The following is a 53,021-nucleotide window of genomic DNA, read 5'->3' on the forward strand; positions in this document are numbered from 1 at the left end:
ACTTGCAGCTACCCCATCTTGGGGTTTGAACAGAATTTCCTATATCAAGTGTCATCTGTGTGCCTCTTTGGGGGAGGGTTAATTCAGAACAGCTCAGTCAGTCCATGGATAAGGCTAAGGATAATTGTGAAGCTCAGTATAATACAGTTGCCTAAAGAAGAAAAAGTTAAGGTTGAAAAGGTGGCATTAAGTTTAAATCTTTGGCCAATAAGAACTAAAATTGAAGTCATTACTATAATTGTGGAATCAAGAGTGAGACTGGGAGGAAAATACCTTAAAAAAAATTGAGGCAGAAGACTGAGCGTGTTTTTCATTCGAGACTGACACAACAAGGATGGCTAGTAACAGCAACACGGCTTTGGAAACAGTTTCAAAATCTCTCACTGAAAACACTAAGATACAGGCTTCAAAGGAACATAGGTAAATGAAACGGGATATTCTCCACCAGGTAAGTCTAGAAATTTTCAGCTAGTCAGCAGCACAATACTAAATTTATAATGGCAAAAGTCAAATTAGAAATAAAGCAACCAAAAAGATGCAACAAAAAACCCACACAAGTTTTCATTTATTTTATTTTATTTAGAAGTAAAATAATACATGACATTTCCATCTAGAAACCACTGGCATACGCTGCAGTAAATTCAAACATGGAGAGGTGGGCTTAGCTTTCAGACTCCTCCCAAACTCAGCTCCTTTCTGTTGCACTGGAGCTTTGTGCAAGCTGTGATACACCTGAGGACACAACTGTTTAAGGCAGCCGCTGGAGCTCCAGCTTGTCAGCAGACGGTGCTTCAAAGACATCGTCCTCAACACTTTCTTCTATGGGCTTCATCTTCGCCGAGGTTCTCAGGTAAGGAGATGTGCGCCCTGGGCCTGTCACAGGTACAAAGAAATCACCAGTCAATTTAACAACACACACCTGCTACACAGACCTATTTGTGACAATCTGATGGTCCTGCCCTAGTTGCTTCATGAGAGGATTTCTAAGTGAAGGTTTCTTATCTGGCCAGAGGCACCAGGAAATTCTAGACATGGAACAGCCACGCTGCCACAAACCAGCAATGCCTGCTGCTAACAGACACACCATTCTCCACAGGTTCAGGGCAAACCCCAGCTGCACAGGGTGCCCACTGCTTGTTCCCCAGAGATCATTTTCTCACCATTACACTCCCTCACTGACTCATCTCTGTTCAACCACAGCAACACGAGTGGCTGCTCCAAGTACCAAGGGTGTGTACATCTGCACACTGGCCTGGCTGGGGGGAAGGCTCCTCAGGGCACTGGGCAAACCTTGCAGGGGCACATCATCAAAGCCACAACTGCCTTTAAAGCATTAAGTCACAGAATGTGCTGAGTTGGAAGGGGCTCATCAGGATCAAGTCCAGCTCGTGGTCCTGCCCAGGACATCCCACCATGTGCCTGAGAGCATTGTCCAGACACTTAGACACAACACTCTTGAACTCTGCCAAGCCTGATGCTGTGACCACTTCCCTGGGGAGCCTACCCAACCACGCCCTGGGTGAAGAGCTTTATCCTAAAAGCTGACCTAAACCTCCTCTGACACATCTTCATGCAGCATGATAATGTAAAACTTATACAAGATTTATACCTCCATAAACAGCCATAGAGAAAACAAGATTTACAGGCAAAGGCCACGTAACTTTCAACTGACAGTGATTTCACTGCAAAAAAACTACCTTTTAGAAAGGCAGCAACTTGTCTGCCAGAGCAGGGCTCACTCCACAGCTATCACTGTAAAGACATTAAATGGAGTTTTTGGGCAAGTTACCACTGCAAACTACCTCTACTGCAGTTAAATTTTCAGTATGAGGGTCAAACCAGAGAACTCCTTTGAATCATCAGCTGAACAGTTCTGTTTTCCATTGTTCATTCTAAAATCGAATCTACATGTGAACTTATATTTTTCTCAGTACTCTCTTCTAAGCTTGGACCACCACAACAGTATGAGGTTGCAAACAGCTAGTATATGATGACCAAAAAGATTATGGAAATCTCTGAAATCCCATTTGAGAAGAAAACAACAAGAGATAAAGGCCATGCTAACAGACTGTTTGCATACAACTTAAAAATTTAAATATTCTTGAAAAAAATACTGATAGCTATAACACACTGTTATTTTTAAGAAACATTTATCAGGTAGACAGTAAAGTGCTGTGTTAAGGAAGCCCACTTATGAGGAAAGACTCATTTACACTGTATGTGTTACACACAGAGAACAATATACAGACACAGTCAACACCAGCAAGTTATGACACTAATGCACTTTTAAGTCACATTCACAATGACACTGTTTGGAATTGGCATTTCAGAACTTTTTATGTTAAAAACTTATTAGTATTTTGAGATTAAAAAATTACTTAAACTGCTGCAATACAGGGCTACTCAAGCACATTTTTAGATGTGAAATTATTAAACATTTTAAATTAAAATTATTTAAACATATTAAACTGAAATTATTAAACATTTCTTCCCAGACAGATGTGTTTTATGGCCTAAGCAAAGGATAACGAGAATAATTAATTGGCTAATGTGCCCCACCCGACATCTGTGGGTACATTTGGATACAAAATCGGCTTTTCTGGGAGACACACAAAGGTTAAAGGGTGCCTGAAAATGCTGAGTTACAGTTCCAGCTAATTTTTTTTTTTTTTGTAGATCTTTGTTTCAGTGTAGTTTATTGTTATTTTTAAAATGGTTTTCTTCTGTTTAAAGCCACTTAATTCCCTCCAGAAAACAGAAGTAAGCGGCCATGAGTTTGTACAACAGGATCCAATATAAGGCCTAATTCGCTCAGCCTGTTTGTTTCAAATACAAAAATTTTGTCTACTGATGCCGTTATCCAGCGTTGGACATGTTCAAGTGACTGAGTCAGACCTTCCTTTCACTACGTTTTGTTGCCCTTTCTTGAGGGCCTAAACCAAAATACGTATTAAAATTCCTGTGAAATTCAATCCTGCTTTTAACCACAAGCAGGGAGCATATAATTTTATAATACCACTAAAAGCATTACCAAACCAAAACCCATCTACATTCCTGCTCAGCTTAGAAGTTAACAAATACAAATGCATACACCAGCAAATCTGAGATGTCTAAAGCAAGTACCACAGAAAAAGAGACTGTATCTCTAATAAATATGTAAATGGCTGTCAAGCAATAGAATTACAGAATAGAAACTAATACCAAAATGTTATTTAAAGGACTGAAGTTCAGGTGAAACTAGGCTTATGATCAGGTTAAACTATTTTTGCTTAACTCAAATTTTGGAAAAAGAGATATCCTTATTTCACTTACTAATGAATTACATACAGATGGACCACAGATGTCAAGCACAAGTGTCACATGATAAACAAACCCCACTTTAATACCTTTTTGAGGATGCCTGCTGAGTTAATGTGATGTTATCAACAGAAAACATCATGCTGCAAACGACTCACTCCATAAGCATTATAGAACTCTTGTTGGTTATTTCCTTAATATAAAAGCAAACAGTTAGTTTGGTTTCTTAATTAATTAATTAAAAACATACTTTTGTTAGTAATTGTAGCTTGGGACCTACTAATTAGTAATTTTAACCCTTTTATTACTAAACACTTTGAAATAGGATTAATAATAATTTCTTGAGAAAATGAGTCAAAGCTTATCATTTATAGCACTGATAAATGCATCATTTTAAAAGATGGGATTATACAAAAATATAAATGCTCATTTTTTCAAGAATATGGAAATTAGGAGAAGAAAACTTATTTGGATTATAGTAGTCAAAGTTATATTTGTAGTGGGAGGCTTTGTCCACACAACAATCACCTAGCAATGACAAAACAGTATTCCTATAGAGTTCCTGTACAGCTAAGTTCCCTTCATTAATTTTTTATTCTAATTTTATAGAATAAAAGAAAAAAAAATTAACATTTCCATATGTTCCTCACAAAATCTTTTCAGGATTTTGGATTGCGTTTGTTCTAATTTAACAAATGTATGCCTGTAGAAGGAGGATCCAGGGAACAGCACTGGAACTGCAAGCCTCAGCATGCGCCTCATAGTAAATCTTAAAAAAACAGACAAAAAAATACCCCAGCTGTTGCACTGAGAGCACCCAGGAGAAGATTTTTGAAAACATAGCAGTGACAAGGCAAATGGCAGATATTTTTTTCAGTTTTCCCTGTTATCTGAAAAAAGGGCATACGTGGCCACAGTCCACACCAAATACAAATCTAAGCAGAGCTCACCTTGGTAGCAACCCCATCATTGGCAATGACAGTACCCAGGAATAACTAAGAAGCTATCTTGGCAAAAACAAAGATCGAAGCATTACGTTTCAAGAAGATGAACAAACCTTTCACAGAAGTCAGAAATTTCACAATCAAAACACAAAGAAGAAATAACACTACTTCCCAAGGTGTATGTTGCACTGGTATGGGGTAATCCCTCTGCCTCCCCAAATGTAAGGGAAAGTACTTGGACTTGGGAGGCTGCTGCCTCAGCTGGGCTGAGGAATTTCAGAACATAAAAGACACATAAACCCCTTCTCTTAGGTAAAGCACACCCTGTATACCAAAAAAAAAAGGTACAAAAGCTGAGGAAAAGTACAACAGAGAAAAGTGTATTTATCAAGTATGTGCTAAGCACAAGTGCATCTTGGAGATTTATATAATTACAGCTGAACTTGCCATGCATTTCAAGTACTTTCTCCCAAAACTGAAATACTGGTGTAAGAGTTTTGCTGTTAAGCCTGAAAGAGACATTTTCATTGTAACTAATCACACAAACACAGTTTTACAATTTCTTTCTGAGTGTGCAAGTTCACCCAAAGGCTCTCTATGCAAACGAGCGGCTTCAATTTCACGGAACTTTGCTGTGTGTGGAACAGGTGAAAAGCCACTCGAGGGTTTAAAGGCAAGGATCAGAGCACAGACCAACAGAGGAGACTTCACAGCAGGAATCTCTCCAGGCTGCCTGATCAAGAAGAGCAAGGAGAGAAGGGAGCCTTCTTTCAACAAGTGGATCACAGGCCTTGGTGCTCCTGGGGAGTTTTAACCACCCTGGTGTCTGGTGGAAAGGCAACAGGGCTGGGAGCAGGCAGTCCAGGAGATCTCTGGAACGTAGCAGGCAATTTCTTTGCGCAAGCGATCGATGCGTCAGCTAGGGAAGGCGCTCTGCTGGACCTGTCACTGATGAACAAGGAAGAACTCATCAGGGAGCTGAAGGCTGCTGGTAATCCAGCAGCTGCTGGCTGCAGTGTCCAGGAGCTGGTGGGGTTTAAGATACTGAGTGGTGTGCAAGACAAGTAGTTGAATTACAACTTTGAATTACCCTTATAGGACAGGGGACTGTGGCTTACTCAGGGTTTTACTTGGCAGGAACTGATGGGACAAGGCCTGCAAAGGGACCTAGGGACAGATGGTTGATCTTCGAGGACACCTTCCTCAAAACATAAGGACAGTCCATTCCAGGGCACAAAAAGCTGAGCAAGTAGGGTGGAAGGCTGGCATAGATGAACAGGAAAGTTCTGACAGATCTCAGACACACACAAAGTGTAAGTGGGGATGAGCTCCTTGGAGGGAACACAGAGCCATGGCCCAAGCATACAGTGATGAAATGAGGGAAGCCAAATCTCAACTAGACCTGGATCTAGTGAAGGGCAACAAGAAAGGCATCTACAAATAAATCAGCAACAAAAGAAAGACCAGGGTAACTGCGAGGTGAGAGTTCAGTGATGCACAGGACACAGGAACATGAAAAAGTCTGAGATATTCAGTAACTTTTTTGTTTTGAGTTTTTTCTTAAGAGGTTTGTCCTGAGGTCAGTGGTAGAGAGAGAGAGTGATGCTTGACTGACAGGAAACCTGGACTGAGTTAGGAACACCTCAAGTCCCCAGGGTGAACACAAGACTGTGGAACCACATGGGCTGCATCCAAGGGTGCCAAGCGCTGGCTGATACAATTGCAAGGCCCCCTCTATCATCTTGGAAAAGTGATTGCAGTCAGGGGAGACAAGTGGAAATGCCAACATCACAGCCATTTTAATGAAGGGGAAGATGGAACACCCAGGCCTAAGAGTCTAAATTAATTTCCCAGGAAGATTATGGAGCTTGTCTTCCTGGAAGCTATGCCCAAGCACACAAGGGATGGGAAGGTGACTGGGAAAGCCATCACGGATGCGGATTGCATCTGACCACCTTCCACCTTTGGTGGTGAGATGATGGCCTCTGTGTATGAATGGAGCACAGTGGATGTTGTTTACATGGATGGTAGCACAGCCCTCCACAGTCTGCCACTGGGTCCTGCCAGACAAATGGGAAACAGACTGGATAGACGGACTAGAGCTTCAGTGGAAAATTTACTGTACTTCACAGGGTGGTGAACAGCGGGATGAAATCCAGCTGTCAGGTGGTTGGTTACCAGCAGTGTTCTCAAGGCCTATAATATTCAAGATATGAATGGCCTGGTTGATGGGATGGAATGCACTCCTGCCAAGTTCACAGACAAGAGCCAGGTAGTGAGGGAAACTGCTGACAGGCCAAAGGGTAGGGCAGTGAGTCTGGACAGGCCATTGGAAAAAGAGAAAAGAACTGACAAAAACAAGAAGTTCATGAAAGACAAATCCCTGAACGTGGGACACGACACACCTACACAGCATTACAGCCCAGGCCCCAGCTGGTTGGAAAGCAGCTTTGCAGAAATAAACCTGGTGGACACAAAATAGAACATTAGTCAGCAGAGTGCCCCTGCAGCAAAGTGTTCCATCCATACATTGGGCCACATTAGCAGCATGTATTAAACCACATAAGCAAGAGCATAGCCAGCAGGTCAATGGAAGAGATTAATCCTCTCTATCTGGCAATTGTGAGACAGGATCTGGAATGCTGCATCAGTTTTGTGCCTCTCTGTACAAGAAAGACATGGACACACTGGAGCAAGAGCATCAGAGTGTAACCCAGATGGCCAGAGGCTGGAGCAGTGATGGAGAGGCTGCAGGAGCTGGGTGTGTTCAGCTGTAGGAGCAGAAGGCTCCCAGGGGATCTGTGACTCTGGTCCTTGGCTACCTAATGGAAGGCAACATAGAAGAGACAGCCGGATTCTTCTCAGAGGCATGCACTAAAGAAGGAAAGCAAGCATAAGTTGCAATGAGGGAAATTATTTCACTGTGAGGGTGGTAAGTCCCTGGAGCAGGCTGCTCAGGGAGGCTGGAAAATCTTCCAACTTGGAAATATTCAAAGCTTCACTGGACATGGCCCTGCTCTAGCTGATCTTGCTTCGGACATGAGGCTGGACCTGATAATGTCCAGAGGTCTCTTACTCCCTCAACTACCTCTGAATGTCCTTTCAACGAACAGAGGAGGAAAAGAAAACAACACTGGAATTTTCATCAAACTATATCCCAGGTGTCACCCTTGATGTTCTAGTAGGGTGAGGCATTAGTAGGGCTTTTTCTTCCATCTATCTGGGCATGCAGACTACACCAATGTTAAGGAGTAAAACCAGAGAGGCCCTCCAGGTCTGAAGGTGCTACTGGATGAGAACTGTGAGGAACACAATGGAAAACAGATAATTAAACAGAAAGATACAAATATTTGAAAATATTTCCTCTCCAAAGCAGAGACTTTAACCATAACAAATAACATATAACAAATAACAATAAATGGTTTTTTTTCTCATATATTTGAATTCTAATTACTAAAATCAAAATAAATAATCCTAGATGATCCTTTTATATGCTGTTAAACTAACAGCTTATGCCGAATGCAAAAATTGCATCCTCTGGGGCTTTTTTATTCAAACACTGCTTTCAGAATTCAGGCTAATGTTGATGTTTAGACTCAGATGATCTAAAAACAAATGACAGCAAAAGCCTAGAAAGAGTAATTTAGAATGTTTTCATAAAGGAATAAATTAAAATAATAGAAGCAAAAAGGTCAGACATGGTTTCTTCTCTCACTTCATCTGTTCTCTACTACTCCCCTCATACAAAGCACACCAGAGGAGAGCCTGACAGGATACTTGGAGATTTTCCAGGTGACATCAAAATATTGGTTGAATACCACATTCCCCCAGACCCTGCCAATACAAACTATCTCAGGAGGAAAAGTGGGACACCAAGTTGCTGAAGGAAAATGTTTTGTTTGGGTTTTTAGTTTCTACAAGCGCCAGTGACAGAACAAAGGACATCCTACTGTGACTGGCACTGTACCTTCAGTTTTGCCCCATTACTATAAACATTCCATATGATACCTAAGCATAAACATTATGCCAAAGATTATTACTACACATGTTGGGATCTTTTTCCAGTATGTACATGAGATGTCTGCATTTAAATCACACAGCCTCATGCGCCTGCTGACTGCCCTATAGTTAAGTCCCTTCATTTAGCTGATACAGCAGCCCCCAAAAAGCTGCAGTCTGCTCCCACAGAGGGCAACAGCAGCTCTGCAGTGGTCTCTAATGGTCACCCTGGGCCATGTTCAAAACTGGCACAAACTATTCTGGGCACTCACGAAGAGAGGATGCAGAGGAAGTCCCGCGAAGAAACATCTGCAGGCCATCCTCGCTGTCACTGGTGCTGGCCATGCTGTTCCTCATCTGCATCACAGAGAGCTGAGAGCAAAGGCTGGGCTGTCGGTCAATCTTCTTGGAAGCCTAAAAAAGAAGAAAAAAAAAATGATTACTTTAAAAAAAGATATCAAGCAAATGAAAATAAAAATGGAAAATTACTACTTCCCTTGTAATAGATGCTCCGGTCTCAGCCGTGATTATACAAGAAAATTGCTATAGGAGAAGATTCTATGCAGTGTAAATCAATTTAAATGACAATAGAAAATGCCAGTAATATACTGGAACTGGAACACTGACAAGTATGAAACTGCACATTAATTATGCATTCTCAAATCGCTTTTGTACTGAAATTTTCATGTATTTTCTTACAGAAAGCTTGGGGTTTATTATCTGGTAATTCATTATTTAAATATGATGCTCTGCAATTAAATGTAGACTTTATGATCCTCCTTGCTAAACAAAACAGCATGCTATATATAGAGGCAATTTATACCTTTACAGAAGCATGTTCATTTTCCTGGCTTTTCATTTCATCATGTTAGAAAAGTGGTGAATGTCCCTCCTTCCCAGCAGATGACCATTTGGCTCTTGATTCTACTGCAGACTAAGTGCATCAGGTGAACACTATCCTCTCCCTGTCAAACGGCCTGAGGAGCATCCATTTTGCTTTGAGTAGCCTTCCTGAGAAGCCTTTGCACTATAACATTTATATGAAACTGTACATTGTACCTTGTAAGGTATCACTGCAAGCCAGAATGCTCTTTTAGGTGTAAGTGAAAGGTAGCAATCAATGACAGGACAATAATGGATAACTCCACTGTATGGAATTTGACAAGTCAGGAACCAGCATCCTATGCATGCAGAAAGGAATGATTTTCCCAATACTAGTGAAAGTCTCCTTAGGTAGGAGAAAACAACAAGTTTTCTTACAAAATAGATTATACTTTAATAATATATGTAATAAAATAAAATATACTTTAAAAAATAAATATACTTTTAAAATAAAACATAATTTTGTTTTCCAACAAAAAATTATTTGATAGCTTTACCTTCTTACTACCATATTGAATAGGAATAATCAATACTCAATTGATTTCTGTAGTCCCCTACATACACAAGTCAGCCTCAACATTTTCTGATGAGATTGACAACAGTTAAAAGACATCAAAGACACCAATAATATTTATATTGGAAAGTGAAGCTTGTGAGAGGTAATATGTACATATATACAATGTATATGGCAATGGGAAAATTAAGAATTTATTTAACAGTTCTCTTGCCAAGTTATGTAGGAAGAGCTCCTGCAACAGGATTTTTATTTTAGGAAGAATAATAGGATACTACAAATTTCCCAAAGGCTCACTCAATTTTTACAACATACATTTTCAAAACTTACTATAATAAACCAGCTATAATAATCTTAAATATATGTAACTTTTGCAACTAAAAACAAAGACAGTACAAACTGAAGGTAAAGTGTGCAGATGTAAAGTCAAAAGAGGGGCAAAATTTGTTGGATTTTCTAATTCTTCGAAATTATGATAAGGAATAAGTAAGGAGACAAAATGTACCTAAAGCAAGGTAGTTAATATATTAATGAGTACACCCACACCACTTAATGTTTTATATATTTATAAATATATAAATTATATTTTAGTTGTATTTTATATGTATTTCATGATTTCTTCCACTAACTGCATGATATCAACATAATGTTTGCTTTTTTTTTTTTGCATTTGCAACCCTCAAAGACATGTTGAAATTACTCTTCCTAGCAATCAGTACTACATAATTGCTTGTCCCCAGTAAGAAATTTTTTTAAGGAAAAAGCTCTGAAGCTTCTTTTTACAAAGATACTCATTTGTTAGTGAGAAAGGATATCCAGGGAGAAGCACCTTTTTAGCTACTGGCCATCATCTCTAATCATTAGGCAGAAATATTTCCACAAGCTGATCAGTTCTGAATCTCAGTTACTCATCTTTCTTGTACATTACTGTGCTAACTTTGCTAAATATTGCTTCTGACAGAAATGTTGCACTGACTCACACCTTGGCACTAAAAGGCCACGAGTGTGCATTAAGTAGCTGATGGCAGCAAGTTAAAATAAGGTGCTTTAAGAGCATTCAAAATTGAAGTAAAAACACACTTGTATGTGGGAGGAAAATTACCAAACTAAACTTGAAGCTGCTTACCTTGTCATTTAAGGTTGGGTCATTCAATGAGTAAAGTTTATTTGTAATATCTTTGCCAATAAGGTACTTAAAGATCTCATAAAGAAATGGCTCAGACTCCAGAAAGTAAGTCAGCCGTTCCCTGGACCAGCACAGGAACTTGCAATTGTCATCTGCAACAATGGTGACCTGGAAAAAAATACATGTTCAAAATTAGCACATTTAAAAATGTTTTAAGATGAGCACACTTAAACATGCTTTAAAAGAAGTGATTACATTGTGACTCCAGTTAAAGTCGCTCTTAAAGCCATAAAGCTTTTTGGTATCCCTTTGTTATGAATGTGATATTTACAAATGTAAAAATTCTCAGCTATTTATTATCATTATATTTGTGACTGATGTGTGTAGTCAGTTTGTTTTACAGAAAACCTGGGGGACAACAACAGGAGAAAATCTCTCATGAGTTCCCATGCGGTAAAAGCATTTATGGAAGAGGAAATTTATTTATGAAGTGAGTCCTATAGCGATGACAAGTACTTACAGTAGGCCTATATGTAGCTTGGTTTTATTTTACATCACTGTCACCAAATAGGAACAACTGGTATCACCTAAAGGTCTCGATCAAAGAGTTTTTAGTGATTTAAAAAAAAATATTTCCATCTTCCTCTCATAACTGTCAGCCCTGCTGATCCCACAAGTACAACCTTGCAGCAGTTGAGCCAAGGCTCTGTTCACTCAGTTACTGATAATCCAGTTCTGGGTAGTTACAGGGGATTTTGCCCCCCTCTCATGGGAGGATGGACCAGCCAGGTTCATCCCCCTGTGCCAGCAGAGGGCAATGCCACACCAAAACCCGCACTGATCATACATACCCAGGGCAGGTTTTGCAAGGGGGAGTCAGGCGTCTATGAATAGATCAAAATGGGGCTCTCTGCTTTTACAAGATAACGTTACATCCTTAAAAAATTTTAAAAATCCATTAAGTGCTAGAAACAATGCAGTACTGTCATATATCCATGGATTTTTAACTCCATGGACTGTAATGTAAGCCCACAGGCAGAGGAAGAATTTGCCAGCATTGCCAGCAGATGGGGTCCTTAAGGCTGAATGCGTGCGCTCTTACAAGGCTGCTGGTGCTCTCATGGCAGTAACAAGCAGAGCCCAGGAATAAAGGATGCACACTGCTCCAGATCACAGTAACTTCTAAGGCAGGCAGGAGCTGAGGCATGACCCTTTTCCCTGGGAGGGAGCGATTCCTATCCAGCTGCTCCCAAGGGAAAGGGGCTGTGCCAGGAGGGCAGCCGGGCTGTGGGAGGCCCCGCTGCTGCAAGGTGCGTGCATCTGGACAAGTCTGTCCCCCTGGCACTGAGCCCAGTGTGTGACTGGAACATATGACATCAATCACTGATTTTAGAGCCTGCACTGCTCTGCCTCCCTCCCTTCCGCCACGCTGTCAGTGTGGATGCACCAGCCAGTCACAGTCCAGTCATTATTAAACACACCCAGCTAAAGAACATCAGTAAGAGGCAGCAAAATAGCCATTTCTATGGGAAAAAAAACCACCCTTCTCTAAAAGTATTCCACTTCCCCAAACTATAATAAAATATATTTAATATACCAGCGTAATTACACTGCTAGAGAAAAGTACCCTTATTGTTCCCCATATGAATATTTTTATTCAAAACACGGAGATAATTTTCAGCTTATGTTGCTTTAACAAATTGCAAAATGACAGAAGTATTAATACACTTTTATAAATACCAATTTCTAATTACTAATTCCAGAACTTCTAGACTTTAATTATTACAGTAGTCCTTCTAACCTTTTCTTTTTTTGAACCACTGATGAGACCTGTTCATATCATCTTTTTCCATCAAAACTGCCTCTTAAATTATTTGTCCTGAACAATCTCTTAACACAAAACAAACTTGGAAACAGTGAAAGAGAACAAAATAACAAAAGCCAGATACTGCTCAATAAGCACCATTATGACACTGTTTTGCAGCATTTAAAAGTTTTTCTTGATATGGTCCATCTTCAAACACCTATACTAGAAGGATAGCAAAATTATGCAAGTCAAATAGTTCACTGTTGATCAAATTTATATTCTATTTTTTTAATTCTATTTTTCACCAGTTCATGTCCAGTGACATTTAACAAATGTCACAAATAAACAAAATGTACCTGGAATTTCTCACCCCGGTTCATCTGTGTTGATCGAAATTCAGGGGAATCTATAAAGGCACAGGGGTAAATATTATGCAGAAAATGCCCTCGATAAGACACCTTCATTCTGGAAATAAAAATGTATGAAACAACATTTTAAAATCATGGAGGCTGATTAATTTAATCAAAAATTGGGTAGGACTACTGACAACAGTAATGCAGTAGGTAACAGGAATAAATACATTCATCTTCTGGAATATCACTCCCAGAGCTACCCTGTTTTCTGCCTAACTGATTCCAAGCAGAACAGGCTGCCAGACAAACAGAGAATTGATGAACGTGGCATGTATCCACAAAACATTGTTATTCAATATGAGAAAGGTCATGTTACAGAGCCAGACCAGAATCAGGCTTCCCTGAGGTAAGCAGCTTTGTGTTAATGAGTACAAAAGGCAATGAAGCCTGACATCGCTGCTGCTGTCAACAGAAACTGGTTAAAATACTGGCCAGGATTTAGCATGAGTTTCAAGATTACAGCTTGACCATGAGCATGTTTTACCCTTTCTCACCTGGAGTCTGTCTGCCTCTGGGCACTGCACCTGCCCCCTCTCTTGCACTTGCACGTACAAGTGCAATGAATCAATTTCCAAAGGCCCGCTGTTTTAAATCCTACTGGAGACACACTTCTTCTTCCCTCATGCACCATATTTTTTAACCTCAAACCTGAGAATAGATTGAGGGGACAACTAGGATATCTAAGACTCAAACAAATCTCTTGCTTATTTTGCAAGACACTACCTTTGGTATTACACAAATATAATTCCCACTAAAATCCATGCAGCTGCACACATAAGTGGATACACAATATGTTCCCAGTAAGAGATATCACTGCCACCTGAAAATGGTGTCATAAAATAGACTCTAAGTATAGACTATTTGATTATAGACTATAACATACTACAAAAAATTGCAACCTCAATAATTTTATAATTTATTCAGCCATGACTCAAAGCATACAACTGTCCCCAAGCTTTTGTAGAACCTACTTCCCCTTCAGCAGGATGCTTAGCCTATCATCAACTGATGTTTTATCTTCTGCTGCATAGGCTTGACCTGTCTTCAAAGTCTGAATGTTGCAGAATTGTCCAGTTAGTCTTTGGAAGAGCTCTGGAGGCACATGGAGAGGTTCAAACATTCTCTTGTAGAGGCTGCTAAGCTCCTTCTCTATCTTGATCTAGATTGGAAAAACAAGAGAGATCAATAAACACAGATTCATTAGTTAAAAATGGGTAAGACTGCACACATGCTTTAGCTTAAGGGACATCTTTGGCTTCATTATGCTTAAGCAAGGAAAGAAGTGGTAAATGTGTGATGCCTGTCCACAAACACTGCCTGCGACAGGGTGACCAAAACCTTATCTAAAATTAGCCAGGGTGGCACACTGGTGCTTTAGAATGCTGTTCCATCCCAGTGGCACATTAAATCACACACAAGGAGCCCTCTGAGATGTCTGTTGATGCAATAGTGAATAGGAAGGACTGGGGCAAGAATTATGCAGAGAAAAAAAAAAGGTTGTCTTTCACACTGCATGCATGCATCACTGTGGCTATCCCTCAGGCTCTCCTGGGAGCCCCTCTCCTCCCTGAGCTTCTTGGCTTACTTGCAGTAGAAAAGTCCTGAAAAACAAACCAATTATATTGAAACCACATGTGATGAGGGAGGAAAAAAAAAGACCAAAAAACATTGCCAGCTGAACATCCCACATCTAAGAGCCCACCCAAACTCAGGCAGCAGCAATGAGGGAAAGGATGTTGGCTGAAATCCTAAGCCTGGAAGTCTTCCCTGAATGAAGGAAGCAGGGGATGAGACAATATTACAGGCTTCCTGAAAGCAGAGGCAGCCTGAATAAAGCCTGCATATTTGCCATGAGGAAGACAAATTAGAACAATAAGCATCAGATAATGAAAAAAAAAATACATAGACGAGAGAATAAGGACAAACAACCAAGAAAAAATGTCAGAAAAGAAGAGAAAGAGGCAAGTTCCTGACACATGATCAACTCTTCCCCCAGGACCTGCAAGTCCTTTTCTGCAAAGCTGCTTTCCAGCTGGTCAGTCTGTGGCAAGTGCTGATGCATGGTTATTCCTCCCTGGTGCAGTACTCCACACTTTCTGTTGAACTCTAGGAGATTGGTCCATTTCTCCAGCCTGCTGAGGCCCCTCTAGATGGCTTCCCAACCTTCTAGGCTATCAGCCACTCCTCACAGCTTTGTGTCATCAGGACTCACATATGCCCCAACATCCAGACCACGAATGAAGACGTCAAACAGCACTGGGACTAGCACTGGCCCCGAGCTTACACACCACACACTAATGCATGTGTAGCACCCAGCTCCAACTGGACTTCCTACCTCTGATTAGCACACTCACCCTGACATTCAGCCAGATTTCAATCCATCTCACTGTGTCCTCATCCAGGCCACACTTCAACAGATTCTCTATGAGGATTTTAGCCAAAACCCTACCAAAATTAAGGCTGAGGATATTCACCATTCTCAGTCAGTCATTCTCAGCATTCTCATATATGGCCAGTCATTTAATTGTGGAAAGTTATATTAAATATGGCTTGGGTTGGAAGGGACCTTAAAGATCATCCACTCCCAACCCCTCTGCCATGGGCAGGGACATCTTCCACGAGACCAGGTAGCATCAGAGCTTCAACCTGACCTTGAACACTTCTAGGGATTGCACATGTACAGCTTCTCTGGGCAACCTGTTCCAGTGCCTCACCCCCCCACAGTAAAGAACTTCTTCCTAATATCTAATCTAAACCTCCTCTCAGTTTGAAACCATTCCCCCTTAGCCTGTCACTACGTGCCCCTGTAAAATGTCCCACTCCATCCTTCTTGTAGTTTCCCTTCCAGTAGGGAAGGCCACAATCTGGCCACCCCAAAGCCCTCTCTTTTCCAGGCTGAACAACCCCAATTCTCCCAGCCTTTCCTCATAGAGCACCTCTTCTATCTCTGTGCTTGGGACCTCAGAGCACTTCCACTCTGATGGGATCTCATCAGAGCAGGCACTTCCCTCACTCTGCTGGCCACTCTGCTTCTGATGCAGCTCAGGATACAACTGGGTTTCTGTGGCTGTGAGTGCACATCTCCAGGTCAAGTCCAGCCTCTCATCCACACCCAAGTCCTTTCTCTGTCCTCAATCTGTCCATTCCTCAGCCTGTGTTGATACTGGGGGTAGCCCCAACCAGGTGCAGCACCTTGCACTTGGTCATGTTGCATTTCATGAGATTTCCATGGGCCCACTTCTCAAGCTTGCCCAAGTCCCTTTGGATGGTATCCCATCCTTCAGGTGTGTCAAACAACTTCACTTGGTGTCATCTGTACACTTGATGAGGGTGCACTCAATCCCTTTGTCTATGTCATTAATGAAGACAGTCAATAACACTGCTCTCAATACAGACCCAAATGGGACATCACTTGTCACTGGTGTCCATCAGGACTCTGAACCTTTGACCATTACCCTCTGGAGGTGACCATTCAATCAGTTTCTTATCCATCTATTATCAGGCTGGTTAAGCATGGCTTCCCCTTGGTAAATCCTTGCTGACCATTCCTGATAACCTTCTTGTGCTCTATGTGCATAGAAATGTTTTCCAGGACTATCTATTCCATCTTTTCAGAGATAAAGTTGAGGCTGACCATGCTGCAGGTCCCTGGGGTCTCCTTCTTGCCCTTTTTGAGGAAAGGAGTAAAGGAGTGGCATTTGCTTCCTCTGTTCCCCACTCACTTCTCTCAGACACCACATTTATTCCAAGACTATCAGATATGGCCTTGCAGTGACACGAGCTCTTGTGGCTGTGTGACATCAGGGCTCATGGACTTACTATGGCCAGTGCATCACCTGACCTAAAGTTACACTGGTTTCACACTGAATGAATTACTGGTTAAATGTTCCACAAGCAACTACACTCATATGGAACCCAGGTTTTGAATTTCCTGCATGCTCCTTATGCCACAATCTTTAATCCCTCAGAGGACATCTACACAGACAAAACAAGGATTGAGAACAAACATGCAAGAGAAACTGTATTATGTTAAGGACTGTCCTGAACATATTTTGTTGTTCCATAATACCCACAAATTGTTGAAAATATGGTCCATATACCCACAAAGCTAGATCACTGTCTTACCATCATGTTCTCTAGGAACATTATGTTCTCTCCCTTATTTTTAACAGCTGTCCCAATTTAATTTGCACCTTTCCATACACGACCACTGCAGCTTAAAGAGATACATTTCCATCTGAAAAAGGAATTCACATAGCTCCCAAGACTCCTGAACCCAAAACTAGGCACACAGACATGAGGGCAAATTTTGGCCCTGGAGAGTTAATCCAATCCCTTAACTAGCACAGGGTTCATGTTTCATGATCTTCCTCTAGTGTGTCATACTTTGAGGGGAAAGCAGGTGTAGCCACTTTCCTAAAGGCCGATCAGATTGCAGGCTGGAGCTGTGCTTTAGACGGGCTCCCTCATAACAGACCATTCCCCCTTCCCAAGCACAGCTGACTGCTCCTCCAGTCATGCTTGTGGGTCATATTCCAAACAAGCCATATGGGTAGGTGTAATGTTTTCTTCAGCAGGGGTTGAAATATTCTGGGATGCTGCCAGAACTCCGAGTCACAGTGATTAGACTCAGCTTCCACTCCAACTAAAAAAGCCAAATTTGTAAAGCTCCAAGGAATCAAAACCACTGAAATAATCTTCTGGTCAGAAAAGAAACTCACTGTGATTTTGCATGCTCCATTTAATAAAATAAATATTTAACAACCAAACATATCAATTATTCATCTTGTAATATGACTAACTTGTAATTATTCTGCCATTCCTTTCTTTCCTTGGAAAGATCTTTTGTGAGAATTACCAAAACTGATTGAGATGGGCAATACAATAGCTGCAGAGAGAAAATCAAGAATTAGTTCCTATGAGTTTTAATTCTTTTTCCCCCCTATTCTTTGTCCTCCTGTATGAAAAACATAATAAACATGTTAGACAGCTAAAGAGACGTGTGACTATCAGGCATCACTTCAAGTATGCTTGTTGGTCATAGTTTGCAGCAAAGATTCATATATTTTTTAATAATTACTGAAAATATTATGTATTACAGCAAATAAAATAACAATATATTCCATGCAATGTTCATAAATACTGTAATTTCTCAGTGGAAAGAAGACTATTGAAATTAAGCCATAATATGGCTAGTCTATCAGATCTAATTTTTGGCTAAGCTTTTAAGTAGCTCAGGTCACATAGCACAGCTGATGGTAATCTTTGGGTGAACCTGTGTTCCACATTGGAGGAACACTGCTGTAGGTAGAGCCTCTTCCTTTTTTAACACATGTACTCAATTTATCAACTTGCTGTAGACAGATGCAATTTAACCTTTAGCCCCCTTTTATATGCTGTGGTTGCCTGCCAGAGCGTGTTCAGTGCAGCTCAGGGGAGTGCCAAGCACCTCAGCCCTGCTGTGGTTTCTCTGACACTGGGCAAGGGCTACAGAAAGAGAAAGCAAAGCAAGGGCAGGTGCTCCAGGCCTCCCCCTCTTAGATGCAATTTCTTACCAACTTTGGTGACTGAGTTTATCAGTCAAGTTTCGTATTCTCACGAAATTCCTTCTTTTTGTATCCACCCACAGAGTACTTCAATCACTTCTATCACTTGACCTAACTCCTACAAATAATTCTGCTAACAAATTTACTAGAGGATTTAGTGAAAATAGCTGCCTCTTCAATAGGATGAAATCTATACCATAATGCACAAAGTACCCCAATCTATGCCAACATAGCTTTTAGTAGACAACTGTAATTACAAAATAATGTATTTCCTTCTTCATTCAGTATTGATTTACATATTGCAGGGTGATTTTTTTGTTTGGTTGTTTTTTCACTCAAGCCCAAACCAGCACATCATCCTCCCAGAATGCTTTTTCACTCGCCAATAACCTTTTTTTTAGATTTTTGGAAAGGGTTGGACAGGTACAAACTCAAGGACCATTACCTATGCTTAAGGATGCCACAATTCACTTTTAAAATAGAGGTAAGATGAAAGGCTTGGTTTCCCAGGGAAATGGGTTTCTATCAGCTGAGCACTCCTGCCTTTTGCAATAATTTCTGACTTTGGTGGCCATTTCCTGTTCCACCTGACAGAAGATTAGAAGCCTCAAGATTTATTAAAAAGGCTTAGTTGGTGGGGGTTGAAGAGAAGTAGAACATGCTAATTTGGTTGAGGGAAAAGACTGCAAACAAGTTAATCTCATATTAGAAACTAGAGTACCTGCATGGGATATTTAACTGTGGACACCTTCAGAGTAGGTAGAGTCTGGCCTCACTGGCTCTCCCTTATCTATCTCTGTTATCACAACTGCTATTTTGTGTGTGTGCTGGACAGCATGGCCACGGCCACCTAGCAGAAATACAATGCAGTTTCATCATGTGCTGCATCTCAATGGTGACATAAATCAGTTGAATAGACTGAAAAAATAGCATTAGTAATTAAATTTAGTAACTAAAAAGGAAGTTACCCTTTAAGTAGTAAGACGACCCTTCAAGAGCAATTTGAACTAGAGATATTTACTACACATCTGCAATTGTCTAGTAACAGATCAGTCTAGCTTGTTTTAAGCTACTTCCTAGGCAAGACAGAAGTCAAGCTTCATGCTGCCTTGCCAGCAAATTTCCTCACTGCTTTCTTGCACAGCAGTGTTGAACTGGTGAAGAGCTTATTTCCAGTTAGGTTCTGTTTTCTCTTCTTTTTTTGGTACAAGTTGTTGCACACTTCCAGAGTGTGTCCAGAGTGTGATTTTTGGGCAAAACCACAAAAGTATTCTGCTGAAAATGTGTACTAATCCATTGGTTTGCCCAGCAGATATGGGCCAAACTCCCTTTTCTTTCATCTCACTAGAGTGCTTGTGAAATTCAGCTGTTATACATACCGGTCTCCTTTTATACACTAGGTATATGAAATGCAAAAGGTTGACAACCAAAAACACAGAATTCCAGATCATTATGTCCAAGGCACAACGATAGAGTGTAGCCCAAACGATGAATAATGCACATCCTGTAAAAATTAACAAAAAAAAGAGGAAGTTAAATTTCACCAAATAATAAACATTCCTAGAAAACCATCACGAATACATCCACTGAGTATAATTACTCTGAAAAGCAATATATTCTACAAACTTTAATACAGGTAAGCTCTCTGGATGAAGGCATGCAACAATAGTTAATCACTGCAATGCTGCAAACAGGCACTGAGGGCAGGTGGACAGACTGCAGTCCTATTACATGGGACTGCAATATCGAAATCACAGTAATTCAGATCAGGATGGGGCAAGCAGAAAGGTGCAGTCCACGATGATTTCTTACTGAAATGAAGTAGAAAAGAGATGGGGGGAAAATTAGGCAGCTCACAAAAATTTGTGTTGCATTAATTAGGCAAAAAAGGCTTAGAAATTAACGTTCATATCTAATTAGCAAGGAAGAGTTGCATAAAAACTTCCTAAAGTCATATGCAGATATTTTTGAAAATTAAAAGAAACTATTATTGCTGATATGACAAGGTCACATCAGGAACCTGAATTCTCCCGTGTAACATCAAAGACAAAATTTTCAAATGCTTATTCTTTTTTTAGTTGCTTTTGAATAATGACACTTGCTTTAAAAGACAAGGCATCATGTATGAATAGGGATTCCATTTTCAGCCTACAAAGACAATAGTTATCAAATGATGGTTTATGTATTAGTGAGCCTTTCCCAGATAACTGTGAGCCTACCATCCAACAGAGATGGCTGGAGAGGTCACAGTTAAATTTTCCCTTAAGCTTCCTGCAAAGACAAAAAGGAGACAATGCCAAATGAGTGTTCTTCCTCCCTTTCTCCCTGAAAATGACCTTGACTTAATGAACTCAGTACTATCTAGTCTGTCTGGGTTGTTAACTGATGAGGCAGCACTTGCATATGGATTAGAAAAATCAAAATATAGTGACTCTTGATCTGCTTAATAGTTAGACTGCTAGGCACAGGAGGATACAAAGTCTGGATGTACTGAAGAGCAGCAAAATTGCAGAGCAGCACTGAGGTGGGACAGGGTCAAAGGAAAGGGAACAGGTCCCTAGGAACCAGGCCTCATTACTCGTTCTGCCCTCTGAGTAAATCCGCTCCCTGCTGCCACCCCGGCTTGCAGAACTCTGATTCCCCATCTTCCCAAAATACTACAAGACCTACAGATCAAAATGGCAGGCTCAGCAAGTGCAGAACTCCTTTTGCTTTTAAAGCCAAGATAAAAAGCCTTGCAATGCTCAGATCCTTGGTCACCAGTGCAGCGGGTTTTAAGAAGCTACCCTATCATAACTATAAAATAGCAAATGCAAGAGCATTGTAAATTCAAATTCTGCCATAAAATTGACCCACACTATAATGCCAATAAGCACTCACTTAAAAATACTTGAGTGTGCTCTTGTTGGATTGGATTTATCCTTCTTACACTGCAATGAGTCACTATTCCTTCTTTGATCACAAGGATCTTGTCCCACACAAGGTACAGAGGCTTTGAAATAGCTGTGAGACTGCAATGTTACAAATCCAGCCACATTCGCTCAGTCTCAAGCATGCCAAATTTAGGTTTTCCTCGCAAGTCAGATTCTGGTGTCACAAGATTCCTACAGTGGCAGAAGAAACACAACTGATATCAGAACACAGAATACACTCCCCATCGAAAGGCTGCACTTCTAAATCAGCCATGAAAATAATGCTGGTGACCCACAAGTGCCACAGGCTTGAACCCACATTAAAAGAACACGTGGGCTCACAGCAAGCTCCTCAAGGAAAAGCTCACCTACCTGAGACACACTAAACCAGTGCACCTGCCAATACACAGTCCCAGTACTTACTTAAAGAGTAAAGGTAAAAAAGAAGTCTAAAATAAAGGTCTTAATGATCAGACACAACTGATTTGAAATAAGTGGATTTTAAACATCCAGTTACATCTGACGTAAATGATGTCCACTTGTTTTCAAGCTGACGTCTTCATAGGTTTGAAATCACAAATTACAGTCCTAAGAAGCTTTAAGAGCCAAGAGTTATATAAATCTTTCTAGAAAAGGTATATCAAGGTCAAAACAGATCCAGTCTTAGACCAAAACCCCTTTCATCAGAGCACAATGGCCATTAACAGAGGCAGTAATTTCACCATCAGCTGCAGGGACCAGCTCCATAATGGTCAAACCCAGCCATTCCTGTCTCCAGAATAATTCTCCTACCTATGGTGAGCAGGCCTCGCAGAAGAATCATATGAAGATTCAAAGAAGTTGGAATAACCAGCCCAACTGCAAAGCAAATGTTTGCCACGTGGAAAACAAGATGATGAATCTCTTTCCAGTTTTCACATGCAGTCTCATTGAGAGGATCAAAGGTGGAATTTTTTAAGTCTGGAACAAAACCTAGTGGAGTAACAGTGAGTGGGCTCATTGCTGTAGTATTCATCTTGGAGACTCCTGCAAGGAGAGGAAAAAAATTCACTATGCATTAAACTGAAACATAGTAGACATACATATGGATTTTATGGTTATTCTCTCCTTTCCCAAGATATATTTTCCATTAGCATTCATGGAAAAAAAAAAATATAAAAAATGCTTTAAAAGAGTAAGCCAGGTCTATAGTTCAGTAGTGCTTTGCTATCATTTTCATCTAAATCACAGCTACTGAAACAGAGAGGCTACTAAGTCTGCTGCCAGTCTTTTAGGGAAATCACTTGGTCTACACAGTTTGCATGCTTGGTCTACAAGCTTGCATGACCCTTGTCTGTGTGTGGGATTACTGGAGAAACTGAGACAGCTAAAGAGTATTTCTAATCTAAACATACATAGGATGCTTTTGTTGTTGTAATAATAAATATGACACATATACCTTTTGCCTCAATGAAATGGGCAAAATATCTGTGGGCAAATCCCAATACAAACAAAAAAAATACTATTAAAAACAAACTACAGGGAGAAACTGGAAGATTTCAGGACACTGTCTTTAGAATATTAAAAGCTGGTCTCTCTGGGTAGCTACAGTCAGTGCTACAAGCTCTACAGAAGGTCTTCTGAACCCAGAGCAGGTCTCAGCTGAAGGAACCCGTCTGCTTCTAGAGACGTCTGCTGTCAAACACAGGAGAACCCTGCTTCCAGCAAGGCATGTATGGTCTCTCACTGCCACAGCAGTAGAAATTATATGGAGGTGGGCTTAGGTCTCATTAATGAACTATATGCACTTCATCACTGAGCCAACAAGCTCCATAAAATACAAGGCAGTGGGATGTGCATTCGATTAAATTCTGCAGAGACAGGGCACGTCCCTGATGTGTGTCATCACTAACTGCCATGTAATTCATCTGCTCAGCAGACAATCTTGGGTCACAGCTAATACACCCTGTTTTCTGCAGACTTGAATATACTCTGGAGCATCTCTGTTAATTGAGAGTGTTTCTTGGCCTGTGAAATAAAATTGAGTTACTTCATCCCTTCCTTTTATTGTTTTCTTGCAATCGACCTGCGTACAGGGCATAAGCAAGCTGGATAGTTTTCCAAATTAATCAGTGTTTTAGACCCCTTCTGAAAGCAGTGGGAAGAAAGAAATCCTCAACCCTCTCTTACAGTTCATCTTCTATGCCCAGAGCCTGTCACAGCCAAGGGATGCTACAGAATGTGCAGAGGCATCCTGCAGGATAAAACACTAGCACAGATGCAGTGTATCTGTATCTGGTTTGAAATTATTTTCAAGGAAAAAAAATTAACTAATCCTAAATATCTACTCCAAAATACACAATTCACTTATTTCTTAAAATATCACTTTCCTGTTTTCATTCCTACATTAGTTATTCACAAAGATTAATTAAAATGTGGGCGTTCATCGTAAACTCTACACTTAACTGTTAGCAAACATCAGGCCTATCCAAACACACTCCTACTTTCTTTCAGCTCTTTCACATGAGTTCATCAAGAGAGTCATTAGAGCAGTTTCACTGTCCTGACAAAGCCTCTCCCACAGTGAGCCAAAGCCTGAGCCCATGAGAGGCTGCAGGACTGGCATTTTAACGGGCTCATAAACAGGAGGGAATTGCTAACTGGATAACTATGTCTGTGCTCATCTTACACACAGCTCATCTGGTGCTCCTGTTGTTTCCAAACAATATAAACTCCTTCCACTAGAACAGCAGGATCTCTAGATCTCTTAAAAAAAAAATAATCTACCTATATTCAGCCTTTCACTGCCCAGTCATGTGCCAGTAAAAGCACCATTTAAAATGCCAACAGAACAAGTAGAGACAACCAAACTCACAACCAGACACAGAACCAGGCATACGTCTTTAAACTCAACATCAAAAGAGGCTGCAAGAAATAGTTTCAGCTACATCTGATTACAGATCAAGGCAGCCTTCCAGATGCTTGATATTTTTTATTAGCATAATTTTGTACTGCTCCACTGTGGGAATAGAGGCTACCTGACCCTTTCAGCTCAGCTCTAAAGCATCACACATTAGAAGACTGGAAACCCAATGAACCAAATTAAATATACAGCACCTGACAATCTCATTCTCCTCGCAGCCCAGCCAAAACACTGCTCCCCTTGCTCCTCCAGACACTGATGTAACAAATCACCAGCCATAAACTGAAATAATGGGAAGGAGTTTCTCCAAGTGTTGATCAAGCAATTTAAAGTGTCCACAGTTGTAAGAGGACATTTAACACTTTTGAAGGTCAGGCTCACCTACTAGATTGCCTAAATTAGAACCCAGGAACCTAAATCTGCCCACCACCAGTTTTTTATAAGCTTTGTCTCTACTACCTCTAAGTCTTTATATGAATACCTCTGAACTTCACTTACTACTCACAAACAATAATTACAGCTCCCCTGACATACTGGAAACAGCAGAAACGAGAACTTCTCTATCATGGTGGTATTAAAAAGCTGACAGAAATAGATTGATGCTATCTGCAAAATGACACAAGGACAGGCTTAGACACGGGCTCTGAATTTCAACTAAGGAGACTGCTTTGGGGATCAGGAGAGAAGGCAGACAGGCAGAGCTACAAGCTGTGACCTAAAGTGCTTGTCTACAGGTAACACCAGAAAGACAAATATCCAAAATGTCAAAAAACAACACCACTGTAATTTTTAGATCAATTCTTTAGTCCCAGCACCTATTGTTGCCAAATAATACCGAAGAACGAGGGAAAAGTCTGCAGCTCCATAAAAGAGCAAGCAATTATCATTTTTCACCTTATGTGACCTCAGAAAGCAAAAAATTAATTTGGGAGTACAGATTCAGACCTTTAAAACTGTAATTATGTCTACTAAGGATTAATATAGCACTAGACTATTTAGTCATATGCTTAAGTCTTCAATGCAAAGATATGTATTAATATCAGGAGTTTAAAAAAAACTAACATAATTTTGGAAAGTTGGGGTAAAATAGCATCCACAGAAATGAAAGCTTTATGGGGCATAAGACAAATCATTAAAGGAGCATTTTTTAATATCCAGTATATATCCATCATATGGATTTAGATTTAGCAAACCAAGAATTTATAATTCAGATGATTGAGAACTCAAGCCGATTTGTTGTTCAAACAGGAGGGAAAAAACAGGATATAAAAAAGAAAGAAAGAAAAAAACTCACTGACTCTTTAATACTGAACCTAACAGAAATTAATGTAGTTTAAAAAAAAGACTTTTTTTTTTTTTTTTGTGCATGAACTTGATAGAAAGTTAAGTTAATACATGGGGATCTTAGGTCAGAAAATACAAATTCTCAGAATATAAACGAGCTGAACTTACTCTCGGATTTTGCTATACTCAACAACAGCTTTATACAAGAGACCAACTTCTAAAAAGCATTCCCAAAAAGATTTAATCTACAAATATTTGGACACCAAGATGGCTTTGAAAAAAGCGTGAATTTTATGGATACCTAAACAACATTCACAGAAGACAGACATGGCAGAAAATTGTAAAGTATTCTAGCTGACTAAGAGAACCAGTCAGCCAAGCTGATAGTGGGACAGTGCTGAGGGTCCCACTCATGTCATTACCCACTTTATAGAGATTATTCATATCCCACAGCTTTACTGATCAACGTTATTCAAGTGAGCTTCTTAAATCTTTCAGTATGTTTCTATATACTTGAGTAAATACTTGAGTATGTTTCTATAACTTTACAGTTAGAGAGTATGTTTCTATAACTTGAGTATGTTTTCTGTAACTTTGAGTATGTTTCTACAACTTTACAGCCAATGCAATTTTGAAAAAATAATTTAATTATAACTGCAGAACTTTAAACTACTTTTCTATGGACTTAGAGCACAGAAGCTGCATAGATATTTTAGGCAATAATTCTTCTATGAAGACAAACTACCAGAGGTAGCATAGCTGAGTTAATTTCAGTTTAAGTTACCAATTTCCTCTTTTACAATGCAGTAAGAACGAACAGGAAAGCGGTATAAAAAAGAATGCTCGATATGCTCCTTGCAGCAAGTCACATTCAATTAAATGCGTCAGCAACTACAGAAATTTGTTACTCTCTCGAGTCACTTTTATCAAGCGAAAATTTAACAACACGTTCATTCTTCATAGTCAACAAAGTATCCACGCAGTGAGAAAGCCTTCCCCCGCGGCAGCGCGGACCCGCAGCCCCAGCGGAGCGGCCCCGCGGCAGTGAGCGCCCCGGGGCTCGCTCTCCCCTCCGCCCGCAGCGCTCACGGATGCGCCCGAGCCCCGGGGCGCGCCCGCAGCTGCCGGCGCCCGCAGCCCCGCTCTGCGCTCCGCAGCTTCATTTTAGCCCACCTCGCGCGAACGCCAAACCCACCCTTCGTACCAAACAATCGTGAAAACAATTTTTAAAAACTGAAAAGAGTCGAGCAACTGGTCCCTTTTCCCCCAAAAGGGCCACTTCGAAAGCTGCAAGGCGTCCGTCCTCCCCGCGGGCAGGGCACAGGAGAGCGACCGAAGGGAACGAGGGAGCGGGGACGGGACCGCGCGTTCTCCCCGCTGGCCGGGCGGCTCCACAGCGGAGCCCGGCGCCCACCCCTCCTGCCGCCGCCGGTGGAGCGGCACCCCGGCCCCGGGACCCGCCGATGCCGGCTCCCGCCGCCGCCCCGCACCCGCGGAGCCGCCGGCGTACGGGAGGAGCGCCCCTCACCTGCCCCGCGGAAAACTTTCCGGGCCGCCCGGACAGGACGGCAACAGCCCGGGGCTGCCGCTCGTCACCGCTGGCGGTCCCGCGGCGGGCACGGAGCCGCGGCTGTGACTAAAATAGGCAGAGGAGCCGCGGGAGCTGCGGGCGGCGCCAGCGGGGCCGGCACCGAGCGGCCGCAGCGCGCAGGCGCCTCCGCCGGGCCCGGGGCCGCGGGCGGGCCGGCAGGGGCGGGAGCGGCCGCGGCCCCGCGACCCCGAGAGCATCACTCCGGGCACCCCCGCCCCGGCCGGTCTGTGGCCACCGGGCAGTGCTCAACCGAGGCGCCTGAAACAGGTGCGGAGAGCCACCGCGCAGAGGTGCGGCCAGAGCGCCGCACAGCCAGAGCCCCGCGCCCGGGCAGCCCGCCCAGCTGTTGTGTGGTTAAAATTAGAAGAGCTGAATTCTCCCCTAAACCTGGGGCAAGCGGTATTGCCCCTACATGGTGTGTCAAGGAGCCTCAACAGCCTTTATAAAACCGCTCTTTCGGCACCTGCTGTGGTTGCTTGGTCACGAGCGTGATGTGTAAGAAATGTCACCGAGTTTGCTCGTGTGGCAGTTTGACAGCTCCCGGCGTGCTTCCAAAGCGGGACGTGTCTGTCCCCGCATGTCGGCTCTGCCCATGTCCTGTCCAGCCCCCGCCGGCACTACCAGTCTTACAGGACAGGCGAAGCAGTCACCGAGCGTTCCTTCGTCCCCAGGAGGCTGAAGAGCAGCATTCAGTGATGAAAGGCATTCCAGCCCATCTCACAACCTGACCGTCAGTGATAAATGACGACTGCCAAGGCAGAAAAACCCTTTCAATACATTGATGAGCTAGCTACAAAGCGGGGTTTTCAGCAGCCAAGAGCATATGGTCAGCATTATTCTTAAATATTTTTGGAAAGTTTTGAAGTGTTTTTGAAGTAACAGTTTATACACGTACACATCACATGTGCCCGAGGAGGCCCTGTCTTTGTCACAGTTATTCTTGGTTTTGCACCTTGGACAAGAGGTCAGGATCTCTTCAGGAAAGTGTGTGCCATGTGAACAGGGGTTTATGAATCCTGCTTCCTTGTGCAAGATCTGATTTTCAAAAATATATTATGAAATAATTATGAGGGACTGTATTTGGCACTACGTTTCCTCTGACTGGCCAGCCATTTTTATGGATGTACCTTCTCTTTCCTGAGTTATGCAGAATAAGTGAGCTGGAAAAAGGGTAGGAAGAACGAGTCAGGATAGCGTGGCTACAGGAACGGTCATGAGTGATAGCATCTAGCATGTGTTTGAGATTGATAGTATTCAGCTACGCTTGCTGGAGCAAAGCCAAGTAGCTTCCAAAAGCTGCACAAAGCAGCCTGTCAGAGAGTTCCTACCCCAATCCAGACTGATGTGTAAGCCTTTTCTAGCATGTTACTGAACATTATGTATTGGAGAAGCACAGTTTGTTCTACTGGTTGTGTCTTCTATAGTCTTTGTATGTACCTCTCTCATTTCCCTTTATGTCTTCTCTAATTTTGGGGAAGCCTTGGTGGTAAACAGCGTGTGCTTAGCCCAATGCGAAAAAAAAAAAGTTTGTTAGAAAAGCTTGGCAACAAGCGAATAATATTTACAGCCATGTGACAATGTAGAGCTTTGTCCTGATTGCAGCTAGTCTCCTGGGATCTTCATATATATTCATGATTAAATGCCATTTCCCCTCTGCAGCAGGGCAGTAAAAACCAAGACTACGTGGAGCTGATGGCATGCACCAGTACAGCCGTCAGCAGGAAGAGGGAAATGGGAGAAGAGCAAAGAGATGCACCTGTACCCTCTCTCTCCAGGAGGACCATAAGCAGGTGGAGCACATAGCCATGGCTCTGACAGACTCTGGTCTTGGGCTGTGGTGTGCACCTGTGCAGAGAAGAAAAACTTTCCCTAACAGAATCACTGGCATTAATTTTATAAAATAGATTAATGGCCTTTAGTTTTACAGATAATATTAGAGAACATTACCTACACTTATACAGATAACAAACATTTTCCACATAAAAAGTACTTGGTAGAATTTATCCCCTTAAAATAAGGTTCCATGTACTGTAGGAGAGTGGGCTGGTTTAATTAAATTAATGTCCTAATGCAAAATCACTATAAAGATTGCTTTAACCTATCTTTGTCAACAAGCTGCAGGTTCTTTGAAGTCTGCTAATACAAATTAATCTGACAGAGGCAAGAAGTAAAAATTGTTTGCATTTACACAAAATGAGGAATTGGCTTTGGACAGACAGACCAATTTTTTGAGATTTGTCTTGAATTGATGCATTTTGTTAGCAGAGACAGGTTTAATGGTGTTACAGCTGTTCATTGATGCAGGCTTCTTCCCCTTCTTCTGCTATTAGATTCTTGATAGCTTAAGTACTTTCTCCAATCATACAGTTATTTTTCACAGTAATAGTCCACAGTAGAAAATGTCACATGGGTCTTGCAAATTGCTCAGTCTTGTTCCTTATCTCCAGCAGCCAGCTTTGTGATCCTCAACAGTATACTTTAATCTCTTGGTGCCTGTCTTTTCCTCTGTATTCCAGGGAAAATATCATCCTGCTGATAATGCAGGAAGGTGTTGGACCTCAGAAGAGGACAGGCGGGAGTTGAGAGGCACATCTGAGACCGGAACCTCCCTCTCATGTCTCTCAGATTAGTTTAGATAAACTTAAAGGAAAACTTCATTAAGCAGATGAGGAAGAAACTTTTTGTGAAACTGCAAGCACTGCACCTCTTCCAAATGAGAGCCCAATGTCACAGCCTTTTTTAGGCAAAGTTTTCACTAAAGAGAACAAATGCTTTGTATTCAGGATCCCAGATGTGCCAGGCTGACAGGGCTATTTTCAGACAATGGCAAGATCTATGAAATGTTTCCATTTATAGTTTCAGGAAGCGTACTCAGCATCTACTCTAAACTAATCTTTTAAATTCCCTCCATAGGGTCTGTAAGTGGGCTCCTTTAGAAAGCAATTCATCCTGGGTGTATTTGGCAACTGTCTGGAGTGGGATGAAATACACCAGCAAATCCCATCCCACCTGCTGAAATTTTGTGCCATATAACTGAAAAATCACACACATTTTCCACAGAAAATTTATTTATATGTGTTTTGCCTGAAAACATCCTCAAGAATTGTGTTTTATTGGAAGGAAGTTTGTATGGAAGAGATTGTGAATGACAAATACTCTCTCAGCTCTTTAGTATTCCGGAGGTTTATTTAACAGGAGTATGTGCATTCCAGGGCACATTTACCTCAGGCCCTCTGACGGACACTTTCTGATGTATAGGCAGGCAATTCTTCCAATGCAAGACCTGCAGGAAGGGTGTCTCCTGTTAATACAAGGAGGGCTATCTTTTTGTTTGAATCCAAGATAAAAAACACCATATCCCAGGGCTTCCAGGTATCTGACTAATAGCATAGTAACTGATTGTTGCCAGCTTAGAGCCAGGAGCCAACTTTTTTCTAAAATAATCAAAGTATTCAAAGTTCAACAGATGGTTGATGTAGATGTTTATCTAAAGGGTACGTGATCCTGAGGTATAAGGACAGAGTAAAATTGTTTGCTATTAAAGTTATCTAAACTGTGTGCAGTAAACAATTTATTCAATCACACTGAACAATTATCCCTGTTCCCAAATTATGCATGAGCAGCTCCCTGCTGACACTTTATTTTGCATGTTCATTATTTGAAATTGCTCAGTGAACAGTTTCTATGAACTGCTTGCAAGTGATTTTTCTGGGACTTGATAGAAGGGCTTGCTATGCTTGCTCTAGCTCTACCTAAATCACATGATTCCCCAAAAAAACCAGGAGAGCTGATATAAAACAGCTTGGATTTCCTAAAGCAGAGCCATGGCACGCTTGTCACTGCCCTGCCAGGGCAGCTTGCTAGTGACATTGGGGAATAATGGGAACCTGTCCCAGGGGGTTTGCTCCTTTCTACAAGTAGAGGAATACCAAATAGGGAGTGTGAGCACATGGCTTGCCTGGAACTCAAATAGTTGTCGACACATTGCTCTCTGTTAACGTGAGGCAAAGTTGGAAGGCAAGTTGGAGCCGTGCTTTTGCTCTGCATCTGTCCCCACCCTGGGGGACAGCCCATTTTTAGGGATCCCCACTACAGCAGATTTGGCAGCACTGGCTGTGATTTTTCTGTTCCTTTTTTGGACAACTTCCATGCACAAATAAAGTTCAAAACAATCATGGAGAGATGCCTGCACTAATCCTGAAGTAAATGCATTTCAGCTGCAGCTCTCAACACTGTCTCTGCAGAGATTCCCTACGAATTTGTGTGAGTCTGTGTCTGTATAGACCAAAAGAATCAGATATTGTCAGAGTACGAATGTATGCATGCTTTTGGGTGTTGGTACAGTGACAATTAATGTTTTGTTACAGTGTTAATCCTTTTTTAGCTGTGCATTTTAATATTTACTGTGGCTATTTTTGAAAAGCAAAGGCTAGGACTGAACCTTCAGGGTGTTGGATATTTGCATCACTATCAACCATTTTCTAAGAATTTTAGAAATTATTGATAAGGATTTAGAATTTTATGTAAAGATATGAAAAATAACTAAATAACAAGTGTTTAACATCTCTGGACAGACAGAACTAAAAAATAAAATTAAAAAACCTAACCTAAAAACATGAGGAACAATAAAAAAAGAAAGAAGTAGGGGGAGGCTGAACATGACTCTTAGGAATTACTTTAACAAGTGACAGAGAAAGCATACATGATTTGATAGTGAAGATACTCCACAGTGAGGGGAAAGAAGAGAAACCACATTAGCTCAGAAGAACTTTGAAATGGAAAGAGATAACTTGTTTAAATTTAATAAACTGTATTGTAAAGGACTGTCCACGTGTGCTGAGATAGAGCATGCCACAACACCTCCTTGCTACCCTGATCTTTAAGAGTAAAGGCAAACACAGATTTTTTTTTAAAATATATTTTCTTCTAATTTCAATGAATAAATAAGACCAGTCTTCTGAATGATGTTTATTATACTTCTTTGTTCTGTAAAGAAAAAATAAACTAACAAAACCCTATTATCTAGAGTTAAAAGCAGGGATACAGATTGCAATAAACATATATGTATATGTGATTATTGCTTTTGCATGTAGCTGAAGTACATAGACCACTGTAAAAAGCACTTTTGGAACTAAAATGGCAATCAATATAATTAACAAAAAGATACTAACAGTTTGTAAAATCAAAACCAATGTAAAAATGTTTTGTGTAGCAGTATTTCCTGTATTTTTTTCTATGAGTACTTACTCATTAATTCTTTGAATAATGAACATATTTCCTGTAAGAACATTATATTTTTGAAAAGCTGTAACCAAACAATAAAATGGAGACCCAGTGATAAACAGAGCAGAGTGCTGGATATCTGTTTTTAAGAAGCATTTCATTCCCCTCACTAGTGAGATCTGCTTGGAAGTATCATTTGAGAGGACTCAGCTTTTCTGTAAATGAAAACAGGACAGTTTTGCCTCATATTCAAAATAAGTATTCAACATATTTTATCTTTTAGTAAAATAGAATAGCTGGATTCCATAAAAGCTTTAAAGATTTCAGTGTGAGAGAGCGAGATGACCAGAGGACAGCAGCAAGGAATTCCTGCACAACAGCTGTTCTGTAGGAACTGCTGATCCCCATCCTTGGGTATCCTGGCAGAGGTGAACTGGCTTGCCTCACTTTTGTTATGGATTAAGCTGTTTTTCATTTGCCCAGTGTAAGAGAGCACATATGGGAAGATACAGGGTCATATCTAATGTGTTTTAAACTCATTAAACCCAAATCTTACCTGCCAGTATCCCACCCTTGTCCTACAGCTGGACGTAGCAAGTCCAAGTGCAGCATTGGTATCTGGATTGTCCTGCACTCATCCTAAAAGCCACTCAGGGAAATATTGAAGACATATGTGTGCTTCATCCCACTGAGCCCAGACTGCTGCAGGCTGCTTGGGATCACCCCACAGAACCCCTGCCTGGGACAGGCACCTGCTCACCTCCTTTCCCAGACCTGAGATGCTTCGATGCTCGCCTACGAGGTGCAGTTTCTGTAGAAGGGGAAGGGGCAGCCCACTTCTATGCAATTACATGGCTAGAGCATTTATCCATTAGATGGGATTTTTGCCTCAGTGTCTTTCTTGGCCTAATGTCCCTTTTACTCCCAAAAAATTATTATATCCCCCAGATTTAGACAAGTTTAGGTGGAGAGTCACTAGTGGATAGAATTAAAAGTATGGGATTCACTGCTGAAATCGTTTATCACCATTAGTTATTTATCACCATTATTTTATTGCAGTTGATTATTTATATGACTTTGATATCTTAGTTTTTGGTCATCTATCTTTTATCACCATTTGTCTTCAAAACCCCACTCAGGTAGTGAAATAGTCCTGTTCCTACAATACACCACTGATCCCTCAAATTAAGAGCTGCAGTTCAACTGACAACTTAAATAATATTGCCTGTGAACCCACAGCAGAAGAACAACTGCTATAAAATCCTTCTGCTCTCACAAGATTTTGGGAAAGTCCCATCTATTTTTTTTTTCCCCACTCCCAAGCAAGGTTTAACAACACTTGTAGCTTGCAGAAAGATGATTTGGGTCCAAACCCTTTGCTGCCAGAACCCTCCTCTACGTGACCCTCTAGGAGGGCATTGCTAGCCATGGTTTGGGACACGACCCCAAAAATCTAGAGCTGAGTGATGACATGCTTGTGCTGCCTTTCTCCTACACACTCCTGCTGATGAAGCTCCACCTACATGGTTTGATTCATCAGCATGAGGTGGCTTCATTTACATGTCAAGTTCAATACATCTCTTGATTCCCAGAGAAGCAGAATTACAGCAAGTAGAAACTGATGGGATAAAAGAAAAATCTAAAAGGAAGGAAAGTTAATCTGAATTAGATGGAAAGAAAGGGTGTTTCTCTTCATAAGCCCTGAACTTATTATATTTTAATGCATATTAATGTAAATAAGGTAAGCATTTTCAATAGGGATTAACAAATCAGTTTAATATAGTATTTATTTTGTTGTATAGTAAAAAAAATCTGTTCTGCAGTAACAGCTAGGGAGGAAAAATATGCATTCAGTTATTACATGAATAGAAAGAAAAATATTACTCTGATCATGTCTGAATTCAACAAATAGATAATATTTTTTTCATTTCCTATTTAAATAGTTTTCTTCAATATAAAGAGCTGCAGATTTGTTTTACTTTTAAGACATGGTTTGTAATATCAGCTCATATGAGCAACACAATATTGTGTTTTAATACTTCATGTACATTGAGACCAAATATATCTTATATTTATCACTCACAATAACCAAAATCTGTAGAGCATTTCTTTTCCTGTAAATGTAGCATCAACATATTTTTAAATTACTACTAGCATATGTCTTTTTTGTGGTATGGCAAATCTTTGCAATATCATCCAAGCATGTATTCAGCTTCCCCAGTTTAATCCTATCTCTGTATATATAATTTTCTTTGTTGCAAGGAAAATAGTTCCTGAAAACACAGACCCTGGATGGCCCTCCTCAGCCACAAAGCACAGCCTCTGTTGTCACAGGTAAGGGAATAAAGTAACCTGTTTCTTTAAGCACTTTAAATTTGCCTTGCACAGTGTATTAGCTACAACAGTACACTGGGCTGTATCCTCTCAGCTTATTCCATAGTTTCCGTAGCTTTGAGTGTAGTTTCATGATGGAACCTGTTACCTGTACTTACACTATTAGTAGTTTAAAAAATACTACACAATGAAAGAATTTCAAGGTCAGTCCCATGCTCCCAAGTAGGCAAGACTTGTTTTGAAGCTCTCACTACATATTGCTGCACCCAACAAAGTAATCTTCCAGAAGTTCAATTTGAAATAAACTTCTCTTGGATAAAATTTGTATGAAATTTTGTTGTCTCTTCCTTGTTTTCTCCTCCCCATCTGTTTTGGACTGTCCTAGGCCATACAGTTTCTTACCTTATGCAGCAAATTTGAACCCTTGTGCAGGCTGTGAGGGCAATTCCAACATGATGTCCATATAATTACAAAAATTTATAAAAATCAACTGATGACTGACCACATCATCACTGTTACCCACAGCAGCACATACATGTGGATGTAACTCCACAGAAGGTTGTGGAACTGGTAAAAATGTAAAATGTGAGTAAAGGGGAATCACTGCAGGATCAGACTCACTGATAGCAGCATGGACTCAAGCAGCCACTTGTTAAACCAATTATGAAGGAATCTGTTCACCTCACTAACAGATATTTCTGAGCTGTAACACGGGCATAAATTGGATGATGCTCAAGTCAGAACTTCATCTAGCTCCAAATGCTTATTAATCTATAAATAATCATAGAATCATGGAATGGTCTGGGTTGGAGGGGACCTTTAAAGGCCATCTTGCCCAGCCCCCTTGAATAAGTGAGGATATCTTCAAATGGATCAACTTGCCCAGAGCTCCATCCAATTTGAATGTTCCCAAGGACCAGGCATCCACCATCTCTCTGGACAGCCTGTTTCAGTGTTTCATCACACTCATAATAATGATAAAATTCCTCCTGATATCTAAATATATCCTTAAATATATTAATGAATTTAAAGCCATTACCCCTTGTCCTATCAAAAGAGGCTCTGTTATAAAAAGTCTGCCCTCATCTTTCTTGCAGGCCCCTTTAAGTACTGAAAGGCAGCAATATAATGTCACCTGGAGCCTTCTTTTCTCCAGGCTGAGTGACCCCACCTCTCTATTGGCTGGGTGTTTATGATCTCACAAAACTTGCCTAATTTCACTGCCATCATCCTGAGTATGTCTTCTCTTAGGGAGATTACACAGCCCTCCCAAAACACTGCTTTATGAGTCGCATTTCGGAGTGTATTTAACTCTATGTTTTAGAAGTACTGTCCACATTAAAGTAAAAACAGAGGTAGAGAGAACTTCTGTCTTGCTTCCAGCCCTTTTGTGTGTACTTATATTATTGTAGACATCTATTTTACAGCTGATTTTTCCAGCTCAAATGTTCTGCTAGTCATGTCTCAAACAGATGCTGGCAAACTAGAAACAATTTTTAAAAAATGACTCAAAGCCCAGAAAGCACAGCAGTAACACCTAAACAAGATTAGCTAAGAGTATGTTCAGATATTGACTCAGACATGCCCTGGTAGAGATATCTGACAGTAACCAATTCCAGCAGAGAAAAGCATCACAGAGGATTGTGTTTGGAAAGTGTGTGACGGAAACCAAGGCATACAACAGTCACAATAAAAGAAGAAATTATCAAAGTATGTCATGAAGCACCCATCACTCCCCAGTATCTTTCTAAGCAGTATGCTACAGGTTAAATAGAACATACAAGCTTGATATAGAGATTGGGTAAGTAAGACTCCTTGGTCTTATTTCAAGGTCAAGATGATCAAGCTAATTAACTTCAGTAGGGTCAGAATTTAGTAAAGACAAGTTCTCTTGAATAAATAGGCCGAAACCAAATATCCAAGAAAACCAAGGAGAACACTAATAAATTATTTCTATTGCACCTAAGTCAAGAATAAGATCTCTTTTATGCATTTAAAATATTTTTGTTAGCAGATTGTTGCACAAATATACAACCTTACAACATGCTGCCAGCCTCTGGCACTTTGTGCCTTAGCTATCATCTGAACAGGTCATTAAAAGCCATCAGTGAACTGTTTGCATTTTTTTCCAATTCTCTTTGGCCAAGACAAAGTAGCTCTGTGACTCAGGGACTTCATGCATTAAGCAGTACATACAGAATACACTGCCTGGAAGGGTTATGAGAATGATTTGGGGATTCTCACATTGCATGCTGGGGTATTTATGTTTGGCTGGTTTTCCTCTCTGAGGAAGCAATGTAAACCTAAAAGCAAAACTTGTCTGCTCTACAATCTTATCTGCTCTACACTAAATGTCCTTCAAACAGGTAGTGTTTCACATCACTCCTAACAGCTTTTTTATACATACTGCATGATTAACCTTCAAGTGTAAGATCATATCATCATTTTAAGTCCTCCAGAAACAACTCACAAGATCTGAACTTATATGTATACCCACACAGGGGTCGTCCTACCAAACAAGCCAGCAATTTTTAAAATATTAAAAATATTATCAACTTCCAGACATATCAAGCAGCAATCCATTCTCATAAAATAGTAATGATTCCTACTTTTTGATTACTGGCAGGCATCAGGCAGAGCAGCAGGAAGGTGAGTTAGCAAAGACATTTGGACACTTCTCTTCAAAGGCACAGTGACCCCGAGGGTCGGAATGAACTCTCTCCTACTGAAGTGCAATCTGAGGCTCTCTTGTGTCATTAAAACACCACAGAATTAGGGAGAGAACATCTTTTGAATCAAGAGTTTCATAGGCACAGAAAAGTGACTCTGGAAGCTAAACAAGAATGTGTCAGTTAAAATCTGTATTTATTGCTGCAGCTGTTTTAGTCTCTTTCTGACAAACATAGCTAAAAGGAATATTATAAAACAATCTCCAATGGTTTGGCAGTAGATTGATTACCATTATTTATTGTACATGTCACGAAGGGCACTGACACTGCGGGTCCTATAGCATCACATTCTATCAGAAATGCTACACAACCAGTTCCCTAAGTTGTATTTGCAGCAGTTACAGCTCTTGTATTTTTCTAACGCCAGCAATGACACTTATGTTTGTTTTCATGTAACACCTCTTAAGGACACTCGGAGAGAAACCAGTTACTCATGGGACAGAATTTGTTGTTTTGTTTTTGTTTGGGTTTTTAACAATCTCGCTGTGCATTTCAAAATCTTTCATTTCTTTAAGAAACAAACCCAATGCGATCGTTCCTTAGTCTTTTTTTTTCCAGCAACATTATTCATGTAAATTGAGAGAACGTTCACATGGCATAAAAAAGAACATTATAAGCCAGTTGCGGTATTTTGAAGACAACTTGGTTGTTTTCATTGACTATTCCGACTATACGTCATTGTGACAAAATTTTTTGAGGAAAATATAATTACAATGGGCTTGCTTTAAAAAAAATAAGAAAAAACAACAACAAAACAAACAAACAAACAAAAAACCAACACGCCACCACAGAGGCCACCACAATTGCAATAAGACCTCATACTGTTATGATTTGTTCTCTTCCAAAAGAAAAGAGATGAAGGAGTATCAACAGAAAGTAAACATATTGCACAGTCAGTCAAAATGCAGAAGCCAACCCGCTGGCTTGAGAGAATTCAACCTCCTCCAGTTAACGGCACTTGTCAGTCAAATTTGGCTTCATGTGCTCTTGTCTGTCCGCTCTCCTGCTCCACCGGCTCCATTTCCCCGCAGCTCCGAGGCATGCCCGGGCGGGGCTGTCCCGCCTAGGGCGGTGCGAGGCAGGAGCCGCAGTCGGCGGTGCCGGCGGGCGGCGGGCGGGGGCAGCCCCGCTGCAGGCGGTGCGGGCGCGGCGGCGGCGGCGGCGGCGGCTCGGGCAGCGCCACGTGGTAGAAGTTGGGCAGGCGGATGTCGTACCTGAAGCCCTGCCCCACGTGCACCCGGTCGTTCAGGGCGTACAGTTTCTCGGCGATGTCGCTGCCGATCAGGATGGAGAAGAGGCGGGAGATGAAGCGGTGTTTGGCGAACAGCAGGTAGAGCTTCTTTCTCCTCCAGGCCACGTACCGACAATCTGTCTCTGCTGTGAGTGTTACCTAGAGAGGAGAGAATTGAGCGGCCAGGTGACAAGGTGGTGCCGCTGCTGCTGCCCTTGCTCGGGAGGCACCCCCCTCTCCCAGCAGAACCTCTCCACTGCAATTAGAGCCTTTTAACCGAGCCAGAGAGGTGTCTTGGAGGTCTCTTCCAACCTCATCATTCTGTGGTTCTGTGTGGGAGGCTACTGTACGCAAAAGACAAATGAGAGAGGTGACTGGATATGGACTAAGTGATCGCCTCTAGTTAACCTCACTGACAAAATGCCTATGCCCATATGGCGTGCCTTGTTCTGTGCCACATGGATGCCCTGCTTCAGCCCCGCACTCCCTGCTCCGCTCTTGGCAGCCTCGGCTGAAAAGGCAGGTCTAAAGAAAGCTCTCAACAAATGCCATTTGTTCTCGTGACAGCAGACATCGGATCCAGCAGGGACAGGAGCCGGCCTGCCAGGCAAGTGACAGCAGCGAGGGCTCACGGAGGGCACGGCAGCTGACACCGCGTCCTGTGTGTAACCCGTGCCAGGCTGTGGCCCAGGCACGTCCTCCCCTGGCTCATCTCCCACCGGGAAACCTCTTCAGCACCAGCTTCTTCCCACCCCGAGGAAACCCGGCTTCTCAGGGCTGAGTATCAGCACAGCCAGAGAATGCAAACAGCGCCTACCACCCAGATTAGCTTTAAGAAAACCCCTGCTTGTTGTAACAAGACACAAACAGCAAGACCAGTCCAACAGATAAAGACTTCCCAAACTAACGGGATGCCACTTGTTTGCATAGTATCCCAAAGGAAACCCACAACTGAACAAGTTTGTTTCTAAATCAGACAGTGCTTGAACAATTTCCTGTAGCACTTAAAAAAAAAAAAAAAAGGAAAAAGAAGAAAGAAAAGAAAGAAACCCCTTAACTTTTACCTGGAAAATTCCCTCTTCTGTGGGCCTCAGTGAATCCCATTCAGGAGAGTCCAGAAATTGAAGAGGAAAAATATAATGCAGAAACTCCCCATCAACTGTCACTCTGATCCTACCAAGATAAGATGTGTTCATTTGTTAGCGCTACCTGTACACCTGCAATGACTACCACAAAAATGTGCTGTTTCTACTGTCTGAGGAATTTAAATATAGCTTTGAAAGCATGAAAAAGCAATAAACGGCCAATTATAATTATCCTAATGTTTTTGAACCAAACTTGCTCAGGCCAGTAGAAAGACAAGACAAAACAATCATGCAGCCGAAAGGGATATCCTTCCAGGCCTTATTCAAACCACATTATTCTGTCTGAGGTCGGTCTATGCAGTGATGCACAAGCTTTGCCATTAAAAGGCCATCATGCACTGGAGAAGTGAAAGACCAATGCCCATAACAGCATTTACCTGCTTCTCCTGAAAACCGTGGGATTTACTTCTAGTTTTGGCAAATGCACATTTTAGAGAGAACAAAGTGGAAAAACTGGGAGTGGGGAGCATGTGTTAGGTAGGCCTCTCCCCATGTTTAACAGGAATTACATGGCCACAGGACTATGCCTGGAGCCAGAAGAACAGCCTGGCGATATGGCATCTCTGTGTAAATGCTGTGGCCTTCTGAAGATGCCAAAGAAAAACTTCCTTTCCTTGCTGCTTTTTAAATAACTTACAAATTTGAAGGCACACAAGCAGCCCTACACCACCATGGTGCAGGGCAGAAGGAACTCTGGGTGATCACTAACTGGCTGGGCATGTAGAAGGATGGATACCTCTCCTTTGGTAAGACCAAAAGCAACTTCCATGAGGTGCTTCCTAGAGAGCTCCCAAGAACTCTGTGAACCAGGGTGTTGCTAAGGAAAACTGCCCACAATCCATTTTGTTCACTGCAGGTAGTCCTAAATCAGCTGAGTGTCCAGCTGCCCACAGGTTCCATGTATCCATGCAGCAAAAAGCACCCACCAAGTGTCCCATCAAGGACAGTCCATGCCCATCCCCTCTGGGTGTCCCACCTACTCTCGTGATGGGCTGGGACTGCACCCTGCTTTGAATACAGTAAAAAAGCCAGTGTTTCCCTCCAGCAAAGCATCAGCAAGGCTGCCAGAAGGCTCTCCTGGAAGCAGGGAGGACAAGCAGGTGGATTTACTGCTCCAGGGTCTAACACCGGCCACAGCATACATAACTGTAGATTCATGTCTGCAAGTCTTGATAAGGCTCAACTACATCCTCTTGTAAGGAAAGGGCACTTTTAAGTCTTTTTCTCTTCCTTATTGATACTCTTCTCCCACCCCTTTGAAAGCAATCAAATACAATCTATATCAAAGTCAAGATCTCTACTAAACAGTTTATCTCAGTTTTGTAACTAACTTTTTGTCCCATTTCAGATGATACTAGTAAAGAAGAATAGGACAGATGCTGTGCTCATCAGCTAGGCAGTAGACAGACAGCAAGCTATAACCTGAACACTGGAAATTCACATTTATTCCCTTTATCTGCCTAACCAGTTAAATGATATGATACAGCAGTCTGGAAAAGAATTACTTCAAATTCTTTTCTTTATGCTCTTTATGCTATTTCAGATTCTGTGCTTAGTGTTTTTATGCTAGTACTATCCTAGACAAGTGTATTTAACCTATTAATATTGATATTATTTGAATTAATATTTAATCTCTTGTACTGGAAAATAAACAAACAATGCACAAGTCAGGCTTTTTCCTTTTTTTCTTTTGTTTTCAATAAGGAGAGGAGAAGAAAGACATTTGCAGAAAACCTGAGCAAAGCAATACCAACCTGCCTGACACAAGCAAGGACAGTTTGTCAATAGGTGTTTTGCCCTGCATGGCATAACAGTGCTCCTTCTCCAGGGTAACCACTTCTGCGTCGCAGCACAAGACAATCTTCCTGTACACAGTCAAGGAAATTCCCAGAGGCTGGAAGAGAGCACTGTAGAGTTCCTGGAATTCCCTGTCAAAGGCGACACTCCGGACTTGGTAGGTAACATAAACGAACTGGACGAAGCATATGGCGAACAGCACGAAATTCCAGGAGAATATGTCAGCAGCACACACATCCAGCCAAGCCCAAACAGAAGAGCAGAGAAAGCCCAGTCCAAGCAAACTGAAGACGTAGAGGAGCCCAAAGAATCCACTTCCACCCATGAAGCCCACGACAAAGAAAATACTGGCCAGGTGGTAGATAGATCCCTCTGCCTCTTGCTTCCAGGTGGTACACGTAGGATGTGCATATATCAGACTTTCCCAAAAACTTGCATTTTCTCCCATGGCTGGAGTAATTTTTTGATTCAGCTGAATCTTGAAATATTTTATTTATGAGATGCAACTAGTTTTGATTTTCCTTTGGTTTTCCATTCTTGCAAATTGTGCTCAGTGATCACATAACATCAGGGTCTCTTGGTAAGTAAAGCTGCACTTAGGATTTCCAGCAACGAAGAAACTAACGTTCTGGTGCTGTTTCTCATCAGTTCATGCATTGTTTTGACTTTGGTCATGTCATCTGTAGCTTCATCTGATCTGGACAAGTGAAGAAGACATGAATTACTTATAAAATTATTTTCATCAATTAAATTTTATCAAAGTTTTATTGCCTAAACCACAGACTGCATTACGATCCAATTACCCTTGAAGCTCTGTGATTCCAGGATCAAACTTTAATATTCGCTCAGCTGAAGATCATGTTTTCAGTATCTGTGATCTGAGTAGCAACCACTGAACTGCCACTGAATCCATGTAAAGCTGTGTGTTGCATTCACAACATCCTGTGACAAGCCTTTGCACAGCCTCACTGCTGACAAGGATTTGTTGATCCTGACCCCTGCTCCCTGAGAGCCTTTTAAATGTCCTACCCAGCTCTTTAACAAGAAGAGACAGTGAACTCTTCTTCCTTGTCCACCTCCCCCATCTCTCTCTGGATTTTGGTCAAATCATTCTCATTAATGGTTTGAGCATTCTCTCAACTCTCTGCTCTCTGTTCCTGGGGACAGCAAATTCCAACCCAAACACCTGAACAAGGGAAACCCAAGTGTCACAGAGGACAGTCTTTTCTGCTCCAAGGATAACAGGCAAAAAACTCCATCACATATAGTGAAGACTACAAAGCTTTAAGGCATCCTGATACAGATTATGCTATTAGAACATGAAGTATGTAGTCCTGCAAAATACGACTCCAGGGACATTTACAAAGCAATTTTATAACATTCAAAGTTCTACATCATAGAATTTCATGCCATGGACCACATAATTTTATTGTTCAACACTCTAAAATGTGAAACATGCTATTCTTTTTCATATGGTGATGTATTCCTAAGAGTTTTCAAAGAAAAACACAGAACCAAGAAGCATGAAACTCCAAAAGAAATCTAAAAAAAAAAAAAAAAGTTCAAAACCAGCTTTCCATATCTGTCTTTTAAAATAAAAATACATACCTCAATGTGAGATTATACACAGCAGAAATGGCAAAGCCAGAATATATTAGTGGTGTAATCAGTATTGAAACCTTCCAAAGCCTTACTGTCTGGCTCTTTTCCTGGTAGAACAGCAAGGAAACGAAGAACTATCTTGTTATCAAAATGATCAGATTCTCTAGAATACCAAAGTAGTTTGGTTTTTTTCCCCTCACAAGAGCCACAGAAGTCAATACTTTAAAAGCACTGCTGTTGCAGTGAAGCATCCAACATCATTCATCAGGGCTTTCAGTGGTGCTTCTTTTACAGTGACAGGTCTAAGAAATTAATAAAGAAAATTTGTATCGTATTTCCTAGCCACCACAGCATTACTTCTTTTAAGTTTACTCAAACCCCAACATTAATTCTGTGATTGAATAACACTGGTGCCAAATAAAGACATAAAATCCCACACTACTGAGCAGCAGAGCTCAGAAGAACAAGTTAGGAGACTCTCCCTCTCTGGGAGTGGTGATAGAAAAGTCGCTGGCCCATAAAAGTACCACAGCTAAAGAGCACAGAATCTCTCCAAATTACAATGCTCAAAATTTTCCTGTAAGTGTAAGAAACAGCATTACAAGAATAAGGTAATTTACAACTAAAACCTTTGCCATTTGTTTGTTTATGCAAATACTCTCCTCTGGTACGGGATTACCCTCAGATGTAGGATTTATCCCTTGGAGACTGGGGGATGGAAGATGCCCCAGTTATAAAGAAGTGACCTAGGTATGGTAAGGTCATGAGGAATTTTAGGTGGTGGTTCTGTGATCAAGGGGTAAGATTTTTGAATCAAAAGAAAATAAAACTGGAACATGCAGTTCCCAGACTCTGTGTTCTGAATCCAGTCAGTATTTCCATGACACAGTCAGAAATCAGTGGCAGGAGTTTTTTGTTTGACTGGCTGTTTGTTTAAAACAGAATCACTGATAATAGTGATTTTGGATTATTGTTAATACTTCTATTCTCCTGCCAACATTTTGCTCTAAGTTGTTTTACTGAAGACCCTAATTTCTAAAAGAAAACAATAAAAATCAGTGTTTTGAAGGGAACCATGACTGAGGAGTCACACTGGAAACTACATGCATGCCACAAACAAAACCACGGTGAAGCAGTAATTTGCTTTATATTACCAACATCTTTTCACGGTGTAATGTCACACACTACAATAATTTGACACAACACAATAGTAATTTCACAGAATGTATGCACAATTTTTAATTCACTTATTGCTTTCTCAGTCTGCCCACAGTACAGCTCACAGCATTTCTGTGAAGCACTTATTCATGACAAGATGGGCCAAAATAATTTGGAAGGAGCAGCGAATCAGTGGGACATGGATATAGGCCCATCACACACAAAAACAAAGTCCTGAGAAAACTCTTCTGCATTTGTAACTGTTCATTTTCAGAATGGGACCTGTCTTCCAAAACCACTGTGTGGAAAATTCCCACTTATTCCATTGTTCTACACAATGAGAACTTTTACTGTGCTGCAGCATCTCCCAGACTGGAGAGGCCCTCTCTCCTTCCAGGCAGGAGGAAGGGCAAAGGAGGGAGGCCAGTGCTAGCCCAGAGCACAGCCTTACCAACACAACACTTTTCTGGGCTAACAAGGCGTGCAGGAAAAACCAAACCCTCTGGAAATACTGACAAAACCCACTCCTAAATGGGACTCATTTCTCAGAGCTTTGCTGAAGAGCAGGTGTGCTTGCTACCAGCGAACCACTGGCAGAAAGAGAGGATGCAGCTCTTCGCAAATAAGAAATTATTCTAATGTTTGGGAGCTAAAAATCATTGGCAGTTGTAAATAGAGCAGAGGCAATAGTAGGTATGGGCCTAGGTATAGTAAAATTTCCAGTTTTGAAGGGTATTTAGTGCTAGATGAGGCCTTTCACATTTTTCTTTACAGTTCCTACAAGTCCAGAATTTAAACTCTAATTAAGCCATTGATCTACTGCAATTGAGGTTGTGGGGGAGAAAAATCCCCCAAACCAAGAAACCAAACAGCTGTGATACCCACTGAGTCATCCTCCACAGCAGACATCATCACCATTTGTAAGCCCCTGGAGGGGACACCATCCTGCCCTGGCTGTGGTGAACAGCCATTGCTACAACTTCATCTGATGGTGATGATCCAGCAAGCAGGAAAGTGCATTTAAAACACGTGCCTTGGCTGATAAAGCTGGAGAACTGTGTCTTCCCAAGCAAACATTGAGCACTTTCTGCTCCATCCCCTGCCCATGGAGAAGGAGCACCAGGCACACTCCCTGCCGTGAGACTGCCGTGCTCAAATGACACACTTTGACATCTGTAGGCTGCCAAAACCCGAGCTTCATGCATGATGAATCCTCCCAGCTCGGGAAGGAGATGTGCCCTGGCAACACAGCCTGAATTACTGACGTGCTTCAGAGCGTCCTGCCCCACCACACATCGCACCTTCTCCAGCACGAGCAGATGAAGTGAGGCAAAAAATCAGCGCAGACCCAAGATGTGAGCAATACACACTGGCATGGACTTCTTTAAAATAAGCAGTAGTGCTGGGAGGACTAAGTTGACATCAGAAAGTGTTGAAATCACAGAGTTTGCTGGAGTTTCAAAGCAGAAAATGTAGTATTTCACTCATATGCTACCAAATAAATACCTGCTGGCAACTTAAAATTTCATATAAACAGTACACTGAACCAGTCAAAACAGAAAGAATTTGCATTCTACAAGTGCACATTACAACCTTCCCCCTCCTCAAATGGGTGTTTCCCCCCTGCACTGCGGTGTTCACACAAAGAATTACCTATTATGTACCTTTTTAATTTGCTCGAGAAACATGTGCTTTACCCCATTTTTGTCACTGATGATTCAAATTCAACTGTGAGAAGCTCTGAGTGTTAGTTACTGTGTCTGGATCACAATAATTCCTGCAGAAAAGAAACCCTGAAAGCCCCGAGGCCACCAGCAGTTCTCTCATTGGTATTTTTTAATTGAGTCAAAAGTAAAGCTATTCAGAGTTTGAATAGTCCATTCTTCAGCTGCCTTATCCCAAGTACTCTGAAAGAAAGCCCTCAGCACTTTCACATTGTACAGGGGGACAGGCCATAGAGCTGTACATGCTAACCATGTAACCAGCCTGGGTGAATTGTTTGCTGCAGGTTTGGAAGCAAAAGGAAAGATTTTCCTTTACAGCATATGCACTTCTTAGCACAAAATGAGATGATGATGGATTCAGTGCACTACAGTGTGTATGTTTATAGTGAGCTGGGAGTCACAGCCTGGCTCCACACTCCAGCACTCCACCAGGGGCAAGGCAGTCCCTCCTGCCAGGGGGACCCTCCTGGCCTAGACAGCCCCACTTCCACAGGGGTGAGCTCTGAGCACTCTCTCTGGGCTTACAAATTGCATCTGGTCTAACACAATTTAGATTGTAAAAAGGAATTGCTCCTTAATTTCATCAAGTAGTTTCACATACAATGTAAAGGCATATGTCAATTGAGACACCCCTTCCTTCCACTTCCCTATATCCCCGGGATCCCTTCTGTGGCTCCTCCTGACACCTATGGCTCCCAATCCCTGTTTATAGTGCATACTTTCCCCAAGCTACTTTCCTCCTGCAGTGGGGCTAGATACCCCAGGGACCAGAGAACCACTCTTAATTGCTTTGCAGCATTTAACTCAGGGCACAGAAGAGCTCTGCATCTAGAGAAACCTAAGGCTACGTGCCTCCAGGCAAGTCTGGGCAGGTAAACCAGCTATTTTCAGTGATCAGCTGTCCCTGAGCCCACTTTAGGCTGAGAACATGCATGCAGCAATAAAGGCAGTAACTAACAACACAAGCTACATTACCTTAAACTTCTTGAGACTATATCCTAGAGAAAGCTGTAATTACAATACTGGAAAACACAAGGTTTTCCCAACAAAATGCAGCCTGCAGGAAGGTGGCAGGAAGGCGAGGAAGAAAATGACTGCCCAATTTAAAAGACAACAGGATCAGGATAATCAGTCACTATAAAAGTCACTAGATATATTCAGATTTCAAAGACACATAAGGATACATAGCAAAGGTAATTAAATAGCAGGATGGCTTTAAAGATTTACTTTGCTAGGAATTAAAGAAGTTAAGATGCTGTCTGGTCCCTAAAATAAGTCTGGGTATAATATTATTTTAAAAAATTATTTACTACAATTCTACTTTTTATGCTACAGGAAATCACAGTAGATGATCGCAACAGTGTCTCCTGGACTTTTGGCTTGAGTTACTCGATGTAAAAAAGTTGTATATACCTAGAAAGCTTTGGAGCTGGTCTTCTCAGAGAAATCCAGAAGCCTATCTCAGGTACCAACTAAGAGCTACTTTAGACAACAGAAAACACTGAAGACAGGTACATCTCTGAAATTATTCATCTGTGAAATCTTCATCTGTGTGGAGCCAGCATCCCTTCCTGTGAATGGTTTTCAAAGAAAGGGATGTGAATGCTTTACCGTGGAGCCTGTCTGCAACCCGAGCAGCCAAGCCTCAGGACCCCGCTCCCTGGGTGGGCAGAGTGAAGAGGGGCTGCAGCGCAGTTCTGTGTCCCTCCTGCACAACACCACAGCTGCAACGAGGAGGGCAGCAGTGACCCAGCCACACGAGTCCAAATGAGTCACTGGGAGCAGGCTCACGGGGGAGAGGAGATGGATTAGCACGCCCTTGGTTGAGGCAGGCATTCCGTGTCTCATTCATGTCTCGGTGCTGCCTCACCCACGGGATCAGGGCTCTGACAGAGGCTGTCACATGGAAGGTGAAGTGCCTCAAGCCTTAGGAAGAGCAGTCAGACACACTCTTACTGGTCCTTCCAGCACCCGCCTGGGCTGCATTCCCAAACTGGACCTGCCACACTGAGATCATCCATGTGATGTGATACCTCCCCAGACAGTAATCCTTCCTTCTGGGAAGGCTCGGAGCCGCAAAACAGGCAGCTGGGGCATGTGCAGCCAGCAGTGGTGCTTCACTGCCTCCAGGGCACTCTGAGACACGAGCAGCAGCCAAGCAGGACTTCCCAGGGCCAAAGCCCTGCTCTGGCCGGGCAGAATTCAGGCTGCCATGCTTAAGGTTGTTCAACCAAGCAGCCCCTTCAGCCAGCCGCTGCCCAGCCCTGCAGACACCCCAGTGCCACCTCTGCACTGAAGTCAACTCTCCACACAAAGAACCCACCAAAGGGCACCAGGCCAGCCACTGCTTGTCCTCCTCACCAAGCTGAGCCTGTCTCCCATCTCCCTGCTGCAGCAGATGCAGAGCTGCTGTCTCCAAAGCACAGCTCTTCAACAGGAGACGTTTCGTGGGACTTTCCACTCGCTGAGCTTGTTTGGGTGCAGCTTGCAAAGCCTGATTCTGCCTGCAATTTGCTTAAATTCCTACTATTATTTTTAGGAAGTGGAAAAAAAGCTGGGCAGAGGGGGGCCTTGAGAGAAGAAGAAACCCCACAATAATACAGAAAGAACAGTTTGAGGCTCATTAGGAGCACTGCATACAGTGAAGCTGGTATAATTTAATCTTTAATTATTTAAAGACCAGCTAACTATACACAACTTCCAGTACTTCAACAATTCCTCATTTATCTCTGTAAAATATACAATGCAACCCTCTGTGGTTGCAAAGCCAATGTTGAAGATGTTATTTTATCATCTAGACAGTAGTTGAAATGAAAAAAAACCTCATATTTATTTCAATTTGAGTCAGAATTAACGAACCATGAATAGATGTGGTATTCCCACCAAATTAAGAAGTATAATCCCCTCTCTCACTTTTTAAAGTTCTTTTGCTGCTAGAAACATGAATACAGAATGGCAGTCTGACATTTTTTTTAAGGTCACCAGCACTTAGCATTACCAAAAAACAATTCAGCTTGTCTGTTTTCTTGTGTTGTAGAATAAAACACGAAAGAAAGTACAAGTTCAAACTTCTCTCCAGTTCAACTTTTAAATTAATGGTGGAGAAAGCAGCCACAAGGCACATCTCACAAGTGCTTTAAAAGTGGGTTAATGAACTGCAGCTGAACTCTGCGGAATTCCGCTCAAATGAGTTTGTGTGGCGCAGTAGTGCCTTCACTGGGAATGTATTCCCATGAAACCAACCACCTGACAAGAACTTTATTTCTCAAAGAAGAGGCTTGGCTCACCACACCATACCTGCACATACAACTGGCTTACAGAGATGTGCCATGAGTCCAAACACATAAACACAGGTTGTCTGTCATCACCTGGAGACACTGACCAGAGCTCTTCTTTGCAAAGCAGGGGAACACACTATAAGGACAAAATAAAATCTCCTCTCTGAAGAACCCACATACTTAATAAAAAGATCGAATGTAGCTTCAGTTAATGCTTTTCTTGAATCCTTAATAAACTATCTGTTCTCCATTTGTGTCATAAAAGCTTTAAGATATCTGTGAAGGCAAAGTTTGTGTCAGGAACCACAACTGACCACAGTTAACATTTTCTTCTGTTTCACTAGAGGACTTCCAGTGTACTTACTATTTTGCAGGCAAGGCATTTCTTTAAAACTTGACATTTTAAGCCACTTTATTATTTGGTATCACACAGAACTTTGTGGAAAGCCTGTACAGGACGGGTTCTGCAGAAGTGGAAACAATCCCTTGTTTTGCTGTGGCCAAACAGCATTTAAACTTGTATATCTACAGTCAGATTCCCATTAAACAACAAAGTTAGCAAGAAGCCCTAGCTCTGGAATGCAGGTTTCATCAATGACATCTCTGTGACACTATCAGGTAGTCCACGATTCAGTATTACAAGATATTTGCTACATAAAATATTTGCCCATAAAGTGATTGACAGTCTAAAGGTACACAAAGACTTATAGAACAGATGAAGAAAATGTGATAAAATATTAGAGTTTGGAAGAATATGTTTGGCAAAAAGAAATTGTAGTTTGGGGAAGGGAAGTGCTTTGTGTCGCTCATTCTATCTTCGGAAAGGAGCGACTGCAAATGCGATTTCAGGGTTCATCTGCTCTTACCATTAGTTGATGGAGAAGGAGAAGAATCAAATAACGCCAGCCTACGAGGCAAACCCCCAGCCGCAGGAAGAAATCCCCGGATCCCGAGGTGGTTTTGTGACAAGTAGAGATACTCCCCGAGCCAGCTCTTCTGCCAATGAGCGGCAGCACCCGGGCAGCATCAGAAACCCCGCTGTCCCAAGGGACAAACCCTAACCTGAGGCACACAGCGAAGGGTCTCACTTCGGACAGAGCCCTGGCGAGGAGCAGCGCTGGGCAGCGTGCCCCTCCAGAGGGGACACGGCAGAGCTCTCCAACTTCCAGCCAGGGCTGACTCGGGAGCTCCGGTTACCCCCGCCGAGCACGCAGGGAGGGAGGGCTTCCCTCCCGGGACAGTGACCCCGGGTAACCCTGCTCAGGACGCCGCCGAATCCTGGGGGCGGGCAGCCCTCCCGGGACCGCCGCTCCCGCCGCCGCCCCCGCCCCGGCGCGGCTGTCCCGGAGCGCGGCGCTGCCGGAGGCGTCCCCCGCTCGGCTCGCCCCCGGCCCCGGGCAGCGCGGGCGGCGCTCCGAGCTCTGCCTGGCTGGACAGCGCCGGCGGGGGGCGGGCGGAGGCAGCGCCGAGGCTTCTGCCCGCCCCGGCTCGGTCCGGCTCGGCCCCCGCCCTGCCCGCGCCCCTTACCTGCCCCGCGCCCCGAGAAAGTTTTCGGGCCGCCCGGACGGGACGGGCTCGGGCTGCCGCTCGTCGCCGCCGGCGGCCCCGCGTCCCGCGGCGGGCACGGAGCCGCGGCTGTGACTAAAATAGGCAGAGGAGCCGCGGGAGCTGCGGGCGGCGCCAGCGGGGCCGGCACCGAGCGGCCTCAGCGCGCAGGCGCCTCCGCCGGGCCCGGGGCTGCGGGCGCGGGGCAGCCCCGGGAGAGCCCCGGGAGAGCTCCGGGAGAGCTCCGGGAGAGCGCCGGGGAGCGGGACCGGGCCGGGCCGGGGCAGCCACGGCGGCGGGAGCTGCCGCCCGTCCCGCACCCCTCTCCTGCGGCGGCGGCCGCGCTCCCGGCCCGGCCCCGCTCCCCGGGGCTCCCGCGCCGCCGGTGAGCGCCGAAGCGTCGGGGAGGCGGGCGGGGGTACGGGAGAGGCCGGGGCGGCCGGCGGCGGAGAGCCCTCGGGGACGGCAGAACCCTGAACCTGGGCACCCTAAAACCCGCTGCGGGTGCAGCCCAGGTGCCGGGCTGGACGGGCAGGGAAAACCTGGCGCGGCTGTCTGGGGTTAAACTGTCTGCAACTTGGGTTTGGAATAAAGGAAATGACAATTCCCTTCTCTTTCACCTACTCACCCCAGCAAGGTGTTTCTTCAGAAGGGAGAACGACGCCTTCAGGGCCGCGTTCATCACCAGGCTGGCGCACCGTTCATGCCCGGTTTTCATTTACTTGTTTCGGAGGAAGCAAATGCCTCCCCAGGAGCACAGAGGTGTCACTGCAGGAGCCTTCCAGTGTGCTAGCTGCGCACTTGTTCTGGTCACTACTTTGTGTCTCGGGGAGAGAGAGTTTATTGACGGGGGAGGAGGAGGCAGATTTACAAGTTGTTAAGACGGAAAAACCCACAGCCTATTAAATGCGCAATTCCTGTTACTACAGAAGCTATTTGTCGCTAACTGGAGCATAAGCAATAACATCTTGTAAGTAGTAAGGGTGGAGAAGCCCGGGTGCGCGGCCAGCTCTGAGGTCCCACGCAGGCTGGCAAGCTGGTTGTGCAGGGCGAGGCAGGGCAGGGCACTGGGGGCACCTTCTCCAGAAGTCAAAGGACAGAGCAACCTGTCCTGCTCTAGATAAAGGGATCAACACTTCTGAGAACTTGCTTTCCCAGGAGGTTCTTTATTTTCAAAGATTTTTTATCTCCATGTTTGCCAGGGAAGAACACGTATAGATTTTTGTTTGTATAATAATTGATTATCTTAAAACTTGAGGAAGCAATGAGCCAGAGCACTTTAAGCTGTCCTGAGTTACATATATTCAGATCTTCATTATCTGATAGCAGTACTAATTTTTTTATTTATTATTTTTGAGGGAAAAAAAGTATTTTTATATATCTATTAGAGTATGTATTTAGGTTCTTGTAGTTAATGAAACATTTAAAGGGGTTTGCAGTGTAGCTCCAATACTTACCTTCCAGGCATGCTTTTTCACAACTAGTTTATGCTATTTCACAACTAGTTTAATTTTAGCAGTACAAGTTGAGAGACTTCTATGCTGGTAAAACTGAGGCAATACTGATTTGTTTTATTTCCCCTTTTTGTTCTTTATACTTGGGTGAAGTTGAAAGCACTTATTTAGATTTATAGCCAGTTGCATTAGGCATAAATTTGATCATTATATTTACTCTTCACTGGAATGATAACAAAGGGATGAGGAAATACATAACAAAAGAAGAATCTTGAAGTGTTGTATTCGAGCTATGTATCTACTGAGATTACACTATTCCAATAAAACACTGTTACATCAATTAAATTATGTTCCCTCTAAACACGATAAAAGAAGCAAGGAAATACTGCTGGCTTGTCTGTAAGGTACTTTTTGAGTTGTACTTAGTTGGAAGCAATGGCCATCATAATCTTCCACAGATACATAGATCACCAAGGAACAAGAACCACTATCATATTTTTGATTTTAAATCAGTCAACTCCATGTCAATATTATCTAGTGCTGTAAGACTGAGACTACAAATGACCTTCTCAATCTAGCCTTGG

General features: G+C 42.4%; 2 protein-coding genes across 3 annotated transcripts; both read right to left on the minus strand.

Moving 5' to 3' along the window:
• Positions 1 to 538: 538 nt before the first annotated feature.
• On the minus strand, positions 539 to 27,343 carry POPDC1 (popeye domain cAMP effector 1). The gene is made up of 8 exons (XM_084203634.1): positions 27,155 to 27,343; positions 22,233 to 22,466; positions 19,908 to 20,032; positions 13,954 to 14,141; positions 12,926 to 13,034; positions 10,763 to 10,930; positions 8,513 to 8,654; positions 539 to 873 (listed from the first exon to the last, which is right to left on the minus strand). The coding sequence occupies exons 2-8, from the start codon at positions 22,453 to 22,455 to the stop codon at positions 749 to 751; spliced, it is 1,080 nt and encodes a 359-aa protein (XP_084059760.1). The 5' UTR covers positions 22,456 to 22,466; positions 27,155 to 27,343; the 3' UTR covers positions 539 to 748.
• Positions 27,344 to 37,633: 10,290 nt separating this feature from the next.
• Positions 37,634 to 51,064, minus strand: POPDC3 (popeye domain cAMP effector 3). 2 transcript variants are annotated; one of them, XM_084201602.1, is made up of 4 exons: positions 50,966 to 51,064; positions 41,634 to 42,373; positions 39,799 to 39,907; positions 37,634 to 38,893 (listed from the first exon to the last, which is right to left on the minus strand). In XM_084201602.1, the coding sequence occupies exons 2-4, from the start codon at positions 42,122 to 42,124 to the stop codon at positions 38,567 to 38,569; spliced, it is 927 nt and encodes a 308-aa protein (XP_084057728.1). In that variant the 5' UTR covers positions 42,125 to 42,373; positions 50,966 to 51,064; the 3' UTR covers positions 37,634 to 38,566. The 2 variants fall into 2 exon arrangements, with proteins under 2 accessions (XP_084057728.1, XP_084057729.1); XM_084201603.1 differs by having other exon boundaries at positions 41,634 to 42,368; positions 50,966 to 51,028.
• Positions 51,065 to 53,021: the final 1,957 nt, after the last annotated feature.

Source organism: Fringilla coelebs (genome assembly GCF_963513975.1).
Source record: "Fringilla coelebs genome assembly, chromosome: 3".
Lineage (NCBI taxonomy): Eukaryota > Metazoa > Chordata > Aves > Passeriformes > Fringillidae > Fringilla > Fringilla coelebs.

Excerpts from the sequence above, each read along its gene's own strand:
- POPDC1 (XM_084203634.1), bottom strand. The coding sequence starts at position 22,455 with ATGAATACTACAGCAATGAGCCCACTCACTGTTACTCCACTAGGTTTT. Across the intron at positions 20,033-22,232 it reads GCGAGGCCTGCTCACCATAG|GATGTGCATTATTCATCGTT; the intron begins GTAGGAGAATTA and ends TAATTTTTACAG. Across the intron at positions 14,142-19,907 it reads TAGTGTATAAAAGGAGACCG|ATCAAGATAGAGAAGGAGCT; the intron begins GTATGTATAACA and ends TTTCCAATCTAG.
- POPDC3 (XM_084201602.1), bottom strand. The coding sequence starts at position 42,124 with ATGGGAGAAAATGCAAGTTTTTGGGAAAGTCTGATATATGCACATCCT. Across the intron at positions 39,908-41,633 it reads TCCTTGCTTGTGTCAGGCAG|GATCAGAGTGACAGTTGATG; the intron begins GTTGGTATTGCT and ends TTATCTTGGTAG. Across the intron at positions 38,894-39,798 it reads CAGAAGAGGGAATTTTCCAG|GTAACACTCACAGCAGAGAC; the intron begins GTAAAAGTTAAG and ends TCTCCTCTCTAG.